The sequence below is a fragment of the Nilaparvata lugens genome, chromosome 5 (assembly GCF_014356525.2).
Source record: "Nilaparvata lugens isolate BPH chromosome 5, ASM1435652v1, whole genome shotgun sequence".
NCBI classification, from domain to species: domain Eukaryota; kingdom Metazoa; phylum Arthropoda; class Insecta; order Hemiptera; family Delphacidae; genus Nilaparvata; species Nilaparvata lugens.
Window position 1 is genome coordinate 35,512,413 of NC_052508.1, and position 72,089 is coordinate 35,584,501.

At 34.1% G+C, this 72,089-nt stretch overlaps 2 protein-coding genes across 2 annotated transcripts; both read right to left on the reverse strand.

Annotated features, from left to right (window-relative positions):
• Positions 1-23,473: 23,473 nt before the first annotated feature.
• Positions 23,474-46,450, reverse strand: LOC120351604. The gene is made up of 2 exons (XM_039429464.1): positions 46,127-46,450; positions 23,474-25,283 (listed from the first exon to the last, which is right to left on the reverse strand). Exon 2 carries the CDS (start codon positions 25,265-25,267, stop codon positions 23,474-23,476), a length of 1,794 nt encoding a protein of 597 aa, XP_039285398.1. The 5' UTR covers positions 25,268-25,283; positions 46,127-46,450.
• LOC120351336 lies at positions 31,795-33,641 on the reverse strand. Its single transcript, XM_039428265.1, has 2 exons — positions 33,149-33,641; positions 31,795-32,249 (listed from the first exon to the last, which is right to left on the reverse strand). Exons 1-2 carry the CDS (start codon positions 33,353-33,355, stop codon positions 32,076-32,078), a joined length of 381 nt encoding a protein of 126 aa, XP_039284199.1. The 5' UTR covers positions 33,356-33,641; the 3' UTR covers positions 31,795-32,075.
• Positions 46,451-72,089: the final 25,639 nt, after the last annotated feature.

Genomic DNA, 72,089 nt, shown 5'->3' on the forward strand with positions numbered 1-72,089 from the left:
AAACCGAAAGCTTGGGGATGATAATTTGGATGTAAATCTACATGTAACTCAATTCAATTTCTATCTAAAGTAACAACTTCAGTATTTACTTGTGATCTGTCAGTATCAATAGGTTTGTCTTGTGCCATGCAATGATAATATATCATGAAAGGAAATAGGAGCAGCTGATGGAATATCATGTTTTTTTCTATTTAATTTTTAGCTGATAACATGAAAATATCAGGCCCAGTAGCACAAAAGCCTGTTCAATCAGGATTAAATTTCATGAGAATTAATCAGAGCAGGTTTTTTTTCTAATAGAAGGCTTATCCGATTGGTTCTTGTAGTATTTACTCTGGATTATGGATTAACAGACACAGTGCAACTGGCTCTCTAAAGGCCATGTCTGCATACAAACCATAGAGAAACAATAGCGTAACTTATGCTATCGTTTCTCTATGGTACAAACATAGAGCAACATAGGAACCAATAGAATAGAAGCTGTAGAAATTAGTCGCATTTTTATCACCTCACAATGAACATCACATTCAACTACCCCAAGTAGCAAAACAATATTGTCTTAATATTGGAAGGAATGTTTTCCCAATATTGTTAAATATATTGTAAATGTTGGTCAATGTTGTCAAAATACTCTGACAATATCTTCATGAAACCTTTAATATTTTTTTGAAAATATTATAGCAATGTTGGTACATATTGCTAAGATATTTTGACAAAATATTGGAAATTATTGTCACAATATTGAGACAACATTTTTTAAAAAATATTATCTCAATATTGTGACAAAAATTATCACAACATTGTTCAATGTGTTGGAAATGTTGGTCAATGTTGTCAGAATACTCTGACAATATCTTTATGAAACCTTTAATATTTTTTTGAAAATATTATAGCAATGTTGGTACATATTGCTAAGATATTTTGAAAAAATATTGGAAAATATTGTCACAATATTGAGACAACATTTTTTAAAAAATATTATCTCAATATTGTGACAAAAATTATCACAACATTGTTCAATGTGTTGTAAATGTTGGTCAATGTTGTCAGAATACTCTGACAATATCTTCATGAAACCTTCAATATTTTTCCTACGATATTTGAAAATATTGGTTGATGTTGGGAAGATATTTTCCTGAAATATTAAAATATATTAACACAATATTGATATTGAACCGAATTTTTCCACAAAAAATTGTGGAAAAATTATCCCATAATATTGTGAGAAAATTATTCCACAGTGTTGTGAGAACCTAGCACCTAGGTACCTAGTGCCAACTTACAGGTGAAAAACATTTTTTCAAATGGATGAAACACGTTATGATGTGCTCGGAGAGAATGGAACTATAACTCTGCATTATTCATGGATTAGTTCTATTCTCTCTGTGCATGTCATGAGGTGTTTCTATGCATGTTACCAGATTCTGTTTTTACCTGTATGTTTTCACTACCAGCTTGAAAGCGCTTATATGAGCAAACTTGCTCATAGTGTAACTGTGTACCCTCATTTCACAATTTTAAAAATATATTATAGCCTAAATAATTTTTTGCAATTTTGTAAATTTCAATTAATATTTTCAACAATATTGAGGTTTCAGGGATTGATTATTCAATCAAAAACCGTAATTATAATCAATTACTAATTTATTGTTCATGATGTCACTACTATCTTTTCTGTTACTACTATGTACTATATTCTTATCTATTTGACAAGCTCATCTTCACAATCGATGTCGATTAGCTGGTCTGTTGTAGCTGGTGTTGGCTGATTCCTGGAAAAAAATGAAAATAATAAAAAAATCAGAAAGAAACTAATACAAAGCAGAAAATAGATGATCAATTTGTATTTTTAATACTGAAGGGTTATAATTGAATATGAAATCATAAACTTGTATTTTTTATTGATAGAAAGTGTAGAGAATCCGATTCTGGAGAAAACCTTAGATGGCAGTGATTGTGTTAAAGTGACTCAAATTTCAGAAATCCCGATCAAAAGAAGAAAAAAAAGTCAAACCATAGCACATCTGAATCAATTTTAGTCTTTCGATTCTCTAAGAGTTTTACAAGTTTTACACAATCGTGCCAATCAACTTTCCCTCCAGAATGTAGTTAGCTAGAGTACCCGATAAAATTTTGTTGGTTGGTGAAAGACAAGGTTATTAAAAACAAGATTATTCCGATTTGAGAGAACTAAACATGATGGGGATCCTGAAAAATAGTAGGCTACAGATCAGAGATCGCCCGACTACACTGGAGATCACGACTGGTGCATTGAAAATATTAATCATATTGAGCTTTTATGGCTCATAACATCCACTAGGTTGCTTTAATAAAAAAATATTAATCAATTGAGTTTTACATTTTTACCAATGTTTTATTAATGATATCACGTTTCTGTTATGTTGAATCAGATCTTTTTATTAGATTTAGTCTAAGTAGAAACCAAGTGATAAGTGTTCCAGTTTGAGAAGTGTAACAAGATAACAACATAAATGATATTTTCCTACAGTTACCTTGAAAAGTGGCCATTCCTGCACTGATTAAAGAATGCAAAGAATCACTTTTCCGCTCTAGTGCGCAAAGTATTACTTTGCGTACTCCAGATTTGCAACATGGCAACACAAAATATTTGGTGGGTTATATGGAGGATTAGTGCACGAAAACAAAAATTAAGTTGGTACGGTAACAATGACTGTGGTTAGATTTAGATAAGAATCATTTCAATGGCTACCCTACATTTATGATAAAATCCCAATCTAGAAATCCAAAAGAAGAATAATGTTCATCTAAATCATAATTAAATAATCATCATTTACGAATTATCATCATTTAGTGATAAATAATAGTTCTTTTCTATTGATAATTATTATTTCAACTGCAAAAGCAATGAGAAAAGTAGCATATTATACATTATAAAATTTGAATTTTGAGGTTAAATGATTACTGTTCAATATACATATTGTGATGATTTTTTTTTAAATATACCTCATGAGAAGAGAGAAAAATTGTGATTACCTTTTAAAATGAAAGGATTTGCTAAAGGAATAGTTAGCGACCGAGCGATAAAGCTTCCTTATCAGTAACTGTATATCAGATAAGAGTACCGTTCTGTACTGAATATTTTCTGAAGAATTATCTAATAAAATTATAATTATTCTGCAAATAAAGCACGAACCATTTATGAATTGCTCATTGAATTTTGAGGTTACACTTTGTTTACTATTGATCAGATGTTTTAAAGCAGCTCAAACACAGCTGACTGATTCGACGTATTTTAAAATGTCATGCCAGATTCATGCAAGCTATAATATTATTTCTAAAAAGTAAAAAACTATCAATAAAGGACCAAGAATTTCGAATAAAAAATAAAATGTATGTATTATTGTTGAAATTATTTATTACTTAAAAAATTATATTATAATGTCAAGTATTATTGTAACTAACTAGGTCATAGCATGAACATTATATTATTGATAAAAACAGCAGAAATTAATTATAACAGTCTCAGACATAATAAAAATTGTATAAGAATATTCATTTATTAATTATTGTTTCAACTGAACCACATGGTGATTGAATCTCTTTGGCAAGTCTAAGCCAATCATAGTGCATAGAAATAGCACCAAAAAGGTGATCGTTTGAAAACAACACATGTTAATCTACTATTAGACAACAAACCTGCCTTATCATATACGCTAGCACATGTACATTGTATAAGAGGAACTATGTCTAGGAGATTAAGCAGTTTTAAGAATTATACAAATTGGATTATTACCATAATTTAAGGAATTATATTCTATTGCTAGCCACTGACGTCATGTCTACGTCACAATCGTTCTACCAATGGTAAATTTTCATGCAAATTTATTACACCGAGATTCTCAGAAAAAAGGTTCTAGCCAAGAAGCTTAGAGAAAAGACTTCACTTCCCTCTTGAAATCCTCACCGTTCAGACCTCGTTAAAGTTACCAAGACCTATTTGTAAAATTTTTGTTTGATTTTATACGTTTTATTTGTGAGCCAATATTTTCGGCTATACTAATTGTTATTTGTAAATTTATTTTCATCAATCGATAATTCAAGAGTTTAAAAGTTCAATTATCCCTTAATTAATTTGGTGAAGGAAATATTAAATTAAAATTCCACACGTGCTGAGACCGAAGCCTGGACCCGCAGCTGATCAAATGATTTCGATCTAAAGAAGAAAACCACGACCATCAAGGAGTTTCACGTGAGTTATAAGTTTAAAGGGGCCCCAATCAACGCTTTGAAAAAATTACAGTGCAGAAAATATAAAATTTTCTTCGTTAAATTATTGGCCACGCCGACAAGCGCTTATTAGTCATTAAGAGCCTAGAATTTATTCAATATAGAATTTATAAGAACTTGTAGTTGATTAACTATCCTCCGCTGCCAGAACCACGACCCCGAGCATTTTTTTAAAAATATTTTATAATTTATTTTCACTATTTTTTCACAAACTGTTAAATTTTATCAATTGTAAAATTCTGTCGAATCATGCATGGTGTCATGCAAGCACAAGAACATTTTTAACTCTTTTGTTAATGCTAAATTATTATCAATCTGTAAATCAAATTCTGAACCTGCACTGTGTGATCATATATTTTATTATAATATATTTCAATTTTGTTAATTCGTCTTCTGAGTTCGATTATTTCTTAAGCCTGTCAATTATTGTGTCTGACACGTTCTACATTATCAAGAACCGATCGAATACGATCAGTGAAATAATTGAAGTGAGCTGGATTTTGGAACAGGTCTAAGTGGATGTAGTGAGTGGGGTCAGATCGAGATATTCATTCTCTGTCCTTACCTGCTCATATATCAGCTTTTATCTGTTACCAACCTCGACTTAGGAGCGAATACATCAACTGTACAGCAGATGCAACCAGAGTTCATATAATTTCCTACAATAGAGCTTAAAACCCGACAAGACTCTGTTCTCGAAATATATTCCAAACAATATCTGGTCCTTGTACCCTATCTTAATCTTCGGAACTTATTAGAGACACAGTCCCATAAATTATCTACATCGGGATTTTTGCTCAACCTGTATGATTTTGTATGCTCATTCATCACAGGTGATAATTTTAAGGTATCCGTATTCAGTGTTTAGCGATCGCTACACTATTTATAAAATTTCATCACCATACAATCTGTCATAAGAAGAATCAAGGGTGAGCGAGCGTTTAGGCCTCCTGCGATTCCGACAATTGTATTGAATCTTGTAGTGAACCAATCAGTCTGGTGCACACTTAGCGTCCACGCACGCAGTTACAAACTTTATAACCTCAACACCATTGATTCAGTACAAGATTCACTCTACGTATGTGAGGCGTGTAAAAAACCGCTTTACATGATTTGCCGGCCCAACGTGAGGCATTTAGATACAGCACTACATGATTTGGCCAGTGATGTGGGACTATTTACATTCCACATCTGATTCTTTATATGTGTATCGACTTATCCTTGAAGGTGAGAGTGACTCCCCCAGGAAAAGCTTTACAATATAAATAAAAATAATAAAAAACATAAGGTTACTACAATAATATTCTCTGTTGTCTATGTTTTTTTTATAAATATTTTTCAACTTACTTTGAGCATTTTTCTAGATAATTTAAGCAAAAGTCTATATTTTTGAATCCTGTTTCAGTACATTTTAGCTGGATGAAACAAACTTCCCAGTTATGGAAACAAACTACGATTCTTCCCACTAGGTCGAGCGCTTTCGGTACACCCATCTTGCAGCCATCCCAATCAGCTGTTGGCGTGTATTTTGAATGCAAATTTTTTGTTCTATCTGTTTTTTCTGATTCTTGAATGAATAAAAATGAGGTCTTTGGCTGAGAATTTCCAGCTTAAATTGGATTATTAATTTTTAAATGAATTAAGGTTGTTATTAATAACAGCATCACACACACACAAACATTTGATGGATTTCAGCCTTCATTTTACCCATAATTACCCACTTTTCATATCCAATGGTAACTGTAATTTTAATGTGAAATATGTGCGCAAAGTTCCTCTGCTGCACTCAATAAGCCATTCCGCCCTCGCCTACGGCTTGTGTGTAAACGTTTCTTCCGGTGCAGCAAACTGTCACTTCATGCACTAGTTGCACAAATAACTATTTTGCTGAAAAGACAAGTGCATGTGCACGGTACTAAAATTTCTGATCTGCAGCACTTCAAATTCTAGTCTCCCCACCCAATTTTCATTTCTTCCTAATATCAGGCAGTTATGGAAAAACCTTCTTTTTAATAACCTTGGGAGAAAGATGCTTATTCAGGAAACAGCTCAATACAGAGTGAGTGAAAGGTTTGGAAACGGCTTGATACTTTTCATAGAGGTAATTTGATGGTAGGTGACGTGGGGGATTGTGCTAAAATTTTCCACTGACTCATGACATTAAAAATTTGGTCCGCCATCTTGGATCAGTCATATTGAATCCTAGCTCAAATTTTTCGAATGGGAAGATGGTCGTGTAATACATTTTTCCAATACAGATTTTCTAGAGAAATTTATTGTGAGATGAATGCTTACATTTTGTCCAACTTTGATTGGGCTTGGGCAAGCCATGTAGCCGCTTTCAATTGGACTTGCTTCAACTCTGATTTTGGCTGTAACAAAAAAAAATCATTAGAACACCAATCTCACACATTACTCATTACAATGCGAGAGAAAAGTACGAATAACAATGTATAAAGAACAAACAATGTATGGACAAAACTACTTGTTCTAAGTGGAATCGGCTAGGAAGATAAGATGAGAAGGAAAAATACCACATGGATCATGATTTATCATGTAATAGGCAGATTGTAATGAAACATGAACAGGAAAGGGTTCAGAAAACCCGATAAAAAGTCGGGGTGAAATAATTTAAAAGGAAAAAGCGAATCTAATGAACATGTTGTAAGAAAATTGTAGTATTAATGAATTTCCGATGAAAATATTCAATAATCAGTAATGAAATCATGATTGTCTTCTATTATGTAGGATTAAGAGTGTCCTAGACAATGGAGTCTCTAGTAGGCCTATTATCTTGATATCCTTGAAACTCAAAATAGAACGAAATTTATTTGGATGAAAGTAATTTATCTCTAGTTCTCCATATAGTATTTCTTTATTGGAAATTGAAAGATGGTCTTGTTGTGCATGATACCACCTAACTTCCTTCCGCCCTAACTTTGCCCTCCGAGGTTGAAATGAAGGCAACGATTCTATTCTATTCCAATATAGAATTCCAGTATGAATTGAATAGTGATTACCTCAAATCAATAGGACAAACCCTTTCAAAGCTATATGGAGTATTAATCAAAGACAAATCAATTAATATTTCCGATACGAATCAATGATCAGCCTAATAATGACCACCTCCCAAGTTGAAAAAAATCAACTTAGAGATTCAATATTCCAGATCCTGGATGGAATGATTACTTTATTCATTCAATGGGATAGGATGACTTCTTTATTTCAATGACGTGGCGAAGTATGGACAGTAATGTCCACTCTACCACTTGACCACGATGTTTGTGGATGTAATATTTAAAGACAAATTGAATTTTTTGAGTCAGTGAAGTTGAATTTTCTATTCAAGTGGTAATTTTGTCTACCTGATATTGATATTGCCAAATTAGCGTAGTTTATGATATATAAAGCAAGCGACAGTAAACTGCAAAAGGAGAAATTAGCTGGAATCTTACCAATCATAACTTTGGCTATCAGCAGATCCTTAAATGGTTTCTTCTCTATTTTATGATCTTTCCGTTGCACTCCCTCCCAAGAGAAGTTAACGGCTACGTCGAGCGTCACCAGCTTTCCCATTATGTTAGTGATTGTGCGCCCTTCTGAGGTTTTGTCGGCGCATGACGCAAAATATGTCTCCTTTGAACAAATGAAAAACAAAATACTTGAGTTGAATAATAAAATTGAAGTACAATATTCTCAAAGGGATCACGTATGTCTGTTGAAAATTCGACTGAGTTATTGTCAATATTGTCAATATGTTTCATAATGAAATAAAAAGACACATATGTTGTCAAATTCTACAAAGTTTTATTCGGTACAGGACCATGGTTTCGTCACCACACAGGTCACATTTTTAAGTTGACTGAAAATGTGATCAGTGTGGTCACGAATCCATGGTCCTGTACAGAATAAAACTGTGTAGAATTCGAAAAAAAACATATGTGTGTTTTTATTTCATTATGTCTGTTGAATTCATAATGTGAACTGTGATTTTTTCACAATTTCCAAAAACATCACAAATTGAACTGAACTTAGAAAACAGATTATGTATGCAAATAATTTTTGAGTTTGTTCTAAGTGCTAGGTTATATTTCAATTAGTGGAATTTATAGGTAAATACACGGTTGAAAATCCTAGTGTTTCTGGCCTAAAAAGCTTCTTATAAAATTAAATTATCACTCTCAATTTGTTTCCTTTTGAGACTCTTTATAAATTTCTGTCGATTTTCTTAGCAGTTCACACAGAATGTGGATTTTTTTGTTAAGGCTACTCTTGAATAGAAATAAAAATGAAAATCCAAGTACCCTTTCTTTAAATTCTTTACTCACAACATATTTCGGCTATGATACCAGCATTATCAAGTGATTGAAAAATAATCATTAAAATTATTTTAAATAAATACTATTGCAGTATCTATAAGAAGATTATACTTTAAGAAGCTTGCATCTTATTCTTGATCTTATAAGCATTTATATGTACATTTATACTAAATAATTATTCATTTATTTATTAGGTTAGCAAAAACAATACAACGATCGGAAAAGAATAATCATTTAATATCGTAATAAAAGTGGAAAACTGAATGTTAAGAGTTTCGTATCAAAATTCACAGTCCTTGTTTATAAAATCAATGTACAAACATATGATCAAAAATAATAAGCTTGCAATAGTATTTATTTAATATCATTCTATTTATTTTCCAATCACTTGTTAATGGCATCGTAGCTGAAACAAGTTGTGAGTTAACAATTCGAAAAAAAGGTATTTAGATTTCCATATTTATTTCTGTGGTTTTTTGATGTTTTGTGACAATTCCTACATAATAGCTGGCTTACAAATCGACAACACATGTATGTTACGGTATCTGATGGAGTTCAATGAAATATGCATGTCTTTTGCATGCCCCGTGTCTGCACCATGCGAAATCTCAACACCATAATGTTGAAAGAATGATAAGCAAGGGAGCCCATACTTCGATAAGAACATGGAAATGTGTAGCACAATGTCATAATACCATATTTATTTTTATAAATGACTACTACTACAGTTGGGCCAAAATTTCTTAGCACCTGACTGCTGACTGTAGTTGATTAACTTCATTGAAAACATTGCGTGCTGCTCTACTCCAATGCCTCTAAATTTTTATTGAATAATGTTTTCAGAAAAGCGCTACCCTCCTCGCCGAGGCAATGTGGTTCTTGCAAAGATTATTAATAACGTTGTGTTCTTGCTAAGTGTGAAGAAATTTTGGTCCAACTATTCTACTACTACCACTTCTGTACTTATAATAGAAATCCTATTATATTAAGCGAGCAATTTCTGTATATATTTATATATTTGGTTTTTTATTGGTTATCTATATGGTTATTTTCTATGTCCGGCTCTAACGATTTTCACGAAATTTGTAACATAGTAGGTTTATGATAAAAAATCGATTGCACTAGGTCTCATCCCTGGGAAAACTCGATGATGGACATTAAAAGGATAATTCATCCTTGAAAAAACCGCTGAGACTTTCGTCGTCTGTGGATAATAAAAGTGATTGAGCGAGTGCGTCTGTGGAAAATCAAAATATCTCATCCCCGAAAATTCATAAACTGACATACAGCCAGCTGTAAAATATAAACACGATTTAAAAGATAAAGAATCCTTATGAGTTTGAAAGGTGAAATTATTCATAATTGATCAAAAATAATAATCATATTTTAAATTAAAAGCATATTTTCGCGATGTTTCCTAATTCATCAAAGAAGTTAATTTTTTCTTTTAATCCTTCAAACTTGAAACCTTTTTTTAGCTAATGCACTCAGCTGCTGGGTGGCTCTTAATCAATTAGAAATTTTAATCAACTTGATCAAATATCTGATTTGTTGACATGACATGGTATATCATTCAAAATTTAAGTATATCAGAATTTTCAAAGTTGATCAATATTTTACAGTTTTAAGTGATTGGTGAGTGTTAATTTGCTATTCAATTTGTTTTTTAGACAATCTAAACTAAAACTTTTATGTTTTCAAATGTTTGGACTGGGAATTGGACTTGAATTCAAGTGCATGAATCATAATCTACTTTTTGTACTATTTATAGTGTATAGATCAATGGGCGAACGCCTAGTGATAAGCTAGGTGAATTAACGTTTATTGGAGGCATGGGAGTTGCAGTGAATGATTTGGTTGCAGTGGCGGGAAATTTGCTGAAATTCGTGAATGATTTCGAAGTAATAGAAAAATCATATTCAGACCACATGCCATTAGGCTTACAACTCAGAAATGAAGTACTAGGTAACGAGAATAACGACTGTGAGACCTTTCCAAAAAAGCTTATATGGAGTAGGAATGATGAACGGTTTTATAAAGATAAACTAACAGCAAAATTGAGAGAATCAGAAACAGTCAATTATGAGAATGATGGCGATAATCAGATGGCGATAAGAGAGGTTTGCGATTGTATAGAGAAGACAGCTTGTTCAACGTTTGTTCACGGTCAAGGTCGTACTAAATTCAGACAACCCTGGTTTGATAACGACTGTAGAAGAGCTCGAGATAAGATGTTTGGTCTTTTGAATCTATTTAGAAAGGGTAGCACGGCAACGGTGAAAGATATGTATATTGAAGAAAAAAAGAAGTACAGGAAGTTATGTCAAACCAAAAGAGAAATGCATCTTGCGAATATTTATGAAGAGCTAAAAAATGCGTATGATACGAAGAAGTTCTGGAATGCGATAAGACTCTTTAAAAAATCCGCCAGGCGAATAACAAACAGCATAAACGCGGATGATTGGATCAAACATTTTAAGAGCTTATTGAATCCACCAGTTAGCACCGATCCAGTTCTGTACGCAGAGCCGTTGGTTTGCAATGATATCCTAGACAGAGATTTTGAAGTGGATGAATTGAAAGTACTCTTGCGAAAAGCAAAGAATAATAAAGCAGCAGGACTGGACGGCATACCTTATGAATTTTATAAGAATGGCACCGAGGAATTGTTTGGAAGAATCACGAGAATTTTCAATAATATTTACAGAACTGCAAATGTTCCAAATTCATTTCAAGTATCGATAGTTTTCCCTCTACACAAAAAAGGAGATGTAAATCTAACAATGAATTACAGAGGTATAGCCTTCATAGATGCCATTGCAAAGCTTTTCGCAGGAAATCTATTGATTAGACTAGAGGAGTGGGTTCAAACAAATAAAATATTGAACGAGTATCAGGCTGGCTTCAGGAAGGGGTATTCTACGGTGGATAATATATTCAATTTATTATCGATAGTCAATCTGAAAATTAGTAGAAAACGAGGTAAACTCTTCTGTTTCTATGTCGACTTCTCGGCCGCTTTCGATACAGTAGACAGGCGAGCGCTTTTCTATAAGCTTTCTTGCATGGGATATCAACGAAGTTCATAAATATGCTCCGCAATATTTATTGCGGAAATGATGGAACCAAGGCGCGAGTATGGAGTGAGAAGGGCCTGTCGGAGGAGTTCAGCGCAGGAGTAGGCTTGAAACAGGGCTGTCAGATGAGCCCGCTTCTATTCTCTCTTTTTATTAATGATTTGGAGGGTGAATTGGGAGGAGGAGCAAGAGTGGGCAACCTTCGTATAAAACTACTCATGTAAGCAGATGACATTGTGTTGCTGGCTGAGTCGGAAAGAGAATTACAAGATATGATTGTCAGTCTAGAGGTTTACTGCAAACGGTGGAATCTTAGAGTGAACCTGAACAAATCTAAACTAATGGTTTTTAGAAAAGGTGGAAGGCAAGGAAGGCAGGAGAAATGGTTTTTTGAGGGAAAAAGAATAGAGAAAGTAAATGAATATAAGTATTTGGGAGTATTGCTGACACCCTCACTAAATATGCATCCACACCTTGAGGAAAAATTGAGTAGCGCTAAAGCGGGTCTAAATTCAGGATGGGAGCAATTGATAAGTAATAAAAAGATTCCGTAGACTGCTAAGTGGATTTTGTACAGAGCAGTGTCGAGGGCAATCATGGTGTATGCTTCTCAGGTTTGGGGATACAGAAGATATGAACAGGTGGAAAAATTGTGGCGTTTCTTCATCAAAAGACTATTTCACTTACCCTACAATACGCCCAGCTACGTCTTATTTCTAGAAACAGGAGAGCCTCCGCTATTTGAATATACGCTTCGATTGCACTTTGATTATATAAACAAGGTGATGACAATGCAGGACTGGCGTTTACCAAAACTGTTAGCAGTTGAAGTTGTCAAAAGAAGAATATTTTGGTACAAGAGCTGGCTTGATATAACACAAGGATTGAATGCCGATATTAACCTAAGTCTGGACAATTTGGCTAATTGGAAGAATGAATTGAATAAGGTTTGTGAGTTAACGGCGATTAAACATAAGGAGGAATTCAAAACTGCAGCGAATTCAGCTCGATATCATGTGATATATAACAAACTTAGAAGTGTGAACTTGGAGGATGAAGGTTACCTGAAGGAGGAGTTTTCATTGTCAGATATAGGGTGGATAATGAAAGTGAGAGGAGAAATGCTATACTTGAATGATAGACCATGGATAGAGGGTAGGAGTGGAACATGTTCAATGTGTAATTCAGGTGAAAGAGAGAATACTTTTCATTTCGTTGCAAGGTGCTTGGTACTGAGAGAATGGGGAAGAAAGTGGCTGGGTAGTTCAGTTCTTTCTTTGCGCCATCCACAATTTGGACTACATCGTTCATGTTCCTTACTAGGATCGTCTGTTGGCAACCAATTTTCTAAATATACTGAACAAAACACGCATTGAACAACGTCAGGTGCTCGCACAAATTTAAAACCCTGTTTAGCCATATTTTGAGGTGACAACAGACTCGATTCTAATTTCCAACGATTATCAAATGTTAATAACCTCAATCGTTCGTGCATGAAAATCTGATCCTGTGATAGCATTTTTTTGCACTGTACTTGCAGCTTGTTAAATCACAACTGATTTTTATATTAATGTTTACTTGTTTTTATATCTAATTCTGTGCCATAGTAATATATTCTTTGTTTGTTTTCAGTAACCCGCTAGTAACAGAGATGGAGCATAGCAGAGAACACAGGGTTGGAGGCGTGAGTTCGCGAGCAATTCGCCATCGCATTTCCTTCGAAAATGTTGCACCTGACATTGAAAATGTGCTTCAAAACTCGAAAGCTCATGTTTCCGAGATAATAAGAGAACACGCTGCACATTTCGAAGGAAATGTTAAATGGTTTTTAGTATTAAATGTATTATTGTATAAGATGGTAGTTTTAGAATCAGAGGAATCCGAAGCTGTTTCATCTATTGTGAATCTTCATAGCTACTCGGCTTTAGGCATGAATGTCTTGGAGAGTTATGACGAATTGAATGAACAATTTATGTTAGCAGTTGGGAAAATTTTAAGTTCATTCGATAACTTTGTTCGATTTGGGAGTGGGTGGGTGTTGAAGAAGATCGACTCGCTTGATGTAAATTTTATTAGATATAATCCAATATACACAAGCAGTTATATTCAAACACCCCAGTTCATCAACAATAAGAAATGTGTTATCAAAATCAAAAATCTTTCTGATAAAAAGTGTTTTCTGTGGAGTGTTCTAGCCTATTTTCACCAGAAACCGAATAGGCAGACATTAACGGTGAAATATTTGAGCAAATTTGCTCACAGGCTGAACACTCGCGGAGTTAATTTTCCAACCACCGATTGCGACATAAAGAAATTTGAAATTCTCAATACAGACATCGCAATTCTTGTTATCGCCTATGACAACAAAAAGTTTTTCCCCTATCGAACAAGCATATTCCGTACGCGTAAATACCAAATTAATCTTTTAATGTTGAAAGGCGATGCAGGAAAAACGCATTTTTGTTTAATTAACACCGCGAATGGGAAAAACGGATTGTCGCATCTTCTTCTTCACCTTTCGAAAAATAATCGTCAAGTAGCTGTTTGTAATTTCTGTTTTCACAGATTTACATCAGACAAAACAGTAAACCGGGATGGGAAAGCAAATTTGATGAGACATCTAGAGCTTTGTTCAAAGTTCCAGTCTCAGAGAACTTCATACCCAAAACGAGGTGAGACAATCAAATTTGAAAAACTCGGCTTGACTTTGAAGAAAAAGTATACAATCTACGCGGATTTGGAAACATTTGTTGTGAATATGGATGGTAATGAATCTGAGGATGTACCTATTACCAGAAGTTACACCAAGAAAACGGCGCGTCATATTCTGTGCGGGTATTGTTTCGTTGTAATTGATGTGAATGGAGATATCGCGTATGGCCCAGTACTCTATGGATCGAGTAATATCAATGAAAAGATCATGGAGAAATTTCTCAAGGAAATAATCGAACTGGGTGATTTATTGAGTGCAGATATAAAATGTGAAATTCCGATGGAGCATTTAAGTGATCGTCAGCAACGCGAATTTCAAAACGCTGATAAGTGCGGCCTCTGCGATGAAGTTTTTACCGAAACAGACACAAAGGTACGCCATCATGCACATGAAAATGGAAAGTTTTTGTGTGCTGCTCATGTGTCGTGTAATTTAAATACTCGAACTGACGATACGATTAGCTGTTACTTCCATAATTTTAGCGGATTTGACAGTCATTTTATTCTAAAAGCTCTCGGAAAATGTAAAAAAGAAATTTCCTGTATCGCCAATACATCAGAAAGATTTTTGACATTGACAGTGGGAAAAATCAAGTTTTTAGATTCATATAAATTTATGAATGAATCTTTAGAAGTATTAGTGCGCAACTTGGTAGATAGTACAGATATGGAATCGAAGTTCAAATGTCTGTTTTCAGTATTTAATGACCCCGATCTCGAACAAAGGCAACTCTTGTTGAAAAAAGGAGTATATCCCTATTCATACATATCTTGCCCTGAAAAATTTGCTGAGACTTCTCTCCCTCAATTTCAAGTTCCTCTCGGAGGAAGAAATCCATGCTCTTGACTTTACAAATTTGGAGAGTGAATCAGAAACTGGTTATGTAATTGAATGTGATCTCAAGTACCCACAGGAGTTACATGATATGCATGCCAATTTCCCTCTCGCTCCACTTCATCAAATTCCTCCTAGCGAATTGTTCTCCGAGTACCAAACCAATGAGAATGGTCAAACTCTGACTAAAAAACTCATGAACACACTTTTTGATCGAGAGAGGTACATTGTTCATTACATGAATTTGAAACTGTACCTTCAACTCGGATTGCAATTAACAAAGGTACATCGCGTCATTAGCTTTTCCCAATCGCCTTGGTTGAAGAACTACATTGAGTTCAATACCTGTAATAGGCAAGCTGCGAAAAATAAATTTGAAGTCTCTTTTTTTAAACAGATGAGCAATTTGATTTATGGGAAGTCATTACAGAATACTCGTCATCATTGTAATGTTCAAATTATCACAGACGCCAAGCGTCTAGATAAGTACATTTCAAATCCCCTATGTAAATGCTGGCAGATAATAAGTTCGGATGTGATTGCGGTTTTCTCGCGAAAGTTGGAACTAAAAATGAATAAGCCAATCTATTCAGGTTTCTGCATCCTGGATTTGAGTAAACTACACATGTATGATTTTTTCTATTGTAAATTGCAAAAAATCATACCATGGCAACGCATCCAGCTTTGTATGACTGATACAGATAGCTTCCTCTTATCGTTGGAGACACCCGACGTCTACCAACTGATAAGAGAAAATCTAGAATTGTTTGACACTTCAAATTACCCAGCTGAGCATGAATGCTTCTCCAATGAGAGGAATAAAGTTGTAGGGAAATTTAAGGATGAGGCAGCTTCAATTCCTTTAAAATCTTTTCTGGGATTATGGGCGAAATTATATTCATATCTTGTAAATAATGAGAAGGAGGAAACTGTAGATAAGTGTGTAGCAAAAGGTGTGAAGACACATGTGGAAAATAGAAAACTTAGTTTTGACTTGTATAAGAAATGTTTGATTGAACGATGCCAACATATAGAAAAATGTAATATGTTGAGATCCTTCAATCATAACATGCATCAAATTGAATGCGCAAAGGTTTGTTTAAGCCGATTCGATGACAAGTGCTTTATTGCAGAGAACGGAATCGATACATTACCATCCGGTCACTACAAAATAGCAAACTGATGGCACAGATCAGTGTGTGTGTAACGAGCTAGTGACCAACACATCGAATTCTGTTTCAAGCGTGTCTTCACACAAAGAAGAAGAATGAGTAATATTAGAGCAAAATTAGCAGCAGAGCTTCACTCTGCTGCACGTGTAAATTACCCCACATGCAGATATGAGTTGAAGAATGAGAACGATTTATATCAATCAGATCTGATTGAGATGGGTAGCTTATCTAAATTCAATAAAGGATATCGTTATATTTTAGTTGTTATTAATTGTTTTACTAAGTACGCTTATTGTATACCTTTAAAGAATAAGACTGCACAAAGTGTTTATAATGCACTCGAACCCATTAATTGTAAGAATAAACATATGCGTTTTTTCCAGACAGATGGAGGGAAGGAGTATTTTAATAAGCATGTGAAAGATTTGTTAGATAAGTATAATATCAAGCATTATTCTGTTTTTACTGATAAGAAAGCTAGTATCGCTGAGAGATTTAATCGTACAATAAAATCAAAAATATATCAATCTTTAACTGAACGTGGGAGTAAAAACTGGGTTAATAACTTACAAAATATTGTAGATGATTATAACAATACAGTACACAGCACATTTGTTATAAATAATCAGAGTAAGATCATATGATGTAAATAATGTACATTATATAATTATCTATCCACATCAATGATAATCATTGTAATATTCTTTACATTGTGTGTGTGTTTTTTAAATAAAAACAACTTGAATTGAATGTTTGCTCTTTCATTTCTCATTTTTGTCATAGAGAAGTGCTAGTAGCATGTGGCACAAGGTGACTAGATGTTGAATGGGTGAGTACATGTATGTGTGTCACCTAGAAACGCTTCATTAGCGAGTGAAACAGACACATGAAACAGTTCTGTTTGTATATCTCACTTTCTGAACATGAACAAACTCGACATTGTAAATTTCGATAAGTTAATTGCACAAGAGGAAAAGCCTGTATGGTGTAAGAATGGTACATTGATACCGCATAACGCTAGAATTCTCATCGTAGGCCCGTCTGCATGCGGTAAAACGAATTTATTGTTCAACTTGATTTTTTCCAAAAATTGATTGAGATTTAAAAATATTTATTTAAATACTAAAAGCCAATATCAAGATAAGTACTTGTTTTTAAGAAAAGTCTTTTCAAAAATGGAAGGTATTGAATTTCATGTCAATGATATTCCCGAGAGAATTCTCCACCCGAATAAAATTCAACAATTTTCTCTTGTCATATTCGATGATTTACAACTTAGTCACACACCTCAAATGAGAGATTATTTTACTATGGGTAGACATCGTAATATTGATACAGCATATTTAATTCAAAGTTATGGTGCAACACAAAAACATTTCACCAGAGATAATGCAAATATGATTGTTATATTCAAAATTGATCAATTATCACTCAAATTAATACATAGAGACTATGTGGGTGAAGATATTTGCTTCAGAGATTTCAGTAAATTGTGTTCAAATGTGTGGAATTCTAAGAAGCATAGTTTTCTTACTATTATGACCGAATGTACAGCTCATAGTGGAAAATATAGACAGGGTCTGGATAACTTTATTGACATTCAGTAGAGAGTGAGTAGCAGTGAAAGAATGAGGATGTCTCATAGAAGACAAAACGCTAGTGTTGCTCCAATTGATAAGATCAAGAAATTGAGGAAAGTTATTAGAGATAAACATAGAAGCATTGTACATTTTGAAAAGCAATCTGACGATTACAGAGAAAAACTTTTTAAACCGATTATCACGCCTCTAGTTGAAATGGGGAAATCTTCTCACCACTCTGATCAGAGTTTTATACCAAAAAAGGAGGAACAAGAAGAAGACGAAGAAAGTATGGAACTGGGAGAAAAACATGATGATGACGATATTAGTGAAACAATAGAAGTTGCATCACCATCAGCAGCTGAAAAAGATCTAAGCATGAACGAATCAAGTATATTTAATTCAACTAGGCTTGAGAGTGATACAAGCGGCAAAATAAAGAAGATGAAGAATCAAGTGCTTGCACAATATTTGTATACATTCCATAGTGGAAAATTGGATAACTTGATTCCTTATGGAATTTCCTATGATTCTGACCAAAAATTATATTTTATGGGTAAGATGGTTGTTAGCTTTGATAACTACTTCTTTTATATTGATAACGAAAAATTCCGAATTACACATGGACTATTAGAACTGTTATTTGCGCAAAGACCAAATTCATATCTCTTTGATGAAAAAGATTTAAATAAATACAAGAAGATTTTATCAATAACAAAAGTTCATTTGGATAGATGAGGATATGTGAAACGTAACAGTGGTGTAAAGTCTCGCTTAATTCAAATGCTGTTTCCTGTTAAAAAAACAAGTAAGAGAGGTTCTGGGTTATTGAAATTTGCAAAAAATACTTCTAGCAATAGAATTTACCAATATTATGACAACTATGACGAATTGGTTCAGAGACTTCATTTATTAAAATCATCAAAACTTGCTGGGCACTCGGCTCATGATGTTTAGATTGCATCAATTATAGAGGAATTGTGTGAAGGTAAAATTATTGTTTAGTTGCAGAATGAGCGTGCACAGATTCGGAGGTAAAAGCGAGAGAGTCGCTGCGAAGAAAGACATTGTATGGAATGAACCAGATCTTACCAGTTTTAGTGAGAGAATAATACAGGCAATTAATCAACAGGGTGTTAGTGAATCTCTGCATTCGTATTTAGATTCACAGTTATCTAATATAGTTAAGAATATTGGATTGAACAAGATCGAAAAGGAACACATCTTCAGTACATTACAACAGTTATCTGACAATATCGATAGGGGACTTAAAGAGTAATCTATCAATTTGGAGAATTCTCTTCATGATCTCAAATCAACAACAGAGATATTCAGATTGCACTTGAATACGATCAACGATAATAAAGTTGACAAGAATTATTTGGATGAGAAATTGAAAGTTATCTCAGACAAGATTAAAGATTTGCAAGTATTAGATAGAAATTATCTAAATACCAGATTGAAACAACTCAGCACAGAACTTTTTACTAGAGTAAATGAAACTCATTCATTATCGGTTGATAAGGAATATTTGGATAAAACTGTGCAGGCTTTGAATAACATTGTTATAACAAAACAAGAGTTTGAAGATCGATTATCTGCAATGACTAATACGATAAAGACAAATCTTATGGAGGGGATTGAACAATTTGTTTCAAAAAACGATTCGAATACATTGCTAACTACGTTTAGCGAAACTTATGTATTGAAAAATGATCTGAGTAGTGAAATGCAAGCATTTATTAAGAGAGATGAATTACAAGCTACACTCAAATCAATTCGTGAGGAAATAGCAACTTCAATTAAAAATACAGAGAATGATGAAGTGACGAGATTACAATGTTCAGCTGCATTCACCGATTATCTCACTTTATTTATACATCGAATAGCATACCAAATAGTACGGGATTATGCTAGAGTTAGTTTCCATATGAATTGGATTGAGGCGAAAGAGCATAATTTGAAAGAAGATCAAGTAGGTGATTTAATCACCGATAAGATGGGTCTCTCTATCTACGGCGATGTTCTAAAACCCTAAAGTTAGGATCATATCAATCTTTAACCGATTTTCACTATGCAAATTGCTTGGGAGAAATAGCTAGCTACATTCTATTTCAACGTTCACATGCATTTTTTCCAAGCTGAAACAAGATTATGTGCGAAACGTGTTAATGCTCGAATTTGAGATGAATTAGAACAGAGTTGCATTCGTCCTTGTGAACTCTGTGAAGTAAAATTGCAAAAACGTGACAATACTCAAGTATTGAATTAGACTGGAACCGCATTCGTCCTTGTAAGCTATGTGAACTAAAATTGCAAAACGTGACAATGCTCAAGTATTGAATTGGACTGGAACCGCATTCGTCCTTGTAAGGTCTCTGAAGTGAAATTTTGAAACATGTTAATCATCAGCCAAGAGCAGAATTGGTGCGTAATGATAACGCCCAAGGTTGTCTCACAGTAAGCTTATCTATAAAAGTTGCTACATAGTGTTGTGAGATGAGTGAAAACTACAACAAGATATCACAATGTTTTTCAGTTTGATTGGTTCTTTGTTAAGAATGTAAGATTTGGTGAGAATGATTTAATTTATATCAATATAGATTCAGAAAAGAACTTTGAATTCACTATTATTCTTCCAAAGAATATTCAACTGTGCTTGACACATAAAGAGTTTTGAAAAGATGGCATTCGAATGTTACTGCTGGACATGTATTCTTGAAAGAATGATAAAATCTCATCCTAGTTGTCAAGTACATCTAGAATTTATGACAGTAAGAAGTTCGTTTCACTTAAATCTGGCAGTGTTCGTTGTGTGTACAACCCGTTGTCAAGAACATGTTTCAGTTAAATCTGAGAGTCGCAAAAAAGTCTCGCAGTAAGTACACTTGGATACTACTGATAGTACTGTTGATATGATTCTATAATGATAATGGAACACGATAATATCAATACTGTTTCTTTCAGGATTATGCTCACCTCTGATAATATCCAGCTATTTGTACAGCACAATCATCAAATTAAATGCAGGATATTTATTCCACTCAACTGCTACTGGCCTGTATCAGAAATACTCGTTGTGAACATTTTAATATTGCCTTGTTTCGTTTTTTTCTAATTATTTATGTATTTGTAATAGGCCTATACCTTTCAAACAAATAAAATCTTTCAGACTACAGTATCAGCTGGAAAGTGATGGTGGTAGCATAAACTTTGCTCATATTGTTCTTTCCTGTTTTCATGTAGATGACACACATCACAGATTTTTATTGTTATTTTTCTTAGGTTAGCCTATTTTTATTGCATTGAAAGTTTTTGATAATAGCCTGTTTTTTCTTCCTTTTTTTCCATGTATTGTATTGTTTGCTCTATCCAATAAATGAATAAATAAATTATATATGTTGGGGGTGAGAATATAGAATCATTCAATCCAATCAATGAAGAAAAAACTTTTTTTGATCACTATTGTAGAGGGGTTATGTAGGCAATAATTATATTAGTATATGCTTACCGAGTAGCATAGAGCAGCACGGATTAACAGCTTATAATTAACATTAACTTATAATGGACTAATAAATTACATAATTTTTTTGGTTTCATCCTTCAATTTTCTTCAATATATACCACATTTATTGGCAAATGCAAGACTTAGATGAAGATGATTTTGAATTTTAATAATTAATTTGTAAATTTCCATGACCGAAACGAATCAAAAACGTTTTCAAAACAGATAGATAACACTCTCAATGAATTTATCTGTGTAAGCACTGATGTAAGATCACCAAGGAAACACTGGGATACATTAAAATCAGAAATAAATATAAAGTGCTCTGTAACATTGATGTAATGGTATTGAGTGAAATTAATTTAAGAAAGGAAGAAGTTGATTTATGTGGGATTCCTGGATATTACAATGTTTTTAGGTGTGGGCAGGATGGTTGAGGGGCCGGAGGATTAGGTGTCTTTTATAGAGAGAATTTAAAAATAGAGCATATAGATTATGATTTCGTATCTGCAGAATTATTATGATTGAAAATCGATAGCGGGGAAAAATAAATATTAATAGTTGCATTTTATCGACCCCCTGATCAGAATATAAATCAATTTAACGAAAAATTGGAAAAAAATCTTGAAATTAATAAAATTAAAAACAAAAAGAATTATTATAATGATAGGTGACATTAATGTATGTTATTTGATATATATGGAGCAGAGGATTACCTGGGTGTGTTGTATTCTACTGGTCTATATAATAGTATCCAGAGGCCCACTAGAGAAGAGTTTTATAATGATGTGTTGGTTTCATCTTGTTTGTACCATGTAAATGTTAAGGTGGACAATGAAAATTCCTATATATCTTTCCTGGTTGAGAATGAAATATCGCATCACTATTGGTCAGGAGTGAAAATAATTTCAATTGAATATCTTCTTATAGATAACATAGAGAACGACTATAAAAATATTATTAGCACTAAAAAAGAAAATACTAAAAAAGTTAATGACTTAATCCAAAAAGAAAACTGGTGGCCAATACTAGATTTGAGAGAACCATCAGATATATATATATATATATATATATATATATATATATATATAATATGGTCCTTGAAAAATTTAACAACATCTATGATAAAAGTACTACCTATTAATATTAAAATAAATTAAAAACAAGAACAGAATCCTTGGTTCAATAACAATATCAAGCAATTGGTTGAAAATAAAAATCTCACATGGTAAATGTTGAAGAGAGATGGAAAAAATGTGGGATTGAGGAATCAATTTAAACGAACTGACAAATAAGATTCATATAGAAAAAATAAATTATTATCATAAATTGTTTTCTAAAAACTTCAATAACACAAATAAAAACTTGGGGAATTATCAATCAAGTTATCAATAAAAAAACGAAAACCAACAATAATAGAATCAATGAAGAGTAATTTTGAAGTGATAGATGATAAGAGCATACAAGACTTGACGGAAAAATTGAATTTTTTTGAATTGAATTGAATTTTTTTTTTGTGTTATTGAAGTTTTATAAAATTAATGTGATTATAAAATAATTTCAAATTTATTTAGCATCCTTGGAAGAATGGGAGACATATTACTCTAGGAAAGAAAGTGATAAGAATTCAATCAATTTGGACTATGGAGGAGAGGAAAAGTCACAAATCCTTTCTTGTATGGTAATATATTCTTGTCGATCTTTCTAACTGGCCAACATTTCCAGTGTGAAAGATTTCTCACTTTGTAGATACCTAAATATGAGCTCGGGAGTGGGTTGTCATATAAATCAGACTAGTTAGTAAATTTCTTCCCAATAGCAACCATTTCTTTCCTCTCATTGGAGTATGCAAAATTGAACACCTTGATGATGTCACCTTTCGACAGTCCACAACAGGAATCTTTTTCTGCTGATGAAATTTTAAATTTCTCAAATACCAATGATTTATATTGTGGAGGACCACAAAGAGCCAGCAAAGGACCGCTGCTGTGTGCTGATTTTTCATCAAAAAATGGAAAGGTTGTTGATGCAATTATTTTCCCTTACATTTTCACATTGCAATGCGAATTTCTCTGCCAATCTTTTTGATGTTTGTTCCAGGGGCTTATTTTTCCCCCTGATAAATTTTTTGAGAGTTTGAAGGTGGTTCTCGAATTGAAACGCTGATATATCATTGAGGGTGAAACCTTCAATAATACCCACAAAGTTGTCAGCATCATCCACCAGATGGAATAGACCATGGAAATTGTGTGTGATCAGTTGAACACCATACAAATATGCGACCATCTTCACAAAATGCACTAACAATTTACGTGAATTATAACGAGCCTCTTCATCTTTACATATATTTGGACTGAGTAGGATTGTCATGGCAATATGTAATTCCAAGAAATTTGTGTACCTCTCATCATTTAACACTCCTTTCAAAACAACAGGACCAGCATAAATGAGGAACATCCTGAATTCAGTGGCTTTCCATCTTAGAAGAACTGTCAAATTTCGAAGTTTTCTGGCAAATTCTGACCGGAAAGCAGAAGCCAGCAAGTCAAGATTCCCTGACAGTGTGCATCTGTTGCTTCTTGACAACCTTGATGACTTCAAGGATTTAGTACCTGAAGTCCATGTAACAAGTAGTGTTCTTACAACTCCTAAGCATACCAAATGCATGTAATCAAGCACAAATGAATTTACAAAGTTTATGCTAGGAATTAATGATAAAGGCGTGTCTTTACTGCAGTAGTGTTTGTCAGTTTTGTTTTTGAAGTCTTCGTGAGTCCTAGGGCAATCTGACTCTAAGAAGACTCTCCTCTTCTCTACTGTTGTACCCTTTAATGTGCATCTTGTGCATGAGTAGAAGCCACCATGTCCAATTACACCCATTATGTAACTTTTAGCTGGAGCATCACAACAGAAACCAGCCAATGATATTTCTATATGAGCATTTTCAATGTCAACTCCTTCATTCAACAGTTTGTTGATTTCATTGACAAAGGGCATCAAAAACAGCTGAATACTTCTTGGTTTCTCTGCACCGTAGTAAATGCCCACTGTGATGACCTTTCCTCTCAATTTTTTAATATTCAATACTGATACAAGAATTGGGTACAGCTCCCCCTGGAAACTCTTAAAAGGTGGTAAGCCATCTACGTTCACTAGCAATTCAACTTTGTTGACATTTTCAGCAAGATTTGTCAACAGTGTTATTAATTGATCTTCAAGCCCCAGATGAACATAATAGCCTGGGTCAAGCTCATATTTCACCAGTTTGGTGGGAGTGTTAAGTACTGTCCTTCCACAACTCGGCAGATCCATAAAACATGCATGAGATTTTAAGCCCTTCAAAAGAGCATCCATGGAAGAATGGGTGACATTATAGTCAACAGCCCATTTCTGGAGGAATTCAATCATACTACTGTTCGATGAATCGATACTATGGCTAGCAAAGTTGCTAGATGTTGAAGGGGGGTCAACCTCTTCTGTTGGTGAACTATCAACTCCGCTGTTAGTATCATCAGAAACATAATTGGGCACTTCACTTTCACATGAACTAGAAGTGGGGGAAGAATGAGGTAGGAGAGGATGAACTTCACTCAAAAGGTTTGCATGGTGCTCTTCAGGGTCTATTTGTGGGATTACAATAGAGGAGGGAGATTTTGCCAATCCCTGAGGAGATGAGTTATCATCAGAGCTGCTATCAGACAGCCAAGATGTTGGCTGTTTTTGAGAATTATGACATCTCCTCCATTTTGTTGTTTTGGATAACCTATGATAGCCCAAACCAAATGACTCCTTCGACATTTTCAAGCTGACATAACTGTAAATTAAGAATTGCTATCAAAAATTTTATTTGAGAAGTCATCACTTGTAGTTGAGAAAAGTGAATTTTATTTGAGAAAGTATCATTTCAATTTGAGAACATATGAATTGAAATCGAGAAGTTGTCAGTTGTAATTGGGAAATGATTTTAAAAACGCATATGGGAAAAGAGCCCCTGAATGCAGAATACCATGTCTTCTGAATGCATTACCTTTAGAATTAAGAATATTAGATAGAAAACGTGATGTTCATACAAAGTTAAAATTATACTATATGAGAATGAATGATTAAAAGTAAAATTAGAATACATTCATCGAGATGCCAAAGAAGGTTATAAAATAATTATACAGTATGAACTTCTTACCTGAAGTTATATTTAACTGATGGTTTTATTAGTCTGAATGAAACGTAAATGTTTTGGCCACCAAACATAGATCCAGTTTATTAGTTGTGTTATTGGTTAGTGGAATTGAAGTTGTAAACAAATTAACAAAGAGGAGTCAAGGAAAATAATGGGCTATGAAAGGATCAATGAAGCTGTCTAGGTTATAAAATTTATTGAAATAGTACAAAAGCAAGTTGAAGAAGAACATATTTAATTTAAAATAAAAATATCTTAGTCTCTTTTTTAATGAAAATATTTGGTACAGTTGAAAAATGTATATAGAGGATAAGTTTAACATTGTACGTACTTAGTTATTAATAAATAATAAAGTTTAAGGTTACTTTGGAGGTTAGGACGTTGTGAAAAAAAATGCAATGCATTCTAGATCTAGAGGAGCAGTGAATGAATAGTTATTCGGTTAATTGATTGCTATGAATAAATGGTTACATAGAGTGGTCTAATATCTTCCTGTGATGCAAATTGAAATGGAAAATAAATAATAGTGAAAATCGATATTTATGTGTACATCGATATGAAAAGTTGACTGAACATTCTACTTGGACTCTATTGTGGAAAAATAATAATAATATTTGTTAACGGTAAATCAACATCTTGACATCCTGTTGAAAATTTAATATTCTTCGCAATTGAATCAAATTCGTTAAATGAAATTCCCATCAAGAGACGAGTTAATTTTTTGAATTTTGAAAAACCATAACACTGCATGTTAACGGCTTCCCAGATGTTTGACATGTGTGTCTGTTCAATAAATTAACAATATGCACGTGTTGTACCTACAACTTGAAGACAGTCGTGTCTCACCTGTATAAAAAAGATTGCACCACACACGTTGCTGTTGACACGTCTAGCTCTGGGCGAGTACTAAACTAAAAAGTGAGTGGGAATATTGAAATGAGAAATCATTTGAAGGCAGAAAAAGTTTATTTACACATTTCACCACAACTATTCATAATTTCATCTTCAATTTTAATTAACTTATCTATACACAAATTATGAGGACGATAATAACATAGATAGTCTCTTATGTCATTTAAATTAACCGTGCTTAGAAAAATGTCTTTCAATTGTTTCGCCAGACTATAATTTTCACAAGTTGATTTCCTAATTGCACTTTCACACTCATCATGCCAATCAATACAGTTTTTTAACCTCACTTCCAACTCGTTGTCAGCAGTCTTTCACTCTCTTGGATCCATGATAAGCGAATGAACAAAACTGAGTGTATGCAGGAACTATTATAGAGTAATTAAGTGGTCTTTCTTCATTAATTGCCGACAGACAACATGTACGTGCTTTATGCAGACTCAATGCATGCATGCAATAAACACACTGAATCTCTTTTCCGTTGTAGAAGAATCCATAACGAGCAAAGTTTCTTTTCTGCGAATTCGTGTACATCGCGGCCATTTTCATACTTTGCATTCGATTGTTTTCGCACAAGAAATTATTTGTTTGATACATATTTTTAAACAACAAAGAATTATAATGTTGAGCACTGAACAAGGCACACCGTTAATCTGGTCTATTTTTATGAATGTTACACACAGCATAACACCATGAACTAGTGAAAAAGCTGAAATCGGGTTTTGCAAAATCCTCTGGTATATATTGAACATTAGTATGTAATCTTCTTGAAAACTTTGCTTTCTCAGTTCCTTTTGTGAAAATTTTCTCATAACCTACAAGGAAATCACGTATTAATGAGTCAGTGTATTCTAAATCTCCATCCTCCCATTTTATTCTATGATAGTGACGTTCTAATCATGTTACATTGTTATACAATTTTGCACTCAATTCTGTCTTTGCAAATGGCGATTTGAAATGGAATACAATATAATTATTAAACTGATCAATTATGGCAAGTTCTTTCACAATAATTTGATTACAATCTTGTTTAAACCAGTGAAGATCAACCGTAGCAATTATCGTACTTGCTTGCTTGTCCACTTCTTTCTCTTTGCCGGCGGGCTCTTCGAATCCTCCATCTTTCTCCTCCTCTTCCTGTTTCTGCTCCTCCTCCTCCTCCACCTGCAGCGGCTTCTGGATCGGTGTACTGCACCTTGGTTCATAATAGAAACTATCGGAATCAAGATCACACTGGATACCAATAGACTGAGTTTGTGCCTTGTCCAAAATATCAGAACACAAAGAATAGGACATTTTAGATGTTACCTGTTCAAAGGTGAAACTGATAATGAACCAAATTTGTCAGAGTGCACACCTTATATAATATTGTAGCCGGTGCGCTCTATCAATAAAATTACTGAACTTCTTTCACCATGCTCGTCAGAGGTGTGTACTTCATCACACGATCGCTAATTGAAACGCAATAGGCAGAAGTATTTGCAGGTACTGCACTATTAAATTCCATTTCAATATGAACATCTGTTGATGATTTCAAATGACTTGCTTGGTGTGAACAATCTACAACAATCAGTGGTGTTGATTCACAAAACGTTTTAAAGTCAATTTCTGTTCCGAGTTTGCTATTGATTGAATGATTATAATACGAGGGCGCAAAATCCAAAAACATCTGGTATAATACCTCTTTTTTACCTAGCAGATTTTCATATGGATAATACTCGCTGTTCAAATATACTTTAACATTGTAAATACCGCAGCTATCGAAATAAGATATTGATTTTTTAATTTTACTCTTACGATCAGTTTGAAATGCAATTATAACGTATTTTGGACTATCAAAACTCGATGTGGTGCGAACTGCCCAAGAATGGTTAAGTGAATTTTGCAAATTTGGTAATTCACAAATTTCCCAATGTCGGAAACCTAATTTCAGTGGAGTGTCAGCATCGAGCAGTCTCAAAAATTTCAGTCTTACATGATCTTCTAAAGTTATGTAGGGCATTCTCCATTGCAGTTTTGTAATTTTCACACTAATGCTTGTTCCACTTGCGGACTCAACACAATTTAGGTCTGTCGGTGACCTCAATAAGACAAGTTCCTGTTTCAAATTCAAAATTATTCTTTGAAAATCTTAAAAAAACGGGAGGATTAATTTCAGCGGTACACAGAAAGTGAATTTATTATCTGTTAGCTCATATCCTGCTCTGTCAAAACCAGCCAGGTGATATGTGTTTTTATCGAGCGTATTCTTCACTAGTATAGCTTTAATTGTAGATGTTAATCCAATCAATCTTGATTTAGAAATTTGCTGACCTGCTAATTCATATCATATCTCATCAAAAAGGTTGCCGATTATGTTACTGCTTAATTTATAGTCTGCCGCAACTGGTGCATCGGCTGGGTCTGTTCCCGGTTTTGTACAGTTAACTGTTCCCTCAATAAATATGAATGATTTGCAAGGTAAAGAATAGACATCTAAAGAATTTATGCCAATACGTGCCTCGTCAGAGTTTCTTATTTCCTGTCCCGAATAAACTGTATGAGTGTGAAATTGGAATTTGGTTATATCATTATAAAACTGAAGGTCTGTCTCCACGTCCAGAATTTCACTAATTGCCGCCGCTCCTCCTAACATTCTGCCAATCAACTATAAAACCTAACTTTTCTAATATTCTCGCACTCTTAGCCGACAAAGCACGTTTGTTTTTAGGTGTTGATGCTCTCACGTTTGTCTCTCTAATGACATTGCGTGTACACGTCTTATTTGAACGTGGATTGAAAACAAGATAACCCATTACATTTACTTTTGTTTTTCACGTATGTGCAACCTAATTGTAATTGTATCTCCACGGAAATCAATAAACGATTCATTCTGGTCTGTTTACATTAATAGTTTGAATTTGATGTGTATTCAAAGGTACATAAATAATTGGTGATGGTACTTTGTTTATTAAATAGCCGCTAGGAACCTTTGGAAAAAATTTATAGATTATATTCTTTTGTTTTCCGTCAGAGTAACTACCACATGCTAAATTACACTCGAGTACAATACTACCAATGCTTGTTATGTTAACCAAATGCTGAGAATAATGTCATTTATTTGGTTCCAAAACAACATTATCAAAACCAAGTATCTTACCAATCGAATCAGTATGTGTTAAATCAATGGCTTTATCAGAATGAATTTCAATCTTCATAGTATCTACGTTTGGGTGTATAATAAGTTTATTCTTCTCATCAATATTCAATTTATTCTTTAAAGATTTTATAATATCCTCAACTTCATATGCACCCATATCCAGCTCAATTAATCTATCACCATATTTGAAGCTGGAATTTGTTCCTTTGTTAATGTTTGCAATACTATTGTAACTACAAAAATTAATCAATCCAATTTCCCATTCACAATTTTTATCCAATTCTATAATTTCTTGTAAATTTTCATAGAGGTTACTTGTGTTAGATCTTAATATGATAACAACCATCTTGTAATGTGTGTTCAGCACAAACACTTAATCACAACTGATTCGCAAGAAACAATAATGTAAGATGACCACAAAAATCGCTATTTAATGGTTGCATGTGCTCTACATTATAAAATATATTTACTCCAATTTCTTTTTTCCAATATTTGTCCAATTCGTATGGTGGTTGTAAATTTCCAATTGGATCAAAATACCAAACATTGGAACCAACTTTTTTATATGCAACCCAATGTGTACCATCCTTGCTTTCCCTCGCTAAATTCACAATGGCATTCTCGTTTTTTGGGTAATGTATCTAGCATATATATACCTCTTAGCCGAATCTGTAATAATTTTGATCAATCAATCGAATCATAATTACTCAATTCTCCTTCAATACTCATGTCTTCTTCTTCTTCTTCTTCTTCCTACTCTTCTTTGTTGTTCTACGTTTCTCAACTTGTTTTTGAGGGAATAAACTCACTCCATATGATGATGGGGGTGGTGGAGGGGGTGGAATTAAAACTCTCCCCCCACTAATACTGGGAAAAGGCTTCAAAAAATACCCTTTTCCTGCAATATGCTTTTTCAACTGAGCTATAGCTTTGCGTCTAATATCATTACTATAACTTCTCCTCTCATTCTTCCCCTTCTTCTTCTTCTTTCTCAAAGACCCACCAAATGCTGCTTTAGCTTTCATGACGTTTGTAACAAGATAGCTAAGTGCTTTCTTGGCAGGAGGTGTTTGTGGATTTTTGAAAATGTCCCACGCAGCGCTTGCTAGAGCTCTGTCAGCTACCGCTCGAGTTTTATTATCACTATTTTGCGTATACACTATATCATGTACCTTACAGGCTCTATCTAATGAATTTATACCTTGATCACCTCTCTTAAACCTTTCATTAACCTTTGTGCCTGGGCCACACCACTGGTATCCGGGAATATGAATTTCATCCTGCAGGTTATCAATTACCTTATTTAAAATAGTTGATGTGACATTACCTGCCAAACCTGACACACCCTTAAAAAGTTTTGCCGCTGAACTCAAGATTCCTTTACCTCATTTCCTCGAACTCTGCTTTCTCCTACATACCATTTTCTTACCTTTCAACTGAATGGTTGAACATTAACTGAGGTTAATTAATTAATTAATCATTACACCAACTTAATCAAAAGAAAATTGAATTGGTTTAATTTTCAATCGAGTTGGAAATGAATTCACACCATGTATCAGATTGCTATGATACATTGCTTGATTGATAAGAATATTATTTCAAATAACAAATAATCTGAAAAGGTGAAGGCAATTTGAAAAGGGGGGAAATGACGCCACCATCGTGCGCCCACCCACATCTGCAGGAACACGTGCCAAAACAGATGTGGGAGGGAGTGAGCGAGTCACTGAAGCGAGCACTATGCTGTACGGCTGTGTGTGTGTGTGTGTGTGTGTGTGTGTGTGTGTGTGTGTGTGTGTGTGTGTGTGTGTGTGTGTGTGTGTGTGTGTGTGTGTGTGTGTGTGTGTGTGTGTGTGTGTGTGTGTGTGTGTGTGTGCGTGTGTGTCTGTGTAGCAGTAAAGACTAGTGAGCATGATTGCAACAAACTATAAAAGGGGCGCTCACCTTATTTAAATATCATTCACAACAGAGTGTAAGCAGGTGAACCATTTCTTCTGTGTGTTTCTACTATTCATTGTGAACTTATCAACAACAACAACAACAGGTAAGAATTGAAAACAATTTTTTATCAAATATGTACACAATTTATTATTATTATTAATCACTACATTATAATATACTACTACTACTTGTAAAGCTTGTCACCACAACATGGTATGAGAATAAGATTGTTAAATTTTAACAATCTTAACGTCAGTCCATGTAGCGGTGACATGCTTCACCACTATTCCTAAATTCTTACAATTACTATTAAATTTTACAACTTGAGCAGGAGAAATTATGGAAGAAAGTCTCTGAGGTAGATATACCTCAGAGATTTTCTTTGTGGATGAAATGTTTATTTTTAATATTATGCGCCTGCCATGGTGGTTTGTCTCCTCTCAAGCCGAGATGATGCTGTGCGGCACATCTTCCGCCAGCTCGCGGAGAGGAGTCCATGGTTTAGCCATTGGTGCATTAACGATTCTCACGAACTCCATCTCATCCTCCTCCCCTCGCCGCAGTTCCTTCATCAGTGGGACCATGGATGAGTTCTCGTCCATTCCAGCATGTTTCTGTTGAAAAATATTTGATTAGTGTCTTATTTGTTTCAGATTATCATCATACTAGAGAACTTGATCAATAGATTATTGATCTCTACTTCAGATTATTGTCATAATCTCAACTTGACATCATCGAATTGGCATTCTCTGCATAAAGTGAGTAATATCAGTTATTGAAATAATATTTCCTTGCTATCAAATAATTTATGCATGATCGATTACTTTAAACAATAATAACTCTTAATTCAATTTCTAATCAGTTCAAATAATATTTCCTTGCCATTAATTTCTAATCATTTCAAATAATATTGGTAACAAATAATTGTTGCATGATCGATTACTTTAATCAATAACATCTCATAATTCAATTTCCAATCACTTCAAATAATATTCCCTTGGCATCAATTTCTAATCATTTCAAATAATATTGGTGACAAATAATTGTTGCATGATCAATTACTTCAATCAATAATATCTCATAATTCAATTTCTAATCACTTCAAATAATATTCCTTGGCATCAATTTCTAATCATTTCAAATAATATTGGTGACAAATAATTGTTGCATGATCAATTACTTCAATCAATAATATCTCATAATTCAATTTCTAATCACTTCAAATAATATTCCCTTGGCATCAATTTCTAATCACTTCAAATAATATTGCTAACAAATAATTGTTGCATGATCATTCTAATCAGTTCAAATAATATTGGTAACAAATAATTGTTGCATGATCATTCTAATCAGTTCAAATAATATTTCCTTGCCATCAATTTCTAATCATTTCGAATGATATTGGTATTAAATCATAATAATCAAAGGCTTGTATGTGCACAGATTTTTTCAACAATCAATCATGGAAAAAAATCTGTGCACACACAAGTTAATAATATTTGTTGAAACTAACCTTTGTTTGTGAGAAGATTGACTCGTCCTCATCCCCGCTAACTTCAGCCTCCTCCTCAAACATCAACTTCCGCTTCCCCTGCTTCTGCCTGTTGTTCGGTAGAGTAGTTAGCACCGCTCGCCGCTGTGCCCAGGTAGCAGCTGGAGCCAAGCGTTGAATAGGACTGTCCCCCAGCACGATCTCGCCGCCCGGTGATGGTAGTTCCATGTTGAGTGGAGCAGGTGCAGCAGCAGCGGACGACTCAGCAGCAGCAGCAGCGATGGCAGCTTTCCGCTGCTAGTAGTTGAGCACGCGCTGGTGTGCTGGTGGGCTATCTGGCAGCACGTATGATGGAGAAGATGTTGATGGAGAACTCATCGTGAAGTGCACTCAAAGTAGACTCAGATGTAAATGACAATTTTCCTCTCATCACTTCTGTTTATATACCATACGTTTCTCTCTCTGTTCCAGGCTCGTGCGAGTGAGAGCGAAGCATGCTACAAGGCGAAAAAAATTCAAATTTCTCCTCTACAACACGTGCTCCCACATTGTTATTGGCAACATTCAAATTTGTAAGTATTCTCTCTCCTATCACAAAAAACTGTCACTCAATCATACTATATTTTCGAATAGCATCCTTGTACATGTGTTAGAAGACGAAAAAAAAAATCTCGTCTAGAACTCTGCATGGGATGGTGTCTGCCCACACCTGCTAGAAGCTGAGGAAAATCTCCTCCATGTCAACTCACTCAAACATATTTTGAATAGCCTCTCATGATGCTTATTGATTTCTAATATTATCAGTTATGAAATATTTCATTGTTTTCACAGCATTCTCTCACCTCTCAACATAGGGCTCACCCAAACATTTTTTGAATAGCATTCTCGCCTCTTGATTGATTTCTTATATTATCAGTTATTAAATATTCTATTGTTTTCACAGCATTCTCTCAACATGGCTTCCGATCTCATAACCAGTTGAGCTCTCGTCGAGGCAACACACCTGAGAGGTTAACGAGCAATCTGAAAGGAAGCATAGCCGGTATCTACAGCTGAGAGGCTAGCTCACAATTGAAAAGGAAGCATAGCCACCTGTACATCTACAGTCAAGGAGATTCACACAGCATCACCCAACACATGATTTTATCCTCTGTGGAGGAGAGGAAAATTGTTCTCGGAGGACAATATTTGTCCTCTGAGGACAGTTTTTGTCCTTGGAGGGGAGGATTTTTGTCATTGGAGGACAATATTTGTCCTCGGAGGACAATTTTTGTGCTCGGAGGATAAAAAACCTTCTACAACATACTGCATGCATGCGATTTTAGCTCATCTTTACGGTATATCCGGATAATCCTCCCCCCGCTCTTCTTTCTCACACTCTTCATATAAACAAAACGGTAAATGCATTACTTTTTCAAATATATTCTCGATAATATATTTGCAATAGACACATTGCAGATAGAATGGATTTTTATGTAAGAAATAACCATTTCTCGCAAAATACTCTGCTTTATCGGATAATGATTAACGATAGTCACAATGTAGATGATGCTTTTCAAAATACTCTCCTTGAACGGATGAATCTTCTACATGATTAAAAGTTAAATATCTCTCTTCATATTGACATAGAATATTATTATCGAAATTCTCCTCTTCAATTGTTATATTATATTTCCTTCTACAGTTCGGGCTGTACCTTGCATGTTCTATTGCTGGTATGTCACTTTCTTCCCATTTTCCCAAACAAATTGAACAGAATACACATCGCACAATGTCTGGCACAGATGAGAATATAAATCCCTCTTTCGCCATGTTTTCCGTGGACAAATGCGGAGAAGATTTTGTCCATCTTTTATCAAAAGATAATAATCTTAATCTTTCATGCAACATTATGTGATCTTGAGATATCATTTCCACACACAGCCTTCTTCTACCAATGCTGATTCACAACTGATTCAAAAACATACATGAAACTCTAATTCTATGTCAACCTGATCGTTATTCTTTCGTTTTTCGTATAGGTAAGAAATCACCTTGCTATGCTTTCAACAAAGACTGTTTCAATGAGGCATAGTCCACCACCTCATCTCGCATCAGCAGTCTTTGACAACATCCAAATCTTCTCTCGATAAGTCTGTATGAGCTCATTTCTCAACTTTCTTACTATAAATACCACTGCATTGATCTGCATTCGTTTAGTTTGATAGTGTCAATGGTGCAATAAACATGGATACTTCTAAGGTGTTATGTACCTATGCTCTGTGGTAATAAAATCAAGTCTAGCAATGAGTGGTTCGGTTTGTGGCTTCTATCAGAAAACTTGTGTGATGACAACCTTGTGACAGACATTGGAAATATTGATTACACTGCTGGGGAAGAACTGTTTGTGCAGGATGACTCAAATCTTGTGCCTATTACAGAACCTTTTTGTGACAATATTATGCTTGTGAAAATCTGTGCTTTGGATGATTGTGAGGCAATGGATAAGAGACGCTTCGTTCTAAAAAAGGATATATGTGATGCATTCAACTTATATTTGAGAGGCAAATTCTCTAATATGCTGTCAGCTAAACATGGAGTCAAAGCAAAGCTGGCTTACCTATTGGACAGTGGAAGTGATATGTGTCAAAAGATTCTACAAGTGCTTGGCAAAGATAATTACAACGAGGTGAAACAAAAATACCAGGAACCAGTAGAGATACCTTGCAAAGTGGAGCTTGCAGATGTCTCAATTGTTACATTGATGGAAAAGCTACCGAGATTATTGGAGCAGCTGAGAAAGGAGCATTTCTATCTACTAGACTCGGGCATAACACAGGACTTTGCTGGAATATTCAACAAGAATGGGATGTGTGACTTTCTAACTACAAATCATCGTTTCTGCTTTCAAGGAGAATATAAAGAAGACTATAATGTGATATCAGATAACAATAAAACTTTTGGGATTGATTGCTTGAGTTGGGTCAATAGTAATGCGAGGGTGAAAATTTATAATAAGTTTGTATGTCAAATAACAAGCTCTGGTGTAAATAAGCAGTTAGGCAACCATATTGTAGACTTTATTGACTGTCCAGATTCAAGATTACGGGAAACTTTCACCTCTCCTGCAGCTAAAATGCATGGTATTACATGTTTGGAAGCTACAATCTATAACTATAGTTTAACAAATAGAGACAATAGCAAAACCTTTGACCCTATTCGAGATAGCTTGTCACTTTTGAATGATAGTAGAAATTATTTCCAAAATGCTCCAATTTATTCTGTGTCCTTGGCCAAAATGTGGAGGAAACTGACAGATAATTTGAAAAATAGTTGTTGTCTGGTCTATAATGATCTTCTACAGTATGTTTACTGGAGTAATAGCAATACCAGCAAATTGACTGGAGTACAAGTAAAGCTTCCCACTAACACACAACATAGAAATAAAATAATTTCTTATGTTATCCCTGCATTCAGTTTCAATTTACTACCTATCAATTATGCGGAAATTTTTGAGGATCCATCAAACAAAAATAATGTCAGTTTCTCACAAAAGTGCTATATTAAGAGTGGTGAGGCATATTTCTCCAAGTCAACCACAGTTTTCTCTACCATATCCAAAGTTGTTGACCTAGATGAGTTGGGGCTTGTAGCGACATGTAACTTGATACCACAAGTCTTAAGAAAACGAGCAAACATAACCTGTAAGCTTCCTCCATACCCTGTTAAAGAGATACAGCCCTTCTCTCCTATCACGCTGCTATCACCCAAGAAGCGTAAGCTAGAACTGGATGAAATTGATCTAAAACGGAGGAAAATTGAGTTTTTTGAAGCCACACAGTCATTTAGGGATCAGCATAAGCAGCTAGAACAATTTGAGGAAGGAATAGAAAATTTGAGAGAGGAACTTGAGCCATATTTCCATTCACGTTGGCAAAATTTTGATCTAAGTGGAGTGTACAATGTGACTGCATTTACTGTGAATAATACTGGGAAATTCCCATATGTAGGTGTACTAGGGGAGGAAGATGGTTTGAAAAACGTTTACTTTGTAAAGGGGTACCATAAGAATATTTTTATTAAAGCATACAAAGCTATCGAAACTCTCAAAAAAGAGGGTTATTTTGTAATCCCTTACACTGACAAAAAAGAAATAATTCGTCTACCAAGGGAAGAGAAAATTTGTGTAATTACAGTCAATGGTATGACAAGCTATAATGGTCATACATTTCCTAGAATAGAATCAGTTAAGTTTCTGCCAGATGTTTGGAAAAACTTGGAAGACACCCCCTTCACACAGAAAGAAGTGGAGCAGTATAATAACATCACAATGCTGGAAATTAAAGGGAAAGTAAAAGTAGGACAGTGCAAAAGATTAGAAGAGTTACCAGAAGGTACAGAGTTAGTCATCATTGCAATAAAAGAAGTGTACAATAGAAACAATACTCGGTATATTCTACAGTTTGAAAATCTGGAAGCATTGTATGTCTCAAACTATTGGTTAGAGGAAGAATTTGAAAAGCCAAACATGGATTTGAATTATAAAATTAGAATCAAGCTAGATGTTTCCAAATATACACCCAGTAGGAATAAGGAAAGAGTTACTTTCTGTATATGATTGGGCCATGCATATGCTTTGTTGTATGTAAATTAATTTAAAAATAAAGAAAATTATTGTAACATTTAGCGTTGACATTGACCCCTCTCCCCTTCTCCCGATTCCTCTCTCATTTTTTCTTTCCTGCTAAACGAGTGGAGGAGGTGGACAGAGGAGGAGAACGGAGGACAATTTTTGTCATCAGAGGACAATTTTTATCATTGGAGGACAGTTTTTGTCATCGGAGGACAGTTTTTGTCCTCGGAGGGGAGGATTTTTGTCCTCGGATTGAAAAATTTAATATGATGAGGTCCTATAATCACACCATGTATCAGATTGAATGTGCAAAAATCTTTTTGAGTCCTTATGACAATAAGAGATATATTGCTGAGAACGGTGTAGACACTTTACCTTTTGGACATTATAGAGTGCCAACAACACTCTGAACTGATTGCTCAGTATGTCCTACGAGGAGCATCCATCACCACTAATTTTGATTTTGTGTTGTAAATATGAATATTATTAGATCTAGGATGGCATTAGAACTTCATAGTGTACCACGCGTTAACTATCCCACTTGCAAATATGAGTTGAAAAGTGAAAAAGACTTGCTTCAAGCCGATCTCATTGAGATGAGCAGTTTATCACGTTTTGATAAAGGTTATAGGTATATCTCAGCTGTTATTAATTGTTTTTCAAAATTTGCATATTATGTACCATTAAAAGACAAGTCAAGTCAATCTGTATTTGATGCACTCGAGCCAATTATTTCTAAAAATAAGGGAGTTAAGTTGTTTCAATCAGATCAGGGAACAGAATTCTTTAATTCAAAAGTTAAAGCGTTATTAGATAGATACAGTATTAAACATGTTTTTAGCGATAAGAAAGCCTCCATAGTTGAAAGGTTTGATAGAACAATTAGAGCAAAAATTTATAGCTATTTAACTGAACGCGGAACCAAAAACTGGATATCACAGCTAGACAGTTTGGTTCGCGATTATAATGCAACAATGCACACTTCAATTAGAATGAAACCTAAAGATATGAGGAAAAAAGATCGTAATCGTGTTTTAATGTCTTTGAATTCTGCATTCAATAGACGATATAAATTGAAAAATTCAAAACCAAAATTTGAGCTAGAAGATGTACGAATCTCAAAGAAAAGGGTTCTTTTCGATGAATCTTATAACATAAATTGGAGCGCAGAGTATTTTGTAATTCATTCTATATTTCTTTCTCAACCTGTAACGTATAGCTTGCGAGATCTAAACAGAGAAGTAATTAGTGGTAGGTCTTACGGAGAAGAAATTAAAAAAACAGAATTAAACGAGTCGGAGAGACAAGTATATCTGATTGAAAAAATATTAAAGCGTGACAAAAAAGGATTGCTTGTTAAGTGGATTGGATTTTCAACGCCTAGTTATATTAGTAGAAGTCAACTATTAGATGAAAAATAATCTATATCACATTGTAATACATTCCATTCAGTGTAAATATGACAGAGATTTGGTCTAAATATAATACGTCTTTATCAAAAAACGCTTCTCAGTTCCATTTTAATCCGAAGTTTCATTTTCGTAATTCGCTAAGGCTTAGATAAGGGCAAGCAACAGATGCATTCTAGTAAAGAGGGTGCGGGAAAGAGAGGGAATGATATGTTGAAGTGAGAAACTTCTATCAGTGCATTGAAAGGGGAGAGCGAGCGCCTGTCGCTTGCATCCCGATGTGATAAGCTATACACACAGCCATGTGGTGTCTAGCGCACACCCTCCTCCTCCTCCTCCTCCCTGATAACTTACAAAAAATGATTAGTTCCTTATCAGATCACATGCTGTACACGTGTCTAACATGAGTAATATCCCGATCGTTAATTTTGACAAAGTTATAAGACAAGAAGAAATGCCAACATGGTGTAAAAATGGTAAGTTGTTACCTCATAATGCAAGGATCCTTATAATAGGCTCTTCAGGCTGTGGCAAGACCAATTAGCAATTTAATTTGATTTTTTCAAAGAATGGGTTGAGATTTAAAACTATTTACTTGCATACGAAGAGCGAGTATCAAGATAAGTACTTGTTTTTGAGAAAAGTCTTTTCAAAAATGAAAGATATTGAATTTCATATAAACAACAATTCTGAATCTATTCCTCACCCGAACAAAATATCAGAATATTCTTTAGCTATATTTGACAACTTACAACTTAATCATGTACCTCAAATAAGAGAATATTTTACTATGGGACGACATCATAATATTGACACTGCATATTTAATTCAGAGTTATGGAGCTACACAGAAACATTTCACTGGGGACAATGCAAATATGATTATAATCTTCAAGATAGATTTATTGAGTCTGAAATTAATTCACAGAGATCATGTTGGAGTAGATATTTCTTATAAAGATTTCGCTAAACTTTGTCATAAAGTTTGGGATTGTAAACCTCATAATTTTGTAACTATTATGACTGAGTGTGGAATTAATAGCGGCAAGTACCGAGATTCACTCGATACGTTTCTTACCGTTCAGTAGAGATTAATTCTTTGTGCAGTCATGTTGTCTAAAACACGCGCCAGCAGCAGAAAACTGAATAGAAAGAACATTGGTTTAATCGAAAAGATTAAGAAATTGAGAATAGTAATCAGCGACAAGCATAAAAGCTTAGTCAATTTTGAAAAACGATCGGAGGAATACAATAGGAAAACGCTCTCACCGTTGATAGAGCCCATAATTGAACTGGGAAAAAACAAATCTAGTTTTCACTCTAATCATGGTGTAAAACCAAAAAAGGAAGAGGTAAAAGAGGAAGAAGAGAGCATGGAGATTGATGATGATCAGTCGAGTTATGATAAAAGCTATGGGAGTTCAACAGGCAATCTTTTAAGCTCAACTAAATTTCAAAACAGTTTACTTGGTTCTAGTAAAAACGATGATGTGCTGTCACAATATCTAAAAAACGTTTCATGCGGAAAAATTGAATAATTCAATTAGTTATGGAATTTCATACAATTCTAAAGATGATGTGTATTATATTGGAAATCAGCAAGTAATATTCGATAACGGTTATATAGATATTTATAATGAAAGATTTCGTTTAACACATGGTCTACTTGAGTTATTATTCAGTTCAAGACCGAATTCGAATCTTTATAATCAGAGAGATCTGGATAAGTATAAAAAAATCTTAACACTTACAGGCATACATTTAGATCGAAGAGGCTATGTTAAACAGAATCAGGGAATTAAATCGCAAATGATTCAGAAGTTATTTCCCAGTAAAAAAATTAGTAAAAAGAAGGGATGGGGTTTATTGAAATTTGCAAAAAATAATTCTCATGATAGAATTTATCAATACTTTGATAATTTTGATGAATTAGTGGAAAGATTAAATTTACTCTATTCCTCAAAAGCTTCTGGAAACACTGGACATGATGTTGATATTGCCTCTATAATTGAAGAGCTAAAAGAAGCAAAACTAATTGTTTAGTGTTACGATGACTCTGCATCGATTCGGTCGGATTGATACACCTAGTGCTGGCGGTGGTAGTGGTGGTGCTGCTGCTAATCTTGTGTGTGATATTGACTCGATAACACAGAAAATAATCGAATCGATAAATCAACAAGGAATCAGCGAAGCTGTGAAATTTTATTTAGATTCGCAAATAACCAAACTCGTTTCGGAAAATACAAAGAATATTGGAGTGAGCATAATTGAAAGAGAACATATTCTAAGTTCATTACAAAATTTTAGCGCCAATATCGATAAAGTTATTGCAGAGAGAACTCTAACTTTAGAATCTGCTCTAGGAGAAGTGAAAACTTTAACAGACAGCTTTTCATCCCAGTTGAACAGTATTAACAACGATAAAGTTGATAAAGCTTATTTAGATGAGAAATTAAAAGTCATATCGGATAAAATTAAGAATTTGGAGGTGCTGGACAGAAACTATCTCAATACTAAATTGAAACAGCTTAGTACAGAAATTTTTACTAAAGTAAATGAAACACACCCATCGCCAATTGATAAGCAATATTTAGAATCTACTTTGTAGAAATTGACTAGTTCTTCATTAACAAAGGAAGAGTTTGAAAAACGATTATCTGAAATGGCGAGTGCAATAAAAGCTAATATTATGGACGGTATTGAACAATTCATTACAAAAGATGCTATTGCTATTATGATTAATCAAATTGCAGAAAAGTATGCAACTAAAAATGATATAGGAGATTTCATTAAGAAAAACAAGATGGAAGTTGCTGTGAAAAGCGTTCGTGATGAAATAGCTGAGGCAATTAAAAATTCGGAAGAGGGCCCTGTTATGAGACTGCAATGTTCGGCTCCATTCAAAGATTATCTTAATTTATTCATCCACAGAGTGGCCTACAATATCATGAGCGGATACGCATGCGTGAGTTTTAATATGAACTGGATGGAGGCCAAACAACATAACCTTACAGAAAATCAGGTAGCCGAAATTATTACAGAAAAAATGGGTTTAGCACAGTACAAAGGGGTCGTATTGAGTCCAAAAACATAAAATCTTGTAAAAGGATGACACTTGACATATTATGAGAGAGAGTGAAATTTGAAGCATAGTGAATTTAAACAGTTAAACACATGCTGCTTCAAGATGAAGGCGGTGAGTATAAAGGGTTTGGTCTCTGAAATTATGTGAAAGGATAACACTTGACATATTATGAGAGAGTGAAATTTGAAGTATAATGAACTTTAATGGTTAAACACATGTCGCTTCAACATGATAAATCAGTCTAGACATTTTTCATGCGTCTATGATTGAATGTAACGGTTTGACCCCGAAAACATAAAATCTTGTGAAAGGATAACACTTGACATATTATGAGAGAGCGAAATTTGAAGCACAGTGAATTTAAATGGTTGAACACATGCTGCTTCAACACGATAAATCAGTCTAGACATTTTCTCATGTGTCTATGATTGAATGTAACGGTTTGATCCCAAAAACATAAAATCTTGTAAAAGGATGACACTTATTATGAGAGAGAGTGAAATTTGAAGCATAGTGAATTTAAACGGATAAACACATGCTGCTTCAAGATGATGGCGGCAAGTATAAAGGGTTTGGTCTCTGAAATCTTGTGAAAGGATAACACTTGACATATTATGTGAGAGAGAAATTTGAAGTATAATGAACTTTAACGGTTAAACACATGTTGCTTCAACACGATAAATCAGTCTAGACATTTTTTCATGTGTCTATGATTGAATGTAACGGTTTTTCGATGCAGGAGTTATCGGACTTATCTGTAGAAGGGGACCTCACAGGGAGCAGAGCGCATGTGTCATTTGTCTGGACAAGGGAGTGTAGCATGCACACGAGCAGGTGCACGCGTCACTTTAGTCTAAATGGATGAACTGACAACATGTTGTCTAACTATTTCGATTGGAGAAGTTTCAACGAGTTCTCTGTAGAAGCAAATCCACTACTCGATTTGGGTTTTGAATTTTATCCTTATGATTGGTTTATGCTAACAAAGGTAACATTTGCCGAAAATGGCGAAATTCACCTTAAAATTATCGATGTTGATAGTGAAGGCAACTTTAAACACACTATTAAGTTGCCGAAAGAATATTCAGTGGTTTTGAATGAGGATAACATCAGAAGTTTTAATTCTCGTTCATGGGAATTGAATGTGAGCGGAAATCGTATCTTCTTAAGACAGTTTCATGGTAACTATGGACGTTGAGTATTATTTTGCCTGAGTGAAATAGGTCTGAGAATATGTAAGTATTTCTAGATATGCTAGCTCATTCCAAGTATACTTACATATTGTCGGAGAAAACACTTAAACAATAATGACTGGGATGTTTGTACAGCAAAAGAGCTCAATTTTTTACACATTCATAAACAGTTTGATTGAACTCTTGACTGTCAGTTGGAAACCAAGCATAATATGACCCATTATAGAACTTAGATTATTGTAGAGATTCACTAGTACAGTATAGCAATAGATTATTAAGCAATAGATGTAGAGAGAGTCATTGACCTCTCTCTCTCTGGATTCACTTTAATATGACAGTATAGTTGTGAGAGAGGGATTCACTTTAATCTGTCAGTATAGATGTAGAGTGAAGGATTCACTTCAATCTGTCAGCATAGCAATAGATGTGGAGAAAAGGATTCACTTCAATCTGTCAGCAAGGGAATTTTTTCCCCCTCAAAGGTAAATTATTTTTTCCCTCACTTTCTTTATCCCCCTCATCTATACTGGGCAAGGGGAAGGGAATAGAGAGAGAGAGAGAGAGAAAGATATATCTCTCTCTTTTCATCCCCCTCATCTATACTGGGCAAGGGGAAGGGGTTAGAGAAAGATATATCTCTCTCTTTTCATCCCCCTCATAACCACTTGGCAGGGGGTAGGGGAAATCTTTTTTTAGAACACACCCCAACACCCCCCACCCTGTGGGCGGTGGGAAGGGGTGGCGGGATGGACGAGGGGTGAGAGGGGGGAGGGGATTTCGAGCAAAAAAGCTTCCTTAAACTCTTGTTTTATATCTACTGACATGTCAATTGGAAAATTTTCTCATTTCAATTGATATCTTCTCATTTGCATTTGACGATTTCTAAAATACAATTCACTACTCTCAATTACATGTGATGACTTCCCAAATACAATTGACTATTCTCATTTACATCTGACATTCTCTCAATTACAAGTGACTATTCTCAAGTACAATTGATACTTTCTCAAATACAATTGATACTTTCTCAAATTAACTTGATACTTTCTCAAATAAAATTGGAAAAGGTGTAGTTGAAAGCAGGGAAAGGCAGGGAAAAATCACTGAGTTATTAGTTGCATGCAATTTATAAACCACTGGAAAATACTATGCTCTGTTGAGCGTTATGAATTGCATGCAAAGAATAATCCACTTGTCAGCTGATTAATTATTAATATGTGACTAGCGGGGGCACCCGTGCTTTGCTAAGGGAATTAAAGTATAAGATTAATTTTCCAAAATATTCATAATCCAAATTCAATCAAAATAGTTTATAATCCATCCATCACACAAACAAAGATATCTATAGCCTACTCCCAGAAAAAGCTCTGATTGAACTATAAAAAAGTTCAATGTAATAAGAAGGGACGTGTTTACTATTCATTTTATAAGTCTATACATTTCATATGATCAGCTCATCAGCTGAATGTCCTCGTCCCACCGTCCCTTCTGTATGAATCGCCCCTTACAGGTAGCCTACTTTTCAGTAACCATGGTCAGTAACAAAACTTTTTACGTTGTGAAATGGGGCCCTACCAGTCATTTCAATAAAGAATCAAACACCATAAATGTTCACAAGTTCAAATGTGGATGGCAGGTAGTGTAAAATAATTCAAGCATTCATTAAGTGGCGTAATACAGATATAATAATACCATAATATACTCAATAAATGATTGTAAATTCATAATAATTTAAGATGCTTAATTACAAGAGGCGGCTCATTTACCTTAGAGTCATTCTTTCACAAGCATGAAATATTCTTGTAATAAGTTCTTACACTATTATCTCGAGAGAATATTATTCAATTGATCAATATTACTGTAATTTCCTCAAAAATGTTTTCTAATTTACAAGTAACTTGAATTATACCGTATACATCTTATCAAAATTGATGGATATCGAACACCATATGTCAATAAACGGAACTTTAATTGCAATTTTCCCCAAAGTATGGATGGATATTGTACACCATGTAAAATAACGAAATTTTCAACATCATATTCATGGCACGAAACGAGAGACTTAAAAAACAATAAATTGAAAGTAACTGAAAAAAAATTTGCAGACAAGATTTTTCAATATTTGTTGTCCTCAGATTGGACATTGCACTCAATATTTTGTAACTCAACCCTATTTTCAAATTCACAATATATTTTTGTATGTAAACCGTGTTGTGGTTATTCTCATATCAAACTGCTATAATATTTCAACTATTATGATGAACAATTGTTTAAAATTCTATCAAAAGAGATATTACATGGAACGTCTTACTAATAAATTCAAAAGTAAAAATGGAGTTACTCTGTAATTTTATTCCAAATTATTTGTAAAAATAGGGCACTATTTATAAACGGGGAAAAACTTCTATCACTCCAGAAATCTCGGTCAAAAAATAAAATTTCAGACTCTGAAGCCTATTATTGTGAGATATTCTTTTATTTGCAATCTGACTACCTATGAGCAATATCAATTTTTCTCTTATCGTTTTTATTTTTGAGTTATGCTGTGTAGATTGAAAATTCTCATTCAAATTTTCAGTCAAGATCTCGAAACAATGCAGGATCTGAGGACATCAAAGTCAAATTTGTGAATTGTTCATTAAACTTTTTAAATGGAATTAAATTAATTTATGATAGGAAAACAATTTTAATTCTCACTCACCTGATCAGACGTCGAAACACACGCTAACAGGAACAAACACTGCAACAGGAAAAACAGCAAACGCTAACAAACCACTTCTTGAAGGAATGTCTTGAACTCGAACGAAAGACCAGCCAGAGACGAATGCTGAGCAGAAGTGGTTGCCTTATTCGAAAAGAAATATCCACCCCCTCCCTACTTCAACCTGATAGTTGTGGAAGTGGTGGTTGGATACAATGCCATGTATATACCGTTATAGTATTAAATAGAAAGTTTAGGGGTGTGTGTGTGTGAGAGAGAGAGTGTGTGTTTAACCCTTAGTATGTGTGTGAGAAAGTGAGACTGTGTGAGGAAGTAGCTTACGTGTGTGAGAGAGAGAAGATGTGTGTGTGTGAAGTGAGTTGGACTTTGGGTTCTCAGAGTTTTTCTTAAGTCATCAGCCCAGGCTAACTTCTCTTTGTTGGAAGAATTGAAAATGCCAAATGCCCTACTAGAAAATGAAATACTATCTTCTCCTTGAGCAGAAAGCTGTTCTGTTTTACCGTACCTCATAGATTGCTGGTTCAAAAAAGGGTCTACCAAAAATAGGGAATTGATTTTTATTCATTGGAAAAGTTGACATTTACTTGAGGTAGATGAGTTTTGCATATTTGTATTTGCAGAATTCGAAGTATTCGTTTGAGCTTAGTATTGATTGACCTTAGATGAGAAATGAATGCATAAAATGTGTATTTGGAATATTTCGAAAGTACGTTTCTAGTCTGACAAATTTTAATGTTTTTGGTTCTCAGGTGGATTTTTAGTTCTGTTACTATTTTTCAATACAACACGATTCCTTCATTTGAGTAGAATCTTTATATAAAATCGAAATGGCACTGACTGTTTCATCAGCAGAACTGAAAATCTACTGAGAATAGTAGAAACTATCTACTGAAAAATCTAGAAATTAGACTACTTAGTCAAAATGGGAATCACAAAATTAATCATATTTATGCTACCTATTCAATCAGGCTATATTTTTGTGTTACTGGAATATGAACATGGATTTCGTCCATAGTTCATCCTTACTTACGTGTTTCCAAAATGAAGAGTACAAAAAACTTCACACAAGCCTGCACATCATATCGCGCAGTTCAAAGAAGGGATATTAATATTCTTGTTAAATCGCATGAATGCTGTAATTTGAAACTGAATTAGGAAATTGAAGACGTTTTGGGCAACAGCCTGTTCTTTCTTCTCCGATCATTGTATTGTTTATGATAACCTAATAAATGAATTAATAAATGCATTAAAAACAAAAAAAATGAGAAAAAATAAAGACGATTCTAGAGAAACTTGGATTCTATTGCGTTTTTGGTAGATTAGATATTATGACGAAGCCGCTCAGTATTGGATGAAGTACAGAGTTTATCAAAGACAAGATTATTCACTTGTATAAAATTAAATAGTAGATGCATGAACTGTACCACATAAAATGGGCTACATATCTATACAGATTGTACTTGTATTAAATAAAAATCACATTATCTTTTCAACTATTTTCATTGGAAAACAACATGTTCTGCTATTTAGATGCATTTTTAAGTCATTGACCGAGCAAAGTGAGGTCTAAGATTCAAGTCGACGGTTTTGCATTTCTGTTCAAGTTTAAAAATACTTCACTTGAATGGGCTACTCTTTTACAAATTAATAAAGAGAATATGAAAACTTGTAGTACCCTTTATTATTTAAAATATTACAACGACTAGTTTCGACCATAACTTGGGTCATTTTCAAGTTAAAAATCTATTTGAAAATTTATTTTTAATAATAAAGGGTACTACAAGTTTTCAACATACCTGTTAAATTTCATGGAAATCTATTGCCGCGTTTCGCCGTAAATGCGGAACATAAAAACATAATAAACATGAAGAGAATATAAAAACTTATAATACCCTTTATCATTTAAAATATTACAACGACTAGTTTCGATCATAACTTAGGTCATTTTCAAGCAGTGGCGGATCTAGAATTTTATTTTGTGGGGGGGGGGGGGCTGAACAGGGGAAAATTTTGTGAAAGGGCTTACATTTAATGAAGTTAATTGTTGAAGTTTTATGGAGTAAAAACGTGTGTTTCACAGTAAAAGTTTTCAGGATGTTTTGTTTATTTATTTAATAATGAAATACATTAAAGTTAATAAAACGGAGCGGGCAGGCAATGCAAATGTAACTAAGATATTATACAAAGTATTAAAACGTTAACGGATATCATACAATTGAAGACGTAGTAGTGGAATTAGGTCATTCTTGCCAATGAATATACTTTACCAGCTTCAAACTAATTATATTTGTATAAAATTTACATTCTTACAAAAAAAAATTTAGGCGTTTTGGGGGGGGCTTGAGCCCGAAAGCCCCCCCCGTAGATCCGCCACTGTTTTCAAGTTATAATAATAATATCGAGTGACCTGGTTTTTCAAGTTGAAAATCTATTTAAAAATATTCTCTTTATGTTTATATGTTTATGTTTCAATGTTTCGCATTTACGGCGAAACGCGGAAATAGATTTCCATGAAATTTAACAGGTATGCTCCTCTTCAAATTGCGCGTCAACGTATATACAAGGTTCTTTGAAATTTAGCATTTTAAGGATACGGTAATACAAAAGGAAAAGGAGTCTCTTTCGAACGCCAATATTACCATAAAAATCAGACTATAGAATTATTCATCATACATCAGCTGTCGAGTGGATTATTAATTATTGCATACAATTAATATCCCAATGTAATTTGATGAAAAATCAGCTGTCGTGTGGACTATTCATTGCAAGCGATGAGGCATGCAATACTGATAACTTACAGTAGCTTATTATTTTCTCCCGTCTTTTCTCTGCTTTCAACTCGGTAAGCTTTTAAAGGTAGTTGTGTTTACAACAAATTATTAGCATTCTAATGATGATAATAATAATTAATACTAGTAGCTCTGTGACCAGCAGACCTCACGCAGTTACCACTGTTCAACAGAGTGAATTATGTAGGCGAGATATCGGTGTCTACTGCGCGTGGTCTACTGTTCACAGAATTAATAGTATTATTAAATTGATGATGGTGGAACATTATGTTGTGTTTGAATGAATTGTTAAAAGAATATAATCAATGGTAGCCCTGAACATCAAAATCAATACCTGTAAAGAATATAGTCAACTTACAAAATATAAGATGATTCCGTGATCCCGAACGATGAAATTGAATTATTATTTTAATCAGTGCAGTATAAGTAGTTTTCATAAATCAAATGGGAATTAAAAATTCTTGACATTACGCTTGGTGGGAAGTTAACGGAATAATCCTTATTGCTTATTGACATTAGATCCGAGTAATACAAAATAACCTTGTTAGTGTAGGCTATTTGGGTAGATTGACTTGAAAATTTTGAAGAGAAATTCAAATCTCCCGGGCTTGCTGGGACTACGACAAGCTATGTGATTGGATCACACTCTCCACTGAGGGACTCACAGGAAAGTAAGCAGCCGGCGACAGATGAATAAGTGAGGTATAATATTGTTACCAAATCAGTTTGTTACAAACTGTTCATTAGCAAGTTCTGACATTTTCCACATTTTCCATTTCAAACATTTCCCACAAAAGAGGAAAATGGTGGAAAGGGTTTAGAGGGAACTCTAGGACGATTTTCTTTCAACATGACATCCTTTAGGTTGTCGTCCAATGTATGTATCGAAAACATTTAGGCTATTCTGGGTGTGCTAGTGCTCTGTAGATGTGAGATTCCCTAAAATTATAATTAGTGGGTAGCCCGTGTTCCGCAAGGGTCTAATTAAAAACTTAACAAACTGAAAACTTGACCCACTGAAATGTTGAAGGAATTTGAATAGGCCTATAACCATCCTCGGTAAATCAAGAAACAATTTATGCAAAATTTCAAGTTAATCAGTACAGTAAGTCTGCTGTGACGATGCGTCAATTTCCTATCCCGTACGTGTATTAGCCAATTCATTCTTTTATTATGCTATGTTATAGATAACATTTTAAAATTTACACAGACAAATTATTATCGTGATTCACATGATACGGAAGATAACAACCTTACATGATACATGCACATTATTTTGCTGTAAACTTACTATAATCTTGATAGATACTATAAATCAGGATAGGAAGAGACTTGTGAGAGTTTAAGCAGCAAATCTTCCTATTTCATAGGTTAATTCATTCTTCAGAAGTTCATACTTCTCAGCATTTATTATTTTTCTAGAAGATGATTAGGCTATACTACTTTTACTCATCCGATACAGATAATTACTGATCAGTAATAAGTGAACAGTTCACTCACAACTCAGATTACGTAGTGACAGTGAACGCTATGTATCGTTCATGTACTATAGCCTACTTCAAATTATGGAACAGTAGACTACTGCGATGTATCAAGAAAAACTTGATAGTAGTAGCAGTACTAGGCTAAAGTTTAGGATTCAGTTTTCAGTACCTGCCAGCAAAGACAAGAATATTCTTCACCAAAAATCCTGTTAGGGGCGTTGTGACACTCTTTTCAATTCTGAGCTATTGAAGAATTGGAATCATTGTCTACTTTTCAACTTTTTCCATCGAGCAAGGTTTAAGAAGTCCCTGCTTTGTAAATACTGTAGCTATAGTTGAATACCTATAGTTATACTACTAGTGATAGTGGGCAGTTCGATGAGAACTTCTTACAAGAGGACAAGAAAAATCTCTCACTTTCTCTATCATTCCTCTCTATCTCATCCCCTCATACTTATTCTTCCGCTCTCTTCCCACCTACTCGCGCTCTCTCTCTCTCTCTCTCACTCTCTGTAATGTAATTACAGTCGAACTTATTAATAACAAACCTCCACTTAACGAAATCCTCTAAACAACGAATTTTTACCTGGTCCCATGACATTTTAGAGTTTTACACACATACAGACTAATATCCAAAAATAACTTTTTTGTACTCAGGGGACCTTGAAACGTAAAGAAATTTATAAATTCAGCTACCTTTCTCTTGGAAAGCAATACTTTCCTTACCTATTGTAATAGGGCAAGGAAGGTAATAGAAAACTTTATATAGAACAACTGTTACGAGAATATGAAATTTGATTTTGATGTTTTATTCTTTTCTTAATGCCCGGTTGCAGAGTCGTTACATAAAATCAAACATAGCTATGAGAGACATAGTTTAAAATCACTGACATAAATGGTTGGTCGTTGCACAGTCGTTTGTCGAAGCCCATTTAGCTATATCTCGAAATAGCATCACACAAGTCACACTGCAGCTCTATTCACTTTTTTCCGTACATGCTTCTATCCAACCGATGTCTTAGCATCGGGGAAAGTTTCAATCGACATTACTGTGAACAGACCTAAAATACCTCACATAAAATTGATAAACCATTTGGTGAATCTTGGCTTTTGGCGAGATTTCTCACCATATTTTTAGCGATAAACATCTTTCAAAAAAAGCTATCACAACCTCTAAAATGCATTTGGTGAGTGTAGATATTGGATTTAACAGCACGACTTCGAGCCCATAACTAAAATGACCTTTTTTACTTTCCTTGCCCTATATCATATTACCATAGGTGTGGAAAGTATTGCTATCCGAAAAAAGTAAGGTACCCAAATTTCTAAATTTCCAAGTATCATGTTTATTTGAGAAAGTATCAATTGTATTTGAGAATAGTGACTTGTAATATTGAGGGAATGTCAGATGTAGACGAGAATAGTCAATTATATTTGGGAAGTCATCACATGTAATAAAATTGAGGATAGTGAATTGCATTTGAGAAATCGTCAAATGCAAATGAGAAGATATCAATTGAAAATGAGGAAATTTTCCAATTGACATGTCATGACTCTTCTGTAGCCTACAGTACAGGTTTGATTTGAGCTGGAAAGGATACTGTACTTCGTACACAGTATTCCAATTACTATCATAGGCTTTGCATGGGGGAAATTTAATATTTTCAATGGTGAAATTATTTCCCCTGTACTATTTACGAATGATTAATGTGAATTATTTCTATGTATGTACTGGCAATGTATCTTTTATCTCCAAACATTCCACTTGATGAAGATCAAACTCTCTATGTTTACGGCGCAATTAAACTTTATCATCAATCAATTTAATCTCTTGATCAATTGATTCAGATGAAGGAACAAATGCAATCCTTCAATGGATTTTGAGGCTTGAAAATAATGTTTTATCCAAAAACTAAACGTTTTATTTGAATATTAAATACATTTCCATATTATTTTGAATGAGTACAGTTATGAAAATTATAAGTACTGGAAGTACTGGTTTATTTTGAATCATTTCCCAATTACAACTGACAACTTTTATATTTCAAATCGTATCTTCTCAAATTGAAATGATACTTTCTCGAATATAATTCACTATTCTCAAGTACAAGTGATGACTTCTCAAATACTATTGACTATTCTCATTTACATCTGACGTTTTCTCAAATACAAATGACTATTCTCAATATTACAATTGATACTTTCTCAAATACAGTTGGAAAAGGTGTAGTATATAGTGAGGTCCACGTTATAATGGCAGTGGATAAAGATAGGAGAATAGCGATGCTGATTCTCTGCATTAATTAATTATATTTCCACACTGTCAAAAACATAATTGGCATCGTTGTGGACCTGGAAAAGGATAGTACCACCGGCTTTGTCGAATGATAAACAAGGATAGCAAATCCAAAGTTGAACAAATACTGTCATCATAACGTGGACCTCACTATAGTGTTGATGGCTCAATATGTACAATATTATTTTCTTCAATATTTGTAATTGATTAATACTGATGAGGAACTGTTAAATTATTATTTATCTCCTAAGTTTGATTTGATTTCATATTGTAATTTTTTAAATGTTACCATAGGCAACAGCCTTGTAACAATTATCAATAAATATCTTATTTTATCTCTCTCTCGGACAAATATTTGCTGAAACATGGCCAATTAATGTAGTTACATTACAATATTATATTATCGTTACCGTATTTAAATTGCATTCAATTTTCATTCTCATTAATGTATTTTTCATGCCTTGTTAAATTTGTTGAATAATCTTAGAAATACTGTCATTTAATGGAAATTAGTATATAAGCCAGTATGGTGTATTGTAACTACCTAATTAAAGAACTCTACCTACCTATTCTAATCTCATCTATCTTTGTCAGCCTTTCGATCAACAAGAAGAATGCAAACCAAAGTCAAGACTTGTTTGACCATCGCAATAAAAGCTAGATTAAAGCGAAATACCTAACAAGTCATATTTGAGTTCGATTCCAACCAAGTTTTTCAGCCTTGAACAACAAGGGCATGTATCGATTCAAGTGAAAAAATTCAATGGAATTCGAAGTTGAATGTCAAGCAATATCAATTCAGGCTTGATTCAACTTTATCTTTGAAGTTGGGGTAGTATTTCATGTGGATCATTTGATACTTTAATTCAGTTTATAGTTGATTTCGGAATCCTGAAACGCTCTATATAGTTCACACAACGTAAGTTTGTTTGTTATTGAGCACTTCACCCACGAAATAGCAGCGTCCTCAGATTGTGTGAAATTGGAACTTCTTCACATTCCCGATTGAACATAATATTTATTATCTGTATGTAGAATCTCATCCTCAAGATGCCAGTATAGTGTTGAAAAAGTTCGTGGGTAGAAGTTTCTAAAGGAAATTGCATTTTTTCTAATATTGAAAAATTTCAAAAATATGTTTTTTTTGTATTTTAAAAGTTTTTACTTCTCTTTCACTCATGGGATGTATACCGAAACGTAATGTTTTTTACACTTTATAATGCTTAAACTGTTGTTTTTTCGCTATATTCAATTCACTGAAAACGTTTCTCCATCACAAATAATTTCTTTATTTATAATTGTGATAAAGAAATACATCAAAATGCTCACGCCATTTTTCCTCAAAGTGGTTATACAAGCGCTTCAAGAGCCGGACCGTTTTTGCTACCTGGTTACCTTCCACTTCCACGAAGTTCCATTCATCTATTCATAACATGCCTCGTGCTTTTCAATTCAGTTCCTCGACTTCCTAGATAAGGTCTTTTGTTTTGTAGCCTTACCTTACAGCCAGTCGAACAGAATTTTCTGAAAAGGAAGAATTTTCAGAATTCCAATAAGAAATACGATTTCAACAGCAATGCTCTATTCATTTTACATGTGCTGAGTATTCACTATTTCTGGCCCAATTCTCAGAAAACAAACAATCTAGTAAGCGCTATTGTTGTATTTTTACTTTCCGTAAAACCTTTCCTTGGAATTTCATTACCAGTTTCTGGCAAAAGATTGCATTGTATTACAGGGTTGAGCAGGGAGGTATGAATGATTTCAAATAACAGTTACACACTCATTATTGAACGTACGGTAACTCAAAATTTATATTTTCAGTGTGCACCTTGGATGTCGCCATTATAAAAATTAGAGAGGAAAAAATTGAAAAATCAATTACACAAAAATAACATCTGTTCCCAATTCAAATTTGTTTGTTTTGTCCATACACTCCTGTAGACGTTGTGAGGGGTCCGTATCACAGAGACAAGTTCTCACAGAGACAAGTAGTGTTTTTGAACGATATTAGTGTCACAGAGACAAGTTTCATAGGAACAAGTATTTTTATAATTGGCAGTTTCATAGGAACAAGTTCCCACAGAGACAAGGTGAGTCTCACAGAGACAAAGTGTGTCTCACAGAGACAAGGTGAGTCTCACCGGAACAAGTAGTGTCACTGGAACAAGAAGAGGGGTAGAGTCCCATTCGAACAAGTGGAGTGTCACAGAGACAAGGTCAGTCTCACAGGAACAAGGTTGGTGTGGTGTGTTGCCTACACATGAAGATGAAGGCATTCCATTTGCTCTAATAAATTGGATGTCATCTGTTTTTTAATATATATGTACATATATATTATGGTGACATGAATAGAATAGAATGACTGCCTTTATTTTCCTTAGAGAGTGAAGTTAGGGCGCAGTCGACCCTCTCTTACACTCAACTCTCTATCAAGTATTATAACAATACAAAAAAATAATACAAATAATATAATTGAAAATAAACAATATTCAAGTTATCTACTTATTAAAAAAATAACAAATTTTAAATTATTGAAAAGAAAGAGAAAAAATGACATTGAAAATAATACATAACAATGCTGAATATTTTCTGATACTTCACCACTTTAGTAAAAAATAAGACACTACAGAATACAATACAGTAGGCCTACATAGCAACTGAAGTGTTTGCTATACATTTCATTTCCTACTTATTATCACTATGTAAATCTCGAAGTGGATAAGTGAATTACATTATGATTCATTTAAATAGTAAAATAGAATCTTCCTTCAATCAACAAACAACGCTCCTTCAATCCACGTGACATACATATATAAATATATAATTTACATATGTAAATAATGTGGTGACATCATTTGATGCCAACTTTAAACGTTTCTCCTGTGGGAGAAAAAATGATGAATTTAGTGTATCCTAGACATTTAGATTCAAATCTACATAGCATTTGATTCCCCTTTTCATCCAGGATATTTGTGGTTTCTTATAATTTCGATTTATTGACCGAGCGAAGTGGGTTCTAAGATTCAAGTCGACGGCTTTGCATTTCTCTTTATGTTTATATGTTCCGCAATTACGGCGAAACGCAGCAATAGATTACCATGGAATTTGACAGGAATATTTCTTTTTAAATTGTGCCTCGACGTATATATAAGGTTTGTTTGGAAATTTTGCATTTCAAGGTTAATACAATAGGTAAAGTCTCCCTCGAACGCCAATATTACAGTAAAAATCAGAATAGAATGATCCATAATGGCCCATATGAATAAAACCAGAGCAAATGCTCATGAGCATGGAGCATAAGGTTTTGCTCTTGAGCAAAAGGTAGAAGCAAAAGCATTTGCTCATTTTATATGAATAAGCTTTACCTTTCACTCTTACCTTATGCTCCTGAACTCTGGAGCAAATGCTCATCTATTTTAGAGATTTTTCATCAGCTGATTCACTTTTGTAACATTAGTTTGTTTTTATAGCTCACGTAAGCGCTAAATATGCAAATAGGATGCACCGCTTGTGTTTTCGTCGTCTGCTCTGTTTTCTATTTATGAATAGTTTTAGGTTAGTTGAGTTTAGAATTTTGAAATAATAGCGTGAAAAAATTTCATCTCTATAATAATCTTCAGCATATTCTTATAATATCAATAGCCTTCTTATAATCGTCTACACTTTCATCTTCTTAAATACCTATTTCCTATTTTGTGATGGCTATCTATATAACAGGTGTAATTATGTATTTTTTTTTTTACTTTGTGTGTTGTACTTTTGTATTTATTCTTTTGTAGGGATAATGGTGATATGTATAATGGTTGAATCTAAAAGAGTTTTATAGTTCTCAACTATTGGTTGTGATCGTATCTGGTATAGTTTCCTTTACCTCATACGAATTAGTTGAGCCATTTTACTATGAGCAAAAGGTGATAAGCTGCTCTAGACTAGACTCACCTTTTTTGAAGCATTTGCTTCAAAAGTTGAGCAAATGCTCTAGTTTATTCATACAATTTTGAGCAAAAGCTTTTACTTTTGAGCAAATGCTCAAACTATTTTTTTGATGAGCATGAGCAGAAGGTTTTGCTCACGTTTATTCATAGAAAATGAAACAAATGCTCCATATTTTAGAAGTATAAGCAAATGCTCAACTTTATTCATATGGCCCAGTATTTTCTCTCGAAATCTGCTTTCAACTAGGGCTGTCCAGTTGCCAGTGAGTTGAAGGAGATTAGCTTTTGATGTTAGCATATTTTTGATACACTAACCCCAACAGCCATTAGCCGTTTTCACACCGATATCTTGCCGACACAAAATACAAACAGGAGTAGGCTAACTGTTATGGACAGTATGAGACGAGGCTGTGTTTTATAATTGCGCGAGGTCTACTGTTCATAGAACTACTAGTCCAGGATTAAAATGCCGTTTTACCGAAATCATCAAATATTTAATAATTCAATACAATGATACATGTTGTGATGAATTTTTTAAATAAACCTCATGAGAAGAGAGAAAAATTGTGATTACCCTTCTTGAAATGAAAGAATTTGCTAAAGGAATAGTTGGCAACCGAGTGATAAGGCTTCCTTATCAGTAACTGTACATCAGATAAGAGTACCGTTCTGTACTGCATATTTTCTAGAGAATTATTTAATAAAATTATAATTATTCTGCAAATTGAGCACGAATCGTTTATTGAATTACTCATTGAATTTTGAGGTTACACTTTGTTTACTATTGATCAGATGTTTTAAAGCAGCTCAAACACAGCTGACTGATTCAACATATTGTAAAATGTCATGCCAGATTCATGCAAGCTATAATATTATTTCTAAAAAGTAAAAAAACTATCAATAAAGGACCAAGAATTTCGAATAAAAAATAAAATGTATGTATTATTGTTGAACTTATTTATTATTTAAAAAATTATATTATAATGTCAAGTATTATTGTAACTAACTAGGTCATAGCATGAACATTATATTATTGATAAAAACAGCAGAAATTAATTATAACAGTCTCTAACATAATAAAAATTGTATAAGAATATTAAATTATCAATTATTATTTCAACTGAACCACATGGTGATTGAATCTCTTTGGCAAGTCTAAGCCAATCATAGTGCATAGAAATAGCACCAAAAAGGTGATCGTTTGAAAACAACATATGTTAATCTGCTATCAGACAACAAACCTGCCTTATCATATACGATAGCACATGTACATTGTATAAGAGGAACTATGTCTAGGAGATTAAGCAGTTTTAAGAATTATACAAATTGGATTATTATCATAATTAAAGGAATTGTATTCTATTGCTAGCCACTGACGTCATGTCTACGTCACAATCGTTCTACCAATGGTAAATTTTCATGCAAATTTATTACACCGAGATTCTCAGAAAGAAAGTTCTAGCCGAGAAGCTGAGAAAAAAGACTTCACTTCCCTTTTGAAATCCTCACCGTTAAATTCAGACCTCGTTAAAGTTACCAAGACCTATTCGTAAGATTTTCGTTCGATTTTATATGTTTTATTTGTGAGCCAATATTTTAGGCTATTCTATTTGTTATTTGTAAATCTATCTTCATCAGTCAATAAATCAAAAGTTTAAAGTTAAACTATCCCTTAATTAATTTTGGTGAAGGAGATATTTAAATTAAAATTCCCCACGTGCTGAGACCGAAGCCTGGACCCGCCGCTGATCAAACGATTTTGATCTAAAGAAGAAAACCACGACCGCCAAGGAATTTCACGTGAGTTGTAAAATTAAAAGGGGCCCCAATCTACGCTTCGAAAAGTATTACAGTGCAGAAATATAAATTTTTCTTCGTTAAATTATTGGCCACGCCGACAAGCGCTTATTAGTCATTAAGAGCCTAGAATTTATTCAATATAGAATTCATAAGAACTTGTAGTTGATTGACTATCCTCCGCTGCCAGAACCACGACCCCGAGCAAATCTTTTAAAATATTTTATAATTTATTTCACTATTTTTTCAAAACTGTTAAATTTTATCAATTGTAAAATTCTGTCGAATCATGCATGGTGTCATGCAAGTGCAAGAAAATTGCTAATCATTTTTGTTAATGTTAAACCACTTTCAATCTGTAAATCAAATTCCAAATCTGCACTGTGTGACCATATATTTTATTATAATATATTTCAATTTTGTTAATTCGTCTTCTGAGTTTGATTATTTCTTAAGCCTGTCAATTATTGTGTCTGATACGTTCTATATTATCAAGAACCGATCAAATACGATCAGTGAAATAATTGAAGCGAGCTGGATTTTGGAACAGATCTAAGTGGATGTATTGTGTGGGGTCAGATCGAGGTATTTATTCTCTGTCCTTACCTGCTCATATATCAGCTTTTATCTGTTACCAACCTCGACTTAGGAGCGAATTCGTCAACTGTACAGCAGATGCAACCGGAGATCATATAATTTCCTACAATAGAGCTTAAACCCCGACAAGACTCTGTTCTCGAAATATATTCCGAACGATATCTGGTCCTTGCACCCTATCTTAATCTTCGGAACTTATTAGAGACGCAGTCCCGTAAATTATCTACATCGGGATTTTTGCTCGTCCTGTATGATTTTGTATGCTCTTTCATCACAGGTATAATTTTAAGATATCCGTCTTCAGTGTTTAGCAACCGCTACACTACTTATAAAAATTTCATCACCATACAATCTGTCATAAGAAGAATCAAGGGTGAGCGAGTGTTTAGGCCTCCCGCGATTCCGACAATTGTATTGAATCTTGTAGTGAACCAATCAGTCTGGTATATACTTAGCGTCCACGCACGCTGTTACAAAATTTATAACCTCAACACCGTTGATTCAGTGCAAGATTCACTCTACGTATGTGAGGCGTGTAAAAAAACCGCTTCACATGATTTGCCAGCCCAACGTGTGGCATTTAGATACAACACTACATGATTTGGCCAGTGACGTGGGACTATTTATATTCCACATCTGATTCTTTATATGTGTATCGACTTATCCTTGGAGGTGAGAGTGACTCCCCCAGGAAAAGCTTTACAATGTACAAATGTAAAGCTGACTAGCACCGAGGTAGAATCAATTTAATTTGAAATATATTTCAAGTTGTTAGGCTTCATTTATTCATTGAACACCTACTTTATCATTATGGGTTATCAGAACCTATTAGAATTATGTAGATTGCCTTTAATGAATAAATTGAGTTCCATGTAAATGTATCATTTCTACCAAACTCCAAAATAACTATTTCAATATGACTTTTAATTGTTCAGTCAATATCAAATAATTTTGATACTACAGTAACTTATACATAAGTGATATCAATGTAAGAAAGAACAGATCATATACTTCTAGATGAATGAAACAATATTGGAAAGATATTATCCAACGGTATTTGAATACACCCCTGACTGTTACTGTATGGGAGTACCACCAGTAATTTATAAGTTTTCAATTCAACAAAAGAATGGTTATAGATAAAATAGTGTATTCAACGTTTATAATCTTCTCCTATCTATATTTTTTCTTATTATTATTGTTCATCTTCTTCCTCCTCCTTCTTCTTCTTCTTCTTCTTCTTCTTCTGTCTCCTTTTTCTATTATCTTCTTCTTCTCGCTTGTTCTTCTTCTCCTCCTGTCTTCTTCTTCTTCTTCTTCTTTTTCTTCTTTCTCTAGCTTTGTCCGGCAAGGACTGATTCGTTTTTGTATTATGGAGTCCCTTCTGTAAAAGGAACCAAGAACAATAACAGGGATATTTCCAGGGCTCTAGAGAATAATGATACTAATTCCCTCTGTCCTTTTGCTAAGTTGAAACGTGTAGCAACGTGAGTTGAAATGTATAAGTTGACCTAAATTTTTGAAGGCTGATCTTCGAATTGATAAAATGATAGAAACATGATCACAAGCAAATCCCTAAGAACATAATGGAGATGGAGACTATTCCTTTTAACATAATCATGGTTCCTCATCCTTATCACCATCGTCAGATGATACGAGTCGATCCATTCGGCGTATTCACGCCGATCCATTTCATCTAGAAATACCATCATCTGAATATTATGGTAACAATGAAGTGTGTTCAGAAAATCTCACTGACACTGACTGTACAACTGTGAGATTAACTATTCTTAGTCAAGGACTCTAAGACTCTCTGTTGTGAGGCCGGGTGACAATTATTCTCGAGTGACGTTTTCATGTGAAAATTTAGATTTTTCTCCCCTCACAGGTTTTTACCTTGAGCATTATTGTTCTAAAAAAATTGTGTATCATTTTGCTTTTATAACTTATGTTTGTAAATAATGTGTGTGTGTATGTTGAACAATAAAAAAATTGAATAATCAAGATTGATATCCAGTTCTTCAAACTGAAAATAGATGCAGACGTGGATAACAAAAAAAAATAGACATACAGTACTCCTCATATGCAGTTTCACAATTCTGTAGACAAAGTTAGAATAAATCAATAGAACAGTTAATTTCAATAGTGCCATGTACTATGAAAAAAAAAATCAAAATGGTACTGGCTCAGTAGAACAAGTAGAATAGCATAGTACAGTCGAACTCTGTATAACGAAGTCGATTATCCCGAGAAAAAATTCGTTGCAGAGAGGTATTCGTTATTGAGAGGTTCTGTCAAGAAAACTGCCACGATCCTATGGATCTTATAATATCGTATCACGGCGGTAAATAATGAATATGGTACATAGAACATATCATCGCGAACGTAGGTAGGGTACCTATTAGGCCAATATTAATATGGAAATTTGAAAATTCATGCTGTTTGAAAAAAACATGTTTTTGAATAATTATTTAATGTAATAAGTAAACTCACCAATTTATTTTAAGAAAGCTTGATTTGTACTATTAGTGGAGTTCAATCAAAGTACATACTCTGTTGCAATATCTTTCAACTCTTCACACTACTATTAGATGGAACGCAAAATACGGTTATTTTGTCAATAACTCCACCATAAATATCAACTTTCCTATTTTTTAATGTTTCATATTTGAAAAAGTGAGTAATTTTCGGTTCAATTTTGCATTTGAATAAAAAATCATGTTCGATAAACGACTCACATCTATTCAAACAGTCAGACATGTCTGGTACACTATTTTTCAGTTTTAATCCTAGTCTGATAATTTTGAAAGCCTCTGGAACTTCTTGATCTGACAGATTCTACTCCTCAGGCTCGTCACAGCTATCATCATCATAGTCAGTTCAAAGAATTGAAATGTGTGACAAAAGCAAGAATGGGGAAGTCCAGTCGTTCACCTGCCTGGTCTACAATGACAAGTTCTTGGAATTCAATATCTAGTAGCTTGCATTCAATTTCCGACATGTGTTTCACCCTCTATTAACTGTCTACCACCCTATCTTCTTCCTACCTGAATTGCCATTATTTTCAGTCTATTGACCTTTCTGCTGAAACTAAACAATTCCTTGAAAATAACCGACTGCTTCCAATACACACTACACTTTGTATGTTGAAGTCAAGAGAAAACTTTGTTGTTGAGAGGTCCGAAATTCGTTGAATAGAGGTAAATAAGCAGCCAAAACTCTAAAATGTCATGGGACCAGGTAAAAATTCGTTGTGTAGAGGATTTCGTTGAGTGGAGGTTCGTTATAGAGAGGTTCGACTGTACTTTAAAAAGAACTCAGATATCCAGAGTTTCATTGACCGAGCTAAGATTCAAGTCGACGGTTTTGCATTTCTCTTTATGTCCAAATATTTTTATGTTCCGCATTTACGGCGAAACGCGGCAATAGATTTCAATGAAATTTAACAGGTATGTTACTCTTTAAATTGCGCGTCAATTTATATATACAAGGTTTTTTGAAATTTTGCATTTCAAGGATAAAACAAAAGGAAAAAGAGTCTCTTTCAAACGCCAGTATTACCGTATAAATCAGACTATAGAATTATTCATCATAAATCAGCTGTCAAGTGGATTATTCATTGCATGAAATAACGCATGCAATTAATATCCCAATGTTATTTGGTAGAAATCAGCTGTCGTGTGAACTATTGCAAGCGATGAGGCATTCAATATTGATAACTTGAAGTAGGTAGCTTGTTATTTTCTCCCGACTTTTCTCTGCTTTCAACTCGGTAAGTAGGTATTTCAACTCGGTGTGATAGTAGTTGTTTACAACAAATTATTAGCATTCTAATTATAATAATTATACTCAATATCAATAATTATTGACGATACATTTCAAACAGCCATTAGTGGCTTAGACATCGATATTTCGCCGACACGTCATAACAGCACATAATTCACCCTGATGGAGGCTGTGGTTTTCAACTGCGCGAGGTCTACTGTTCACAGAACTACTAGTTATTTTTCCAACTGAATAGTTCAACAAATTCTATTGAGAGACATCAAAGGAAAATACAAGGTGCTGCATTGTGATAAAGTCACGTTCGGCAGACGCCAGTGTGTTTTTTCAATGAAAATGGAAAAATATGCATCAGAAGCTCTGGCATCCAATTATATAATATTTTACCTGATTTCATGAAGAGTATGAATGAACGCAACTTTAGATCTCATAAAAAGTTTTAAAGATAGATTTATCTAAAAGTGCTTTTTACTCAAAGGAAGAGTATATTCAACATTACTTCACATGAATGGTATAATGTTTTCTTCCCCTGTGTCTTGTGTATTTGTTACTGTGGGCTGTGTGTTTTTTGTTCGACCATTTAGATTTTTTGACAAGTTCCAGATCCCCCTGATTTGGGTAGGCAGTGAATGCTATTCAATCTATCTATCTATCTATGCATGTAACTGGTTCATGAATTTCAAACATGAAACACCATTATGTAATGCACTTACCAAATGCAGTCCCAAAATAAGCACTGCCAAATGCACTCTCAACTGGACAGTTGGGTTAAGCAACTCGTTATTTAATAATAAGCCTACAGTTTAAGAGCCATCACTGATAAATACGTCACTTAGTATAAATACAGAAGAACAAGAATCATAAACCTTATTCCGGGCCACTTTCTTGTTAATTCTAAATTCTCGTATATGTGTGTGATAAACGAAATTTGAATTTGAAATCACATTTTTTGAAAAACATACAGTTTTTAATTACGTGCTTATTCTACGAAAATTGAAACCCCTTTCTCAGCTGGCGTCTAGGAATAAGATAATATCTATATATATAAAAGCGAAATGGCACTCACTCACTCACTCACTCACTCACTCACTCACTCACTCACTCACTCGCATAACTAAAATCTACCGGACCAAAAATGTTCTTATTTGGTAGGTATGTTCAGTTGGCCCTTTAGAGGCGCACTAAGAATCTTTTGGCAATATTTCAACTCTAAGGGTTGTTTTTAAGGGTTTAAAGTTCGTCTTTTAGCATGTATATTCTTCTTCTCCCAATCTCTTAATTAGAATTGAAATTTCCATATCATATGTAACTATAGAACTATAATCTAGATAAAGTACCTCTTCGAAAACAGATGTTAACTGGCAACTAAATTAATAATTTTGTCAGGTTGGCATTAAGTTGAGTTGATTTTGTTAGGTTGGCACCAAGTTGAAGATTTAAATGCATTTATCGCGGAAAAATTGATTGGGCACTGCTACTTTAATCCTGGGAATATTATATTACTAGCCGTCAGGCTCGCTTCGCTCGCCATATCTGTTTAGCCAGACGTTTAGTCTGGACCCCCGACTGGATTGTCCTAATATAATATGATAAAAATGAAAAAATGCAGGCGAGCGAAGCGAGCCTGCTGATCTCATTCTCGGACGATCCAGTCGGGGGTCCAGGGGGCGGAGCCCACTAATTTATTCAGATACAAGAATAATAATTTATTCAGAGGCAAGTTTCTTCTAATATAAGATAGTGGCAGATTATTGAACATGGAGTACACTAAATAGGAATAAAATTTCAAGCTCTTACTCAATCTGACATTAGGAGTTACAATAGTCTGGTAGTCCAGATAACAGTAGACCTCACTGAACATCCTTTGCAATGTGGTAACGAGAATATTCAGCCATCTACTAGAAATGCTATCTACTAGGAATAAAGTCATTATTATAATATCAGGGTTTTTTTTAAATGTTTGCCAATGGCCCCACTAAGAAATCTGATCAGGCTGGTTGGAGACTTCCAATCAACCATACGATCACATTTTTCATTACATCACATTACAATTACCAGGGCTACCAGACATTGTTTTGCAGTAGTCGTCAATATACTATATCATAATGGAAAAAGTAGAACTTTGATATGAAGTATGATTTCACTTCGTTACAAATAAAATCTATTGGTGTGCTAATCTGAATGTTGCACTACTTCAATCCTGTAAAAATGAATACCGGTATAATACTTATTCTAAATTGATGGAATTCCAAGTCCCATTGCGCTTATGATAATTTTAAATGTTACTTTATCCACTCAGTAAGTTCAGAAAGTTATTGCTCAGTTGAATCAGAGCTACGATTAAAAAGATAATTTGGGAATTATCAAGTGGCACTTTTTGTTTTTCACTGGGATTTTCATTTTGTAACATGTAGAGACGCTTGTAGAACAACAATCTGTTAAAATTTTTATGGGAAAGATTTCATGAGGAAAATGAAGTTTTTCATTGACATTATCGTCCGTAACTCGGAACGCCATGATAAATCTTGGCATCTAAAGCTGCGTTTACACCAAAGTTATTAACAAAATGTTAATAGCTTAATCCTCACAGATTATTATAGATTGAACGGCACTTGAAAAACACATATGTTCATCATGTGTATTATAAGTTATGTTCAATCTAATAGAATCTATAGAATCCATTGGTGTTAACGCAGCTTTACTCTGTGACTGCCTGAAGTTAATATTATATCAATTTGAATTTACAATTCAAGACCGCAGCTCAGAAAAAGAAGAGATGATTAGCTCATAATATCGGGGACCGAGCTTCGCTCAGAAGTACAGAAGCGTAAACAATTTATTACAAAAGAAGGAATTATAATGAAAAACCATTTTGGCCATGTGGTTTTTAAGAAGCGGTGATGAATAGGTCAGTGGTAGGCTATTTGGCTTTTATATATTCCATTTCATATTCATATTGATTATTCTTTCGGGTTGAAGGTCTAATATATATGTATTAGATATATTGGAATAGTTATCTTTGAGTTTGGTAGAAATATATTACATTTGCATAGAGCTCAATTTATTTATTTAAGTTATGTTCATAATTCTATCTATCTTCTATCTAATTCTAATAGGTTACCAACCCATCCCTTTCTTATATGATGAAATTTTAATCTTAATCATATACCTACATGATTAAAAAACAGCAGACATTCAATTTACTAGAACAACTAATGGAGTGCCTTCAAGTTCAGATGTAGGCAACACGCCTAACTTCTTCCTACATTCGCTACCTTGTCTCTATGACACTGACCTTGCTTCTGTGAAACACCTTGTTCCAGTGAGAACTTGCTTCTGTGAGACTGCCATTTATAGCGCTACTACTTTGAACGGAGACCTTGTCTCTATGAAACTGCTTGTCTCTGTGGGAACTTGTTCCTGTGAGACTGTCATTTATAGAAATACTTGCTCCTGTGAAACTTGTCTCTGTGACACTAATATCGTTCAAAAACACTACTTGTCTCTGTGAGAACTTGTCTCTGTGAAACATCCCCATTGTGAGAAGTTGTCTATATTCCGCTGATGCATTGCACCTGTCATTGCATTATGCCTATGTCCTATATGGTCTCCTGTATAGAGCATTATTATACTAGTAGTTCTGTGAATTCCTTCTCTTTCTTGCATATTATATACTTAAAATGCAAAATTTCAAAAAACCTTGTGTATACATCGACGCGCAGATAAAAAAGGAATATTCCTGCCAAATCTCATTGAATTCTATCAACGCGTTTGGCCGTAAATGCGTAACATACATACAGACAAAAAAAATCTGAGTTAAAACATATACCTCACTGTGTTCGATCAAATATATGTCATAGAACGTTTTAAAATTTATATATTTTTCTATGATTATGTTAGAAACGTGAATGACCCTGTATTAGAAAAAGTTTACACAATTCAGCAACGCTGCTATTTTGAAGTGGCCAAGCTCTACTGCAGTTTGGTGTCCAAAATCTAGGTGTCTGTTATGTTTCTCTATTCCATTGAGAAGTATTAACTAGCAAACTTGGATTCCAATGAAAGGAGAAGTACCGTTAACTCCCAATCTCATACACCGATTTGAGCAGACAATAACTTTTTACCTGCGAAAGAATTTAACAGCAGGACTATCGACTTGATCGCAAGAGCTGTTCCTCCCACCCACTCTATGGTCGAGGGTTGGTAGTAGCGTAAAGCTGCGTCCACACTATGTCGATCGACTCTGTCGACCCGGTCGATCGATAAAGTCGCTCGACACCTTCGACTGTGTCAACTCGACAAAATTGCCTCAGTACATGTGGACGAGTCGACCGACAACCATCATAAATTTTCATACAAAATCGAGTGTTTTATATTCAATCGAGTGTTTTATTTTAAATATAAATCGAGTTTTTATATAAAATGAGTGATGATGAAGATGATGAAGTCCCGGTCTTCCTCGACTCGCTCTCTTTCTTTTTCTCCCTTGCAAATTGACTTTGCAAATTTCTAATTTTCTTTTCCACCTCCACTTTTTCAATGCCAAATGACACCGCAATTTCCACCAAACCATCATGCCGTTTGTTTCTGTTTTTATAGTCAACATCACTTGTATCCCATAAGTAAGAACGATCACGGTACATTTCAATAAAATTCGACGTTTGGGTATCACTCCAATTCATTTTCAATAAAAATGTAAGCACTTGAACAACAGTATAGCACTATTCTATTTTTTAAAACGGCAGTGACAAGATCGACATGTACACACTGGTGCCTTCGACTCGACTGTCTTTGATCCGGACCGACATGATTCGGGTTGCGTTCGACTCGACTCGACAGCGCTCAACAATGTCTAGCGACACGTCCACACTTGTTCGACATTGTCGATCGACTTTGTCGATCGGTGTCGATCGACATAGTGTGGACGCGGCTTAAAGGATAGAGTAGTCACACTTTCTCTCTCTCTCTTCTAATTTATTGTGTTCGCATGTTTGCATGGTCAGGAGGAGAAGGATTCAAACTTGCCAGTAGAAAATGATACATTCATTCTCACTTAACACTTCTTCAACTCAGAAATGAACTGTTTCAAACATCAGAACCCAACAGATGCTGCTCTAATATTGCAAGAAGAAAAGTGCGTAAGTAGCAAGCATTGGTTAATTGTGTTGGTGGAGAGACGGAGAGAGAACAAAGAAAGGAAGAAAGAGGGTGGAACTGTAGAATAAACTAAAAGAATAGATTCTATTGACTATCCACTTTATTCAAAGGATTTCTCTCTATCAAGTGAATGTCAACAGGGCAGCAGCAGACAGAGCAAGAAACACCGGTTTTCATTTTTCTTCTTCTATTGACTTATTGAAACAAAATATTGTTTTGCTTAGGCCTACACGTATAACTGACGCCAACAAGTTATAGTCTGTGTAAAATAAGTTAAGACTTGGCCCTCCATCCGAAGAAATTACAGGGTTGCCAAATCGTGTAGAATTGTAGCTTTCTCAAATTTCCCATTAAACGTCATAATTGGATGTAGAATATCATCCCCGATATCCTAGTAGTGCTAAAAAAGTTTCAGGGTTGAAGGAAATTTAATTTTTATGATACAATTGGAAACATCGCGGAGATTTGTTTTTTTTTTTAATATCACTTCTCTCAGAATGATGGTCCTTTCTAACCTCCAAAGTGCTTATATAATTCTGCTATATAAAATCTACTCCTATGTTGGGTCTTGAGTGATTTGGCGCCAACATTGGAGTTGCATGCAAATTTTACTCCTCAAGAAGGTCCTTCAATATTATAATTGCTGCGTGAAATGTGCTCCTATGTTTGGTCCGCTGAGCTGTGTTGCCAATTCTCATATATAGTAAATAAATTCCACTCCTCATGAAGGTCCATCAAACGTTGCCATACTTCGTCTTTGTAATAATGATTCGAGATTTGTTTGAATCAACCAGCAACCGCTGAACTTGTATTGCACATAACTCAAAACATTCTGTAGAGCATTGTCAATAGACTAAGATTTTCATGTTGTCAGAACATGTAAAGGAAAAAAATTGTACAAGCACCGTTTTTTTATGCATTTAAAGTTGATTAATAAAGTTGATTTATTTATTTTTTGAGGTTGCATAATAAGTCAAGCATGCTCAATAAATGTAGAAATCTAGGAGATTACCCTGAAAACCCCAATGAGCTGTATCAGTTGAAAGGGAATTACCGAATTAAGAGCCATTTGCACAGTCAAAGCTTAAACTGAATTTAATCAGCTGGTGGCTTAAACTCAAAATGTAACACATTATAACAAACAAGACTTGATATGGATTTAATCCAGTTTAAGATGGAATTTTCGTTTAAACTGTCACTGTGCAAATGGCCCTTCTATCAATTATTGGAATTAAAAAAAATGTTTTTGACTTTCTCATCAGAAATTAACCACACTAATCTTAAGGTATGAACATCTGAATAAAATTGGGGAATGGCCGTGAAATTCAAACTTATTTGCTGGAATAATATCAAGGTTTCGATTGTTAAAACTGAATGAAGACTTTTGGGCAGCATGCCAGGTCTTTGAATGAATTTTAATCACAATACCATCTTTACCGAACACTGCCTATTGTTATATTGATTTTAGAATTATTTCGTGTATCAATAAATTCAGTTTATTGCAGTGACATACACAAGAAAGTACAATAATGAAGGACTACTGGAATCATTAAAACATCGAATGCTACAAACTGTTACTACATTTACATTATAATGAGCAATGTACTCCAACATCTTCCAAGTATGACAATTATTCCTTATAGAATATTAGTGAGTCTAACTCCAATCTCTAGAATATTATCAAATTATCTGATATTAATTGATTTGTATACGAAGTATTCATCCATAGAAGTGTAGGTTCATTCCTTAACACAAGGTGGGTCTTTTGTTTAAATCTCTACAATTCGTGTTGGTCTGTTCAATGGTAAGAATATACTCAAGTATGTAATTTATATAATGTATATATTTATTAATTTATATATGTAATGTATGTATTTATGTAATAGAAATCTTAATTACTGCATCACTGTATATTATATAAATTGTACCTGATTGGATAAAGATATGAAGAAACATTTGAAAAATATGATTCCAAGCTCAGAAATGCTAAAAATGCATTCATTTTTCCATAGAATAAAATGAGAACTCAAAGTTCAGCTGAATGTCTGGTAGGGAATACGGATATTACTCTATTTTTATTCTTAACCAGCATCACATTTGAAAATGCTTATAACTTTGTTAAATTTGGACAGATTGATTTAAAAATTTAGAAGAATCTCAAATATATGAAAAAAACGTTCACGACTTTTTGTAGAATTTTCCCATGACTCCTTCACCTTCCTAAGCCGAAAAAACATAATTATTATGAGAGTTGTGACGCTAGGCAAAAATTTTCAAAAGTCGCGCTTCGTTCAGCTGTCGCCCGCCAAGGAACTGAATTGGATAACTTTTCCCGCGTAACAACGCTACAACGCTATTGTAGTTGAACTTGAACCGGCAAGTTCAAACGATATGCATTCATTTTATCTCTCTATAAAAGTGGAAGCTGTAGATAACACCAAGTTACTTGGAATACAAGGTACTGGCCACGTGCATCTCGATCTTTTAATGATCAGAGTCGGATGATCAGTGTGACATCATTGGTACTCTAAATATCTATTCTTCCTATATTTCCAATGTTAAATTTAGCAGCTTTGTAAGTCTTTTTCTCAAAAAGTAAATAACTTTCAAGTCCCATCGACATCTCCTACGACTCATACAATATTTATCTTTAATTTTTTTTAGAAATTCAATACTTTTGGACGACTGGATCTTTCAGAATGATTGATTTTGTAAGAGCCTACATCGAATACCTGTTGCTCTCTTATTGAAAATTAACATGCTTTTCCTGGCTCTTTTGTAATTCAATTACTCAATGCTAATGAATTCGATAAATCGATCATTGAATAAGGTATTAAGAACATGAAACATTGATTGTACTATTATTTCTTTCACAATCCTTTATCTTGTCTGTGTACTGTATATCATATGTAGAATCAATAGAACTTCTTGCCTAATCCCTTAGGAGGAACTCTTTTTTCAGGAAAATTATGGCTTTCACATACTTGATGAGGAAATAGTTTTCTGGTTGAATCTTTCTAATTGAAAACTATAACAAAAAATATAAGGGCGAATATTATATTAAAGCATGGATTGCGCGTGAGGAATTCTCAATAATTGTATTGAATACTTGATCTCGTATTCTGAAACACATATTTCTAATTTAATTATTTGTAAGAGGAATTCTCAATTGGTACTTATTGTAGAACTCTCATTCTTTATTTATTTGTGAAAGGGAAAATCAACTCTTCATGATTCAATAATAATGAATTTAATGAAAATGAATCATACATTGAAAAGTATGCGTATGAATATGAATTCATACTATAAGTATCCTACAATATATTCATTCTAATAAACTTGATAATTCTATAAGGCAAGTGATCGGTTGAATTCCTGTTTGAGAGAATAGAAAGGATGAAAATCTCTTTAATCAACTCGGAGGGCATTTCAATTCTAGAAATTGAACTCTCATAAACTTAAAACAGGATAATGTGCGTGGTAAATTCCATTATTTTCAATCTCCACATTATTTTCCTATACCGGAAAGATAATATAGTTGGGCATATTTTAAGATATTTTTTCAAATAGCAAATTATTCAGTTTATAATGCATTTATGAATGTGAGTGTTATACTATCACCCCATACTTTCTTTTGTTCCATATATTGGGGCTTTCTACCACATAGAGTGTGAGTGATGTATATGTGATAAAAATTATGTTACTAGATTGTGCCTTGGTCACTGAGTGTAAATAATTTTGAAACCAATAAAGTTCTTTATCGAAAATAAATTGGAATTTAATTGTTGATCAATCCAATTGATTGGTAATAACAAACGAAATCATCAAATATCATAATATAATATCATAAGGGAGGAAAGTGGTGCGCTTATCATCTTCATCCGTTGATCATCCACATTCTCCTTTCAAATCACTGATGGAATGCCCTGCACTAACAACCTTATTCTCTGCAACCGCTCTTGATTTTACTTTTATCTAATTAATATTAGCTTTTCCTTTATATGTCTTCTGCATTGAGATTGGTATTAGAATCAATTTTGAAAGGATAGATATTGGTTGAGTTTGCAGAAGATATCACAATGAACAAAGGAAACAGCTCGA

Bases quoted from the DNA above. Each gene is read 5' to 3' on its own strand.
- LOC120351604 (XM_039429464.1), bottom strand. From the start codon at position 25,267: ATGTCGAAGGAGTCATTTGGTTTGGGCTATCATAGGTTATCCAAAACA.
- LOC120351336 (XM_039428265.1), bottom strand. From the start codon at position 33,355: ATGGAACTACCATCACCGGGCGGCGAGATCGTGCTGGGGGACAGTCCT. The intron at 32,250-33,148 runs GTTAGTTTCAAC...ATTTTTCAACAG, and splicing joins CAATCTTCTCACAAACAAAG to AAACATGCTGGAATGGACGA.